The sequence below is a fragment of the Crinia signifera genome, chromosome 3 (genome assembly GCF_055691185.1).
Source record: "Crinia signifera chromosome 3, ASM5569118v1, whole genome shotgun sequence".
NCBI lineage: Eukaryota > Metazoa > Chordata > Amphibia > Anura > Myobatrachidae > Crinia > Crinia signifera.
Window position 1 is genome coordinate 101,153,790 of NC_139219.1, and position 72,089 is coordinate 101,225,878.

The 72,089-nt window shown below is 43.3% G+C and overlaps 1 protein-coding gene across 1 annotated transcript; it reads right to left on the reverse strand.

Annotated features, from left to right (window-relative positions):
• Positions 1 to 2,362: 2,362 nt before the first annotated feature.
• Positions 2,363 to 46,022, reverse strand: LOC146063689 (protein unc-93 homolog A-like). The gene is made up of 8 exons (XM_083176297.1): positions 45,855 to 46,022; positions 41,113 to 41,294; positions 28,759 to 28,988; positions 15,525 to 15,665; positions 14,350 to 14,564; positions 9,738 to 9,873; positions 7,931 to 8,062; positions 2,363 to 5,728 (listed from the first exon to the last, which is right to left on the reverse strand). The coding sequence occupies exons 1-8, from the start codon at positions 45,939 to 45,941 to the stop codon at positions 5,463 to 5,465; spliced, it is 1,389 nt and encodes a 462-aa protein (XP_083032423.1). The 5' UTR covers positions 45,942 to 46,022; the 3' UTR covers positions 2,363 to 5,462.
• Between the last annotated feature and the right edge of the window lie 26,067 nt (positions 46,023 to 72,089).

The window sequence follows — 72,089 nt, forward strand, 5'->3', positions numbered from 1 at the left end:
TGTAAATTGCTGGTTTTGAGATATTCTACAACTCTTTGTGCAGTATTCAATGCACATTTACGAAATGTGCAGCGAATCCTGTTTAGGATTCGCTGCACATTCGCAGGGTTCCGGAGGGCTGGAGCATTCGCTACCAGCCCTCCGTGTCACCCTATTCAACTCGTCAGGGGCAGCGAGCCCCTGGCGGCGAATTTTAAGCCGGGGGAAGGCGGCAGGTGGCAGGCAGGAAGATGGAAGTATCCCTGCCTGCAGTGCCGGCACTAGGGTGTCCGGCGCCCTCCTGCAAACCATACATTTTGCACCCATTGCAACAAGTTGCAGCCCGATTGTGGGTGTGTATGCAACATGCGATCCTATGAAGGATCTCGGGTGCATTTACATGTATGCATTTACCATCTCAGTGCTGTGTCCGCAAAATGTTGCAGGCACTAAAAGGTGCCCATACATGCTGCGAGAAACGCATACGTTATGGGCTAGATTGCATTGCACGGCATCCATGCAATGTGTGTGCGATGCGATCCGAAAGCAGTACAAAAAGTATGTGCAGCACTCGTGACTGAGGGGGAAAGGAGGGGAGAGAAGGAGGAGATGGAAGAAGAAGGGAGGAGATAGAGGGGGCGGAGTGTTGAGGACTGGCAGTGGCACTGGTATAGCACACTGAGAAGAGGGAAGGAAGGGGAGGCGGCGCTGCTTCCTGTTTGTCATTTGATTGACAGCTGACAGGCGCAGGGAGCAATGGGTAGGGGGCGGATCCGGACATGACATGTCATCCAGGCATTCACAGACAGCGCTACATGCCTCAGCGCAAGTGTCTGTGAGGAAGAGGGGGCAGATCTCAGGAGGAGGACATTGTTTGCGCGGTGCAGGGAGCTGCCCAGCCTCATACTGCCGCCCGCTGTCAGACAGGTGCTGTGGGCGGCATGCAGGAGGTAGTGACAGTGAGGGCTGAGGCAGCTTTAGCAGAGCAGGGAGGGAGACAGCACCTTTTCAGCATGCGCCTCCCTGCTTTGCAGGAGCTGCTAAGTGGGTAGCGCCGGCCCTGCCTGCCTGTGCCTGACACTGAGGGGGGCTGCCAGGACACTGGCAGAGCCCCCCCCCAGAGCTGGCAGGGGGCTGGGATCATCAGCCGCTGCACTCCCTGGTCCCGATCGTGCATATGTAATGATCGGGACCAGAGTGCAGTAAATAAATGAATATTAATGAGCTGCTCTGGGCTCCCGGCCCCCTGCTGGCCAAAGTGTATAAAAAATGTATTTTTTAAAAAAAAATAAAATATATATATTAATGTGCTTTAAGCACATGATTACAAATAGCATGCCCCTTCTTAGAAAAAAAATCGTATTTTTTGACACCAAACTTCCCCCCCAAAACCCTTTATTTCAAAAGATCACTTTCCTGTTCACCTAAAAAAGATGTTGAATGCAAAACGGCGAATCATGGCAAAAATCATGGAGAAAGCAGTTCTCCATCCTAGCATTGAAACTCTCGGCGAATCCCAGTGAAAACCCCATTGAAATACTCCAGCGACTTGCAGCGAACATGAAACGGAGAACTGGCCTGCATTCACTGTTTGCATTCGGTGAACATTGAATACTGGCTATTGTTTTAAGATTGTTTCCATCAATTTCTCTACTACTGATGTAAGGCTCACTGGTCGATAGTTGCTTACCTCTTCCTTCCGTTTTTCTGCAGTGGGACAATATTAGCTGATTTCTAGTCCTCTGGGATTACTCCAGTAGCTAGTGACTGGTTGAATAATTCTGTTAATGGTTTTACCAGCTCCCCTTTAAGCTCTTTTAGTAACCTTGGATGTATCCCATTTGGCCCCATTAATTTATCCACTTTCAATTTTGAGAGTTCTGTGAGGATTTTTTCCTCTGTAAATGTACTTGTTTTTTCCTAATTTTTCTGACTATATTGCAACTTAACTGTGGCCCCTTCCCCTCCCTTTCAGGAGTGAATATTAAGCAGAAATAATTATTAATATGATCTGCTATTACATTGTCCACCTCAAGAAGGCTTCCACTCTCTGGGCCTTATTTTGGTTCATTCTTTCTGACAAAATCCTTCTTAGATGGGCAAAACCATGTGCACTGCAGGTGGGGCAGGTGTTACTTGTGCAGAGAGAATTAGATTTGGGTGGGGTTTTACTTCAAAGTGAGATCTATATTGCAGTGTAAAAATAAAGCAGTCAGTATTTACCCTGCAGAGAAACAAAATAACTCACCCAAATCTAATTATCTCTGCACATGTTACATCTGCCCCACCTGCAGTGCACATGGTTTTGTCCATCTAAGAAGGATTTTGTCAGAAAGAATGAACCAAAATAAGGCCCTCTGTCTTTAGTGTTATTACTCCACTTTTTGTTTTTCTCCATTCACATATATACCTTTTTCCCCTTTACCCACTAACTGAGCCATTTTGTCCTCAGCCTGTGCTTTTGCACATCTGATTACTTCCTTAGCCACCTTCTGTCTAACAAGATACACCTCTTTTTTTAATCAATATTTTTTTCAATTAAATTTTTGACATACAATTTACAATATTCAAGAGTTTCAAAAAATACATACAAAAGTACATGAAAAGAAAAACGGGACAATCTCCTTCCAAATTTTGCAAAGAACACTGTGTCTCATTCAAAGTCTAGGACAAGTGCATGGCGCTTTCTATTCTTAATGCAAACTTAATTACTAACCAAAAATTGCGAAATGACACAAGTGTTGTACCAAACTATATCTTTTGAGACATGTTCCTGAAACTTTCAAAAGTGTTACAAACATACAGTATTTACTCTTACATTAACAAGTGATGTTTTTCTTTTAAAAGATTTACCATGAAAGAGGTCATAATTAAAATTCAGAATACATACTTCTCAAGTTGGTCAAAAAATTTTGTGTCATGTAGGGATTGTGTAAAAACAAACCAAGGACACACCTCTTTGTCCTCATAATTCTGCGTCTACTTAAATTTCTTAAAGGCCAACTTTTTTGCTTTCACAATACTTGCTACTTCTTTCGCAAACCACACTCGCTTCTTTTCCTTGTGTTTTTCCTAACTCTTTTGACACAATTGCTATCATGAGTCTATTTGCGCTAGTTTGGACTTTTACAAGTTAAGCCCACAACACTAGCCAACTAGCGGCATCGACGATGTAGATAATTATATCAATGTTGCAGCTGGGCAAACAAAATAGTGCATACACACTGAACGATATTGGTTATCACTGACTATAGTCAGATTAATCTGCATACACAGACAATGAGAGTGGGATGGCTATTTGAGATTCTGGACTTTTTAGGGCTAATTTTAATGCTATGCTAACCTAACTCAATGGGTGGTATTCAATGCAGTCAGCGAGGGGGTTTGTTCAGTGAGGATGGCTTGTTTTCATCGAAAACCACCTCGCCGGCCAATCACTGTATTCACTGGTCCTTTAAAATCCTTGCTGTCAGAGGAAGGCGAGGATTTCCTTAAACATTGAGGTTCGCCGAAAATAAAGCTAGCATTTTGTGGCAAGCCCCGCCGTTTTGATGGCCGCACGTGCTGAAAAGAACCAGTGAGGTGGAAGGGGGGTCAGTTGAATACTGAAGGCAAGCTATGATGGCGAGCTATCGGCACTGCTCGCCGTCATAGCTCACCTTAAGGGCATTGAATATACCACAATATCTCTAGATGGCATGGCTCCTAGAGTGCTGAATGAGTAATTCCCAATAAAGTGAAACTATTAGTGGTATTTAAGTCTATCTACACTTTAGGACGGATATTATACAGCCTAATAACAATTCCACATGAAAAGTTCAATTGGCATATACAGTACAGTAGCAGGCTGGAAGATATGAGGTGCCACAACCTGGGTATGAGGAGTGTGACCAAATTCGGGGAGGTCTGTCTATGCCTCCTCCCAAAAACTTCACAGGGGTGCTGTTAGCTGCATAGGGGAACATTTGTCCCCAGCAGCACTGACCAAGGCCCATGATTCATGAAAGCTGGTCCAAAAAGTTTGGGAAATGAGTACCCAATAACAAACCAGAAGACATGTAAGCTCAGAGGGACTTATTACTGATGATATAAAGTTATGTATCATCAGTAATACACAAATTCCATATTTGTGTAGAAGGTCTGAAAGATCTGAATTGGCAAATATATAAATAAGACATTATAGAAAAAAAATTAGTTAAATGAATTCCTCTTGGTACAGTACATTCAGTTAATTATACTTTATGTAAATATAGGCGTGCATTCAGACTATATAACCAAAATAAACTTTAAACAATTTATCTGACAAGAATGTTCTCTATTTTTCTTTGTAAGTATCAGGATTATTACGTATGGAATTGATTAAGGGCCTGATTCTGCACTGATCGGTCCCCAGCGTATTTGTGCTGGGGGCCGATGGTGCGGCTCTGCACATGCGTGTGTTTGCGCATAGGGCCGCTCTACAAATGCCTTAAGCGACTATCAGGGTTGCCAAGGCATTCGTAGGGGGAGGGAGGAAGCATGCATGGGGCCAGATCCGGGGTTCGTCCAGTGTTTTATGGGCATTCCCATGTAAGCTCTGGGCGTTTGTCTGGGAACGCAGGTGGGCTGATTTCTCTCGGAGGTGGGAGGCTGATGTCATAGCAAGTCAGTCCCTGTCTCCTCTTTGGGGGACACCAAAGGAAATAAAAGTCAGTAGAGAGGAGAAATCAATCGATGGTCGGACCATCGAATGATCTCTTCTGTTAGCGGATGCTTGGTAGGGGATGTGTGGGGTTTCTGCCCTAGGTAAGCAGCGATTTTCACCTAAATCTATTAAGTTACTTTTGATGCTAGGAATTTTTGGGGGATACTTGATACCTTTGTCATGTAACTCATTTAACATTAAGGGCGCTACTCTTTTAGTTCCTATGCTGTTTGCTGGATATCATGATTAATGACCGATGGTCATAATCACGGTACCAAAAAGTGGCCTTTCTTTGTCTGAAAGTGGATCTGCGATTGAAGTCCCTGGTCCCATGTGTTTTTGTGGTTCCTGGTGGCTGCTCATCGGGGATTATGTGTCACGTGCATCAGGCATAATACCTGATAACAGTGAGTGTTGGGGCTAAGGGGCGCCAGCATCGGAGCTAAGAGGATAACCCAAGGTGAACCACTTAGCAGAGGTGAATAGGATACTCCCCCCTTCCCGGAGTGTTCCTTTTTTAATTAAAGTCCATTGTCTCTCCTGGGGGTAAATGTACTGAACATTGGAGAAAGAAAAAAGTACCAACCAGTTTGCTGCTAACTGCCATGCTACATGTTGTGTTTGAAAAAAATGAGAAGAGCTGATTGGTTGGTACTTATCTCTCTCCAAGTAAATTTGCACATAAAAAAAAAAAAAGATTAAGATAGCATTGTCCATCAAGACTTAACCAAAGATTATCAAAGTAGGCCCAGCAGTGCTACATATATGTACATATTTACAATTGGGCAATATATAAATGCTATATTTTAGTCTGCTTATACAGTGATTCTTCATTATCTGATGTTTTTCCTAATTTGTTGCTTGCCATGTTTTTATGTTCACCATACTCCACAAGTGCATAAAGCACCATTCCAACAACGAGAACAGAAAGAAGGATGTATAATTTCACAGATACACATAAAAATGTGCTGTATCCATAGGCTATAACAAATCCCAATGACTCCCATAGACGATAATTTGCAAAGCCAGCTTCTTTGTGATCGTCAAATAATACTCCATAAAGAGCTGGAAAACAAAAGGTAGGAATTTACTAAAAATACTGTATAAATGACTGTTAATGATACAGTATGTACATGATGTATTGTATTTATGTATACAGTATGCTATCAAATTCATAATTATATAATCTATAATAAAAAAAAAAAAAGAAAAAGAGATTGCAAGTTGCCAAGTTTTAGTTTAAGTCACATCTTTGTGACCTCTTCTGAGTCAAGTTTCTCCCTTATGGATCCCTTCACTTGGCTGCAAATACCTCCCCTTGGCTGCAACTCCTTCCACTTGTTGGACTGGCAGAGATGAGACTGATTGCGAGTTTGTGACTGAGGGGCAGATTTATTAAGCTTGGAGAAGAGATAAACTGGAGATAAAGCGGAGAAAAGGTAAAAGGAGATGAAGCACAGCCAATCAGCTATGTTGGAAAAAGACAGTTGGGAGTTGATTGGCTGGTGCTTTATCTCCTTTTACCTTTTCTCCGCTTTATCTCCAGTTTATCTCTTCTCCAAGCTTAATAAATCTGCCCCTAAGGCGGTTATTCAGACGTGATCGGTTGCAGAGACCTGCGAACAGATAGCTGCCGTACCGCCAGAGTGAAACCCTGCCCTGTGCAAGGCTGTGAAAGGATTGCAAAAATATTACAGATCAGCAATTAGCTGCAAATCCATTCGCATCTCACTTAGCACTAAGTGATTTCTCCAGTGTGTGCAGTCTGTGCATAAGCTAGAACTTACTCAGCCAGCACGATAGAAACAGGCTGATCAGGGCCGGTGCTGACGTCACAGGACTTCCATGAAAACACCTGGGCATGCCTATGTTGTACCTGATGCTCCAAGAAAACTGACACCCCCAAATGCCGGCTTCCTGTCTATCACCTTGTGTATGGCAGACGATTAAAAAAAGATGCTGGATTTTATCACTGGATTGCCTTGTGCATGTCTACTGCAAGCCATATGCATACGAAGTCATTCGTTTATCGCATGGCTTTGAATTTGCAGCCCAGCAATCAGGTCTGAATCACCCACTAAGTACATTAACTACTAAAACCATAGCAAACAATATAAATACTTTATATTGAATTTATTGGGTGGACTGTGCAGCTAATAAGTACTCATGTGGCTTGGAGCAGCTGCAAAAAGGGCCGTGATTAGGGTGCTGCAAAGTGTGTCTCACACACAGCGCTGCAGGGTAGGAGGCATTGTGTGCAGCCCTTCTAAATGACCTATTTTACTGATTTTCACTTGTAGCTTAATTCCTTCTTGAAGCCCGGACAGCCCCTGCTTCCTTCCTGCCACTAATACCAATTTTCTTTCTGGCACACGGCACCAAAAAGAAATAGTTTACACAGCTCTGTCTGCAAAGCAGAAGTAAAAATAATACTTTGCCATGTAAAGTATTTTATTTAAGCACAATGCCTCTTTTCCTGTATTTGAATAAATGGGTGTGTTTTTCACATTTGTGTCCAATTGGACACAGCCATCATTAGCGGATTTCTACTCATCACTATGAACTTTCCACTAACTTTCTGGTAAATCGTTATATAATTAATTTGCTGTAAAGTAGGGTGCAATATCAACCCCTTGAAAGATATACACATATTGCATCATATATATACATTGTATTGCATCTATCCATAGCACTGTAAAAAATAACATCACACTTAAGCCCCGTACACACTAGTCAACTTTCACCTGAAAGCCGCTCGGTTTAATCGTCTGAGCGGCTTTCAGCATGAAAGTCGTCCACTGTGTACAGGGCAGCAATGAGTGCTGATGCGCGCTCCCGCCTCATGGCTGCCGGCCGCCACTCATCTGCTGGTATTACCAGCAGATGAGCAGGGGGAGTGGACGGCTTTCCATAGCGTCCCGCTATGGAAAGCCGTCCACCTTGGGGGAAATGGCTGGGCAGGGGGAAAAATGCTCAGTGTGTATGCACTGAGTATTTTTCAGCCCAGCGGGCACCATATGCGCTGGGCAATATTTCCCAGTGTGTATGGAGAATACGACACTTAATAGCTAATCTATTGTTACTGTACAGAAGTATATATTAATTATTATTACATATACAGTAAGTTTGCTATTTCAATTAAAGTGAAGCAAAAAATGTAAGTAAAACACAAATTTTTCGTTTGAAAGAACCTTTGGAAAAAGGTTTGTTAGGAGTTACTGTCGCTGGAATTTAATCATATGAAACGAGTTAAACCTTTTTACTTACCATTCGTTTGTGTCTGCCAGATGGCATCTGCCATACCCCAGATTGCAGGAAATATAAAGAACACAGCCAGCTGATTTGGATGCGGCTTCCAAAGTAGTAATGCAATAATACAGGCAACATTTGTAACTGCAGCTGTAGACATAAAGAAAGAATAACAGGCAGAATACTTGCACCATGTAAATAACAGGCAGAATACTTGCACCATGTAAATAACAGGCAGAATACTTGCACCATGTAAATAACAGGCAGAATACTTGCACCATGTAAATAACAGGCAGAATACTTGCACCATGTAAATAATGTTCGATGTTTCCCTTCTCCTTTCTTCTCCTGTGTATTACTCTTTCTGTCTGCACTCTCCCAATGGAATTACATTTTACAAGCAATTCAATTGACAGGGTTAATTTGAAAAACTCCATAACGCAGGGTTTTTCATGCAGCCGCAATTTTTTCCTACTCAATTAGAAGAGAGAACATTAACTGCGATGATTTCTATAGAAATCACACCGGGCCAGATGCACTAAACTTCAAAAGCGATAAAATGGAGAATGATAAACAACCAACCAATCAACTCATGTCTGAAACATGACAGGTAGTAGCTGATTGGCTGGCTGTTTTCTGGCAACCTTAGAGCAAGTATATTTTTTTCTAAAATCAGTATTTAGGAACAATCTCCTGGACTTACTCTGTGGCACCGACACCACCCTCCTGAGGACTAATTAAGCAGTGGAAAATTTTCAATTTTCAATTCACTTAATTAGACTGTAATTACTCACCTTCTGAAACAGTGTATTCTCCAACATCGGAATTCAGGAGTCTACAGCAGGGGTGAGTATGGAAACCATGAGTATCAGGAGCGTTATCCAAAATTGAGCGCAGGGTACGTGATATTTTTTACCTGTGTCTTATCTACCAATGCATCGGAAGATGTGCACGCCATGGGGGGTGCTGGGATGGATCCGATTGGACCCCTCTCAGCAAGGAGGTGTAATAAAAGCCAATAGGCTTCTATTGGGCAATGCCACTTGCAGATAGAGTTGCCCACTGCATCCAAGCCTCAAAATCTTCTGCATTCTGGGTCTGGCTTTTGGTGCATATGAAGAAAGCAGCCAAACCTCTGAAAAGCGGCATTTAGGCTGCAGAAAAGAAGGGTTCGAGTTAGGAGGGGTATACAGTATTTACCGGACCTCTGTCAAGATTCCCTCCATTGGCTGCCGGCCATCCGTACATATTCCGCTCAATTTATGCTTACAAAATGACCATATTAGGATCTTTAATATTTCCTGTATAGCCCATACGGTATCTGGTCGGCAGGTCGACAATGTCTAGGTAGACAGTCACTAGGTTAATTACTAATGTTCTATAGGGAATAGGTCGACACCTAGGAAGGGTTGACATACACTAGGTCAACATTGACAAGAAGGTGGATGCAAGCAAAAGGATGACATGAACATGGTAGATTTAGGAAAAGGTTGACTTTCGTTTTTCATCATTTTTTTTAAACTGACTTGCTTATACTTTACCATCTCAGTGGGCATAGAGGGAGACTATAATAGTGTGCCGAGGCACCATGACCGAAGCATGGGGAGGGTACGCGTTACACTTTATACGTGTTGACATAGTTTGCAAAAATTTGAAAAAGTTTTGTTGACCTTTTCCTTTGTTGACCAAGTTCATGTCAACCTTTTGCGTGTGTCGACCTTTTGTCAATGTTGATACTTGTGTATGTCAACCTTGACACTGTCAACCATTTAAACTAAAACCAGCCCATACCTAGGCATTTGTATTAATGTAGTTTTTTTCTTACCAAAGAAGAAGAGCGCTATCCTTCCGGTGTATTGTGACAGTTTTCCAAATAACAAAGAACAGATTGCATTTGTTCCTGCAAAGCAAATCATCACAAAGCCAACAAAATTTATCCCAAGTGTGCAGGTAACATAAGACTAAAAAGGAAAAAATAGCAGTTTACTACCACGATAAATAAAGATAAATATAAGTGTCAGAACGGAATGAAAGTATAGAACAATATATAGTCATTTTAGGACAGCTGTATTAAGCTTCAAAAGTGATAAAGTGGAAAGTGATAAACAACCAGTCAATCAACCAACCCTTATCTGTCATTTTAAAAAGCCCAGCCTGTTACGTGACAGGTAGAAGCTGATTGGCTGGTTGTTTGTCACTCTCAATTTTATCACTTTTTGTTTGAAGCTTGATACATCTGGCCCATAATGAGAAATGCTTTGTAACAGTTTAAACAGAAATGCAAAGATTAGACTTAGATACAAAGAATAATATTTTCTATTGACATATTTAGGTCAGTAGAATTATTTGCAATCTAGTCAGATACAGCATAATACTGCTTTCACATCGCAATTGCCAGGTCTGGCACTTTCACATTAAACCCGGGTCGCCTTTTATAAAGAGGGCCACTTGGGTTTGACCTTTCTTATAACCCAGGTCCAATTGCCGGCTTGGTCGACCCCAGTTATTAGGTGTGATGTTTTCATGCCGCACCTCGACCTGTGTCGACCCGGTAGCAACCTGGCAATTAACCGAGTTATCACTACGGTGTGAAAGGGGTATAAGAAATGTCTCAGTACTGATCATTGAAAGCTTAATTTCTCCCAACACTAAAACTTTCAGTTAAAAGCAAAAAAACACAATTTAGCACTCACTAAAGGGCTTGTTACAACAAATTGTACACCTGACAGCATATCTTGTTAGGACAGAATATGACAATCTGAAAGTATTGTGGATCCTGCAAAAGAGCCTAATTTATTAATTTGTTCTCTGAAAATTTCAAGACTAGTACATGTGAAGGCTAATTTAATACATTATCTGTTATATTTGGTCACTGATATTAATCGTTAATTATGGGGATCGGTAACTGAGTAACAATGTTGTGATTTTGAGCTTTATATTTGCAAACAATTAAAAGGGTTAATTTCAGCACTAAATTGCATAGTTATTTTAGACTGCTCAGGTTTACATTTCAATTAGTAGAAATTCAACTTTTGGCATTTTGCTAATTAAGTAAAAAAAATTTAGCAACATTTTGTTAGAAAACTGGGTGTGTCTAATTTCCACCCAGTGAGAATATTTTGGCATTGCCATTTGTTTCTTTCCTTACTAAGATTTTACCTAACCCTATTTTATTTCCCCAAATTTTGGTAGACCCACATTAGGGAAAAGGAAATTATGGTGTGCACATCTTAAGCTGTGTACACACGGAGTGAATTTGGCGATCTATTTTGACTATACTGTGTAGTCAAAATCGCATAGCAAGTTAGTCAAAATCACACAATGTTCAACCACATGCAATACCGATCCGATCTCGATGCTAAATAGACTGTGCAGGAAAGTCTATCTTGACTATGTGGCCTGTAGAATGTATTTGGCCTAGGGCCAAATAGCAAGATAGTGTAAATCTTAAGTGCAATTAGACAAAATCAGATAGTCAAAAATTGCTATTAGCCTGAATCTCACCGACCATGTGTACACACCATTAAGCAGAAAAGGCTCCTGCGCATCGTTAACGACACCCTCCCTTGTCCTGGCATGTTCAGACGAGGGAGCAGGGACACAATCAGGGGGGTGCTATGGGGACAATTGTCCCGAGCCCAGCTGCTCTAACAGAAGGTAGGTTCTAGCCGCTCTATCCGCCGCTGCATGTTTATTCCATACAGCGGACAAGTTACACGGCTGCACAGAAGGTAACCGTGGAAGGCGGAAGTGACGCATATGCGAACTTCCAGTTTCAGCGGCGTCATAGAGGCGGAAGCAAAACACCAGCGTTCTGCCGGTCATCTATCCGCACGTGGAGGGAACAGTGGAGAAAGTCCCCCATGAGAATACTCAACCGGAGGACATGCTGCTGGTATGTTTGTATTCTGGTCTTATACTAAGCCCAATAATATGAGTTTTTATTTAAAAACGTAACTTTTTATGGAAATGTTTTTATGTTTATTTAGACACACATCTTGATAAAGGCAATGCAGTGTGCAGAAATGCGTCGATAACAGTGTCTATTTTATATATTCAGAGGGACAGCATCGCTACCATGCAGTATTGGATTGTCCACACTTTACCCGGGTTCCAACTAGTGTGAGATTTACTGCTGCAAGGAATGTGAGCTTATAATGTAATAAAGCTGTTTTATTTAGAAAGAAATACTGGGAGTTTGTATACCTGGAAAAGATACCTTTATAGGAGTCGTCTTAACCTTTCTATGTAAGCATACGTGTAAGCATTCGCCTATATGCACGAGTGAGGTGACCCTATAGAGACCCCTGGGGATCATCTGGAAGCTTTGGGAGCACCTTTTCCTGTTTATTTCCCCACTCGTTCTGGAGGAAAATCCCCTAATAATATAATACTACATCCTTGTTTGTTCTCTTCTTGTTTTGCATATCCGTATCTGGGATTTGGAGGAAAAGAGTGGAGACTACATTGGGACACTTTTAGCGCAAGGAGACAGACCTATTACTAGTCATTCTACCTGTCATCCACTCCTTGTCAATGACTGCCAGCTTCCCTGACACCCACTGTTTGTCACCCTCTCGCCCATTGCAACTCTCCATGTCACCCACTGCCAGTGAATCTCCCTGTCACCCACTGCCAGTCATTCTCCCTGACACCTGCTGCCAGTAACTATCCCTGTCACCCATTTTAACTTACTTTTCTTGTCACCCACTGCCAGTCGCCGTCACCCGCTGACAATCCTTACCCGTCACCCGCTGACAATCCTTACACCTGTAACCCACTGCCAGTCATTCTCCCTGTCACCTGCTGCAATTGATGCTCCCTGTCACCCACTTCCAGTCACTCTTATGGTCACCCACTGACAGTCTCCCTGTCACCCATTGTCAGTCAGTCCCTCTGTCACCCACTACCCGTCATGTTCCCTGTCGCTCATTGGCAGTCATGCTCCCTGTCACCTACTGCCAGTCTCGCTGTCACCCACTTCAAGTCCCTCTTCCTGTCACCAATTGTCATTCATTCACCCTGTCACCCACTGAAAGTCACTCTACCTTTCACACACTGCCAGTTATTCTTACTCCCTGTCCTGTGACCTTTTCTAGCCTATGGAGCAACACTTGCCATGATGGACCCCTGTCAAATTATACTGGGTTGACTCCTGTATGTGACCTTCTATATCTATGGATGAGTCTCTCTATAGGACACTCCATGTATTACTTTCTCTATACAGTATCTGGCGAAGGTAAAGGAAATTCCTATTAATTTTAATTCATCCTTACATATTTAATTTTGACCCACATACTATTTTTTTATATTAATTTACTTTACATTAGCCTACGTAAAATCAAGTTAATATTTTTATAACTCTTGTTTCTATACTAAATTTATTATTTATTGAAATTATATTTAATTTGTGATTTAAATCATTTTTTTAAATCAAAACCACATACTATTTACCCCATAAAAGATACAAAATACCTGCATGCATACAATTTGGTGTTTCTACTGGGTATGAATACAGAACTAACGTCTCCTATTTTGCCCAATTTACAAATTTTCTGTCACGCTTTGACCAAATAGTAACAAACTGATAGAAATGACTAAAGCCTCATACACACTAGAAGATAAAGGGCAATATTCAATGCGGCCGGCGAGCAGGTTGTGCGGCGAGGATGGCTTTTCCTCACAGAAAACAAGTCATTCTCACCATCAAATCCCCTCACCGTCCCTCACCGTAGGTGAGTATCCCCTTAAACGGTGAGGTTTACCACAAATGCATGGAGTCTTCCACATTTTGTGGTGAGCCCCACCATTTCAATGGCCACACTCGCCATTTCCATCTCGCCTTAGGAAAACAGCGATGTGGAAATGGTGAGTGAAGGAGGAGTTGAATACTTGATGGCGCGCTATCGGCACTTCTCACCGTCATAGCTCTCCGTCAGGAGCATTGAATACTCCTCAATGTGAAAGATATCTTTCAGAAAGCCCATCATTAATGACCCCCTCCCTCATCCAGCATGTTCGTGCGAGGGAGGTCCTCGTTAAGGAAGGACAAGTGAGCGATGCTGTCACAGCTGGCACTGTAGTCTCAGGGGCAGCCCTTCCCACAAAGATACGCCCCCTTTTCATGCCAGGCACATGGGTTCTGAAGGAAATCACCGGGAGTCAGTTTGTGTGACGTAGCCCATAAAATGACAGATGCTGATTGGCTGGTAGTTGATGTCTCTTCAAGGTTTGATACATCTCTCCCCATATATAAAGTATCAAAGTGAGAAAAGGCATAATATGGGTGTAACTTCTGTTCACAAGGATCAAAAACTGACCATGTATAAAAGCGAGATAGCTATATGCATTTATGTATATAATCTAACAAAACAAAACATTATATAGAAAAGCATAGTTTCCAGAAAATCAGTAAACATTGTTTATACTGTAGCAACCTTTGTGTAGTCTCCAGAAAGGAATCCTTGTTCAAAACCACTCCACATCGTAATTGGAATTAGGAGACATTGGCGCTTATCTCGGAGATGTCTGAGTGTTGCCAATATTTTGATCCCCACAGATTCTTCCTTAATGTTATCTTTATTGGGTTCTTTATTCAGATCAATATTATCCAGGAAAATGGAAACCAGTATAACAGCAAGAATACCACTACCTTAACCAATAGAAAAGGAAAATGATTACAAAAAATTAAATGGGCCGTAGGAACAGAAAATACATACTTCACAAAAGAAGAGTGAAGCTACAGATCTGAAAAGACAAACACCTGCATTATTTCATTAGTGAAATCTATTTAATGGACACTTGTACAATAGCTTAATGCTAAATGTCTATTGGCTGTATGTAAGAAAACTCATGCAAGGTTTTTTTTTTCTGTTGCTACTGTATTTTAAATATGCCCCTACACAGGGTTGGACTGCCCCATAGGGGAAATCCCCAGTGGGCCCCACTGCCTGAGGGCCCCTTACATTGCTCTAATGTTAGGTTCTAGATAGCACACTCAAAATATACATTGTTATTTTGTTAAAAGGTCAGTTATGTGGTCTCTAATAGCTGTCCAAGCATCTGTGGGGAATGCTCTTACGCCATGGAAACTGGCCACACAGTTCCACTTAAGTATGGTTCCCTACCCTTCGATTCCAGCAGTGCTTCATTCCCCAGTCCAGCACCATCCCTATGTTCCTGTTTTAAGAATATAATATAGCTAAGACAGCTACACCCATCTAATTTTGTCAGCAGCAATGAAATTGTATGAATTACTTTATTTATTATATTAATTTATATAAAAATATGTGTTCATCATAATACTACTGGAATAAGCTAATTTCATAATAAGATAGTAGCGTAATGAGTATACGTAGGTTTATTGTTCATTTTCACAGTATTACAATAATTTCAGTTATAAAATAGGAGATCACAGCTTTTTCAAGAAAAATTAGTAAAGAGGTCACTGAATGGTAAATCTGTTTAAATGATACAGGTTTAACTGTATGGTTTAAATGTATAAAATTTACTGTATCTGTGTATTGGCCATTATTGGATATTATTTTCTCTTGTCTGCTACATCTGAATTCATTAACACCTACTTCTACTTAAAATACAGAAAAACACTTACCTGTATATACACCCAAAAGTATATAAGTTAAGCTCATTTCAGGTCGTGGAGACGATGTAGGATTTGGGCTTCCGCTGCTGTCATCACTGGGACAATCATTGGCTCCACAATGTGAATACATTGATACACTTGCATTAAAATCTGTATAAAATAAATAAAAAGTTAAACAATAATAACAATAATAAGCGTGTCAGTACCCGTGCATCTCTGTTAGTGTTGGACATCTTTATTTTACCCAAGAATGCACATTTAGTTGCAATGTGATGCGAATAGGTTGTATCAGGATACTGTGATTCATTTTACATATGACACTCAGTGTGATGAATCTTCCTATAATACAGGGAGGTGCGCTGTGGTAAATGGGTGAGGAGTCACTGACTAGTACCATAGCCAGAAATATACACACATACTATTCATACTATATACCAGGCCCTAACTGTGTAGAGTTTGTATATTCTCCCTGTGCTTGCGTGGGTTTCCTCCGGTTCCTTTATTTCCTCCCACAATCCAAAAATATACCGGTAGGTTAATTGGCTCCCAACAAAATGAACCCTAGAATGTCTGTGTGTGCGTGTAAATGCGGTAGGGAATATAGATTGTAAGCTCCACTGGGGCAGGGACTGATGTGAATGGTAAAATATTCGGTACTTGTTTCCTAGCATGGCGCCCACGATTTTGATTGAAGTGCATCTTATGCAATCGCATCGCAATATAGCGTCATGCGATGTGATTCGATTTTTAATTGTACAAGCACCCTAATGGGTGCTTACAATGTTAAATGCACCCCCATTGTCAACGCCACCTCCACTATCAACGCCAACCCGAAGCGTGGTGAGTGCAGCGGTATGCGTCCTCCGACCTTTTCATACCCTCACTATCTACGTCGGTGTGGAGTTGATTTTAGATAGTGTGGCGAGCGCAGGGAGCCACCGAGCCCAAAGCGTGGCGAGCGGACATGGATTACTTTACATGTATTCCGTGTCCCCTCGCCACGCTATTTGCCATTGCTTGTGCCAAACTTTTGTCAATATCAACCTAGTGCATGTCGATCTTATGACTATGTCGACCTTGTGCCCATCAACCAAGATTGTCGACCTATTGACTGTCTGCCTAATTACTGTCGACCTAACAAACGGAACCAGGGCATTATACACTGATCCATTATATCCTGCTGGAGTTTTGATCAGAGACATGCGAAAAAGGTAAGTAGGGGAGGCATTGCTTCACCTGTAATAGACTTTTACTCCAGAGTTTTGACTATAAAAATGATTAGAAAAATACAAATATGTCCAATATATTATTTGTATTTTTCATATCTCTGGCTTATACTGAAGTATGTCTCACCTGCCTTAGGTCACCGGACATCACTGATGTAATGTGCTACAATGCATCAGCTGTGGCCACACCAAGTTCTGCAGCACTTAATATACTCAGTAGTGTACAGATATACAAGTGTCACAATAAGTTGTGACACTTTTATATCTGAAATAAAAATATGCTTATAAAAATATATACATTCTAATATTTGACTTTGTTTCTAAATGTGATTATGTGAAATGAGGTAGTCTACAATATAGATTGTAAGCTTGCAAGCAGGGCATTCTGTAACTGCTCAGTTTAATCACTGTTTCCAATTGTAAAGCGCAACGGAATGTGCTGCACTATATAAGAAACCTCATAAATAACAAATAAAAATAACAAAAGTCAAATTCGAAACATGTTACATGTAGCAATTTGGGGAAGGAGCCTGACGTCATCAAACATCATCCCCACATGCAAATGCTGAGAATCACGTGTCTCAGAGTAGACGAAGGGACTGAAATTATGCTAAATTATGCAATTTGCTTTATTTTTGCCTAGCCCCTTCCCTAGAGAGCTGGTGTTTGACCAACAGAGGAGAGGGTGTGAGGGATTCCAGGCCATTGCCCAGCTTTCCAGGGGGCCGTAGGTCCACCCTATTTTTGTGAGCCTCCCAGCCATTCTGGGATGGTAGGTAAGTATTATTTGGCTTCTGTAAATAAAAATGATGGTGCACTTACTTACACTGAAGAGATTATGTTTATGACACTATCCTGAAGATGGCACTTACATACTTTTCTTCCATCAAGTGTGAGCAAACTAGTCTCTTTGGGCACACTGGCACCAATATAAGTTAGGTGAAGTTGGAGAGAAACAAAGAGGTAGCTCTGGGGGGGGGGGGGGGGTTCAAGTACAATCTATAAGCACTTTCTTTAGTGCAAACACTTCAGGGTCTGTCTTGGGTATAGACAGCCTAGGTGCAAGCCTGAGGGGAAGCTATGGAGAGGTGGCTACTTGGGGCAAGACATTAACCTGATGTGCTGCAGTGATGATAAGTGAAGGAGGGGGGTTTGTCTGAACTTCCTCCAGTTCCTGCTCTGTACAGCACTTGGTGGTAGAACATTTGATGTAGCGTGCAGGATATCTCAACTCTTTACCCCCCACCAACTCAAAAATGAGAGGAGCCTGCTTGTCTGCTTATGAACCGCCTGACTGCTACAGCCCTGAGTACCTGTCCCGTGAGACTCATGTACAGTAGCTGGCAGAGTCCAGCCAGCAGCAAGTGGCAAAAGTGGATCCAGTGCTTGACAAACTGAGAAGTGGCATGGACGGGTAACGGTAAAAACTGGAACTGGACAGACCCCAGAAAGCCGGACCGGAAAGGACAGGCTCCATTCATCAGAGCTTATTAGGGGAATGGAGAATTTAAGCTACGAGGAGATGTTAAGCAATTTGGGACTATTTACATTAGAGAAGAGACGTTTAAGGGGGGACATGCTCAACATATACAAATATAACAGGGGCCAATATAAGGAACTGTCAAACACCCTTTTTTCTGCTAGAAAGGAGTCTAGGACACGAGTTTCGATTAGAAGAAAAAAGATTTGTTCATCTAGAAGAAAAAATTTCTTTACGGTCAGAGCAGTCAAACTTTGGAACTCTCTTCCTGAAGAAGTGGTGTTGGCAGACACCATAAATACATTTAAAATAAGGTTGGATAAACATTTATTGGTTAAAAACATCCATAGGTACAAATAATAAACATAATCTGTCTTTAAAATATCAGAACATACTAAACAGCAAGGGATAAACTATTATAAACCTAGGTTGAACTAGATGGACGCAAGTCTTTATTCAGCCTTACCTACTATGTAACTATGTCTATGTATCAATTTCTCTCATTCCGGAGCTTGTAGTGTCTGACCCAGGGGGATGCCTGTCCGGGGGGCTTTCTCAGGAATCGTGGTGTGCAGTCACATCTGCAGCCACGTCTCTTACCATCACACTGGTGTGTTCTGTGGCTCAGACCTACAGTCAGTGTTTCACTTGGCTGTGACCCATGGCACGATGTCCCCTGTGTCCTCCCGTGGCCTGCTCGGCATCCCACACCAATTCCAGGATGGTCCCACGCTGCATGGGCTCAACCATGACACCTGTGGTCAGCTGACAGGTTGAACCAATCGCACTGCCCGCTGAACTGACCTCTGACCTGTACACCTGGTCTCTGGACCAAGGTGTACACAGGTACTTACTGGTTCTGATTGATGCTGTGGCTTACAGCCAATCACATGCAAACAAGGGGGATATGAGCAAGGCTCCCAGCATTCTAAATTGCCTTGAACAACTGTTCTGTCCCCTGTGTGCTTGTCTCCAGTGTCAGAGTTCTTAGGCTCCAGGCTATCCTACAGTCCAGCGTTATCTCCAACTGTGACCTCCTGCTGCTGCTCTAGTTCTGTTGCTGGTTAACCCACCACCTGCCAGTTTGCCTACAAACTAATTCCATCTCAGCGGTATAGTGACATCTATCTATCACCAGCAGAGGTCACCACTGGCTCCCAGGCCAGCTACCTCTTACTGGTTCCCAGGCATGCTACCCACCAATGGCTCCCAACTACTCACTATTGTGCCAAGTCAGTGACTATTACCATCAGTGTCCTGACAGACAGTAACATGACTGGCTCTCAGGCTGTTGATAACCATCACCGGCTTCCAGGCCATTGACACTCATCTCCGGCTCCCAAGCCGTTGGCAACCATCAGTGGCTCCCAGGCCATTGACACTCATCTCCAGCTTCCAGGCCATCGACAACCATCACTGGCTCCCAGGCCATCGACAATCATCTCCGGCTCCCAGGCCATCGACAACCATCACTGGTTCCCAGGCCATTGACAATCATCTCCAGTTCCCAGGCCGTCGACAACCATCAATGGCTCCCAGGCCGTCCACACTCATCTCTAGCTCCCAGGCCATCGACAGTCATCTCTGGCTCCCAGGCCATGCTAAAACTGTTGCAGGGCATGCTGAGCTGTATAAATGAACAGTAGGGAGCCAACGGTTCGCTATCCCTGAGCTAGATAATTCTACAGTGAAGAAATTGGAGGAGATAGCAGACATCTCTCATGCATGATATACATTATCTGGAAAGGAGGTGCAGAAAAATAATTCACAACCTTTATTTTTAGAAAAAAAATGTGTGGGAGTCTGTTGCATAAAATTCCATCTCACTCAGTAAAGTCAGTACAATGTATTTTCTGCACTTAAGGTAAGAAGAAGGGTTGATAATGTAGATTTGAGAATAATAAAATTATTAATCAGGCTTATCATCTGTTATGTGGTCATTAGGTCAACATTAGTCTAGTGTCTAGGTTGACCATTATTGGTCGACAGGCAAGTGGTCCAGAGCCAGCTCTACCCGCTCAGCACAGTCTGCAAAGCAGGTAGGGGCCGGCCCATAGAGGCGCTTCCTCCCCTCCTCTGTTCAACACTGTAGTTGTGGGCTGCTGGTTGCTGCAGCCGGCTCCTGTCAAAGTATATGACAGACAGTGGCTCTGGCAGCAGGGTTAGCACATCCGACAGGCAGCCAGGAAGAAGCTCCCCAACCCCACAGCAGGGCGCAACTCTGAGTCCCACGCTTCTAAGTAACGTTGCCAGCCTGACTCCTGTCTGGCAGATCTTGCTGGGGGGACCTGTGATTCCCTTCTCCCTGTCCAGCCAGGCAGGTGACGTCATGCCGCTGTCTTCACGCACACATGCGTGCAGGCAGAAGAGCCGGTGGGTGGTTTTGACTTGAGCAGGAGGTTGTCTCGGAGAGGCGCGGTGCAGGACTCACTGTCGGAGCCGGGACTCACTGTGGGAGCCGGGACACACACAGTCAGGGACTGTCAGTGTGACAGTGTAACAAACAAAGGTACGTGTCACTGTAAATAAAGGGGTAATTACCCAGATCCAGAACGTTTGGCCACTATAATAGACACTGCAGCCTTCCCTCTACATGACGTGAGTGGCACCAAACTTGGCTGTGACACTCACAGAATTAAGCATATGAATAAACACTCAGAGATGCTGTTCTTAAACAGTGTTTCAATTTGGGACAGAAATATTCATCTAGAATCAGGTAACTAGTAGAAGTGGCTTATTATAGAGATGCAAGGGGACATTGTGTGGGCACAACTCTGGGCATTATATGTAAGCAACACTATGGTAGGCATTATGGCTAATGGGTGCTACTCTGGGCATAATGCATAACTGTCACTACCCTGGGCATTATACATAAGCAGGGCTACTCTGGGCATTATGCATAAGTGGCTTTACTGTGGGCATAATGCATAATCTTCGCTACTCTGGGCATTATGTGTAAGTGCCACTGCTATGTGTATTTTGCGTAAGCGTTGCTAGTCTGGTCATTATGCATAAGGGGTGCTACTCTGGGCATTATGCTTAAGCAGCGCTGTGCTGGGAATTATAAATAAGCACCGCCAGTGGCGTAAGTTTACACCAGACGCCCGGAGGCGAAATACGAAGTGGTGCCCCTACCCAGTGGCGTAACTAGAAATTTCGTGCCCCCAAGCCAAAAAAGTTTCTGCCCCTACCCCCATGCTTCCAGCTTGCGCATATCCCAATAACAGTCAGGGAATGAGCAATCAGAAAGCTGAAGGGGCAAGGGAGGAAGTAATGTGCACACAATATTCCTCAGTTCTATCAGAGGCCATGTCACCAGTGGCACTTCTGCATGAAAAAAGATTCTAGGATAGGAGTCGGTGCCCAGGATAGTACACAGAAGCCGGGGCTAGTGCCAGAAATTGTGGGGCCCAGTACAGATTACATAATACTGCGCCCCGCATACTCACCAATCAGGTCCATTTTGAGGTTGTGGCGCTGGTCATCTGATGGCAGTTGAGATGCCTGCATCAGTAACTGAACGCCGGCATCCTGACCACTGGGATTCTGCCCCATCCCATGATAAATGGGGTCCTAAATCATGGTGTAAAGTCCTACTCTACTCTTGTCATGCCCTATATAGTATTCATTGACTAAGCACTGCTGCAGCAGCAAAGCAAAGTTTTTAAATAAAAGAAGCAATTACCTGTGCAGGGCTCTGACCTCCTATAGGGTCAGTAAGCAGGGGCAGGGGGGCTCCTCCAACTTGCTGACTTTGTCCTTTATCTGTACTGGGACTGTAGTGAATCATGCTGCTGCTACTAGGAGCCGGCAGCCGCTGTCCTCATGCACATGGCTCTGGCACAGCAGTCAGCAGGGCATCCTCTAAGAAGGGGCCGCTGAGCAACAATAGCAGAGAGGTTCTCTGGACATTCTTTGTTATCTACAGTCACTGTTGATGCTTAGCAGGCCCCCACATCCCCCTTCCCTCTCCTTCACACAGAGTACGGAGTGCACTCAGTGCACATACTGTTTAGCCGACTACTGCTAGTTATCGAAGGTCGGAGGCTGTCAGGACTCGCTGGTCCACACAGTGACAGCCACTCCGCCCCCTCCCTGCACGCTGCCCTGCACACAATCTTTCCATGACATCTCAGCCAGGGTCACAGGGCTCACAGCATCAGAGTTGCTCTATTACAGTAACAGTAGGGACAACGTGGGATGGGGACAATGGAGCAGATGCCCCTTCAGGGCTAAAAGCCCGGCGGCAAATGACTCCATTGTCTCCGGGACTTCCGCCACTGAGCACCGCTATTGTTGGCATTATGTATAATTGGCAGTTTTCTCGACATTGGCTAGTATTCAATGCTCTTGCGCTTTTTTCGGTGAACAGGGCTGAAAATGATATTCACTGTATATGCCGAAAGTGAACAGTGAATGCCGGCCAATTCATCGTTTCATATTCGCTGCAATTCGCTGATGTATTTCAATGGGGTTTTGACTCTAATTCGCCGAAAGTGTATTCAATGCAAAAACAGAGAACTGCTTTCACCGTGATTTTCGCTGAGTTTCATCATTTTGCATTCAACATTTTTTTTGGACTAAAATGTGTGCTTATAAAATAAATGTTTTCTTTTCATTTTTTGGTATAGAAAAATCAGTTTATTTATTATTAGCAGGATCTTGCTATTTTTTTTTTGACAAACAGCACATTAATGTATTTTTATTTTTTAGTGTTTTTTTTCCTCACTAAATATGCAGGAGGCGAGGACCCGCTCATTAGATATTCACTGCGCTGGGTCCAGTTCATTACATATGCATGGAGCGGGACCAGCGCAGCGCTTCCAGCACCTCCCCGCCAGCAGCTTCATTCAAGTGCTCTTGTGTGCTCTGTCTCCCAGCCAGCCCTCCTTCTCCTCCGCCGTCCCCCCTGCTGCTGTGTGTGGCGCTGACAGGGAGGCAGCCATACCCTTGCCTTCTGCCATCCCGCGGCGTTCACCAGGTAAGTACATTTTCGCCGTCAGGGGCAGCGAGCCACTGACGAGTTGAATAAGGAGAAAGGGAGGGCTGGTGGCAGACAGGGAGGACAGTGAAAGCCCGGCGAGCGCAGGGGAAAGCATAACAGTGTTCGCTCCCCTAGCTCTCGCCAGAGCATTGAATACTCCCCTTTATGTGAAGGGGCATAATGGGAATAAGGGAAACTGGTGTGTGGTGCAATGTGAATCACACAAATATTTTGACCTGTGCTTAATCAAAATCCTGGCGCAAATTGTCAGTGAAACACATTTTTCCCTTTTGTATTGAAAAGTTGGAAAGATCATTAAGAATGGGAACATGGGAACTATTAATTCACTGAGTGTCTAATAGTAGTGAGCTGTTAAATCTTATTGGTTATGATCCGAGATTATTTGATTTTAAAACTTTAGGGGTTACATATCCTAATATGGCTTGCATTTGGAAAGTGTATGACTGGGAAATGCCACCTGAATATGTTGTGAGTATTTTGCTAAATTAGATATACAGTATTATTATATTAGGAAGTGAGCCGTAACTGGATATTTTATTGCTCTTGGCCAGAGAAAGCATTGGCACCCCACTATATATTTCAAATAGGGACATACGGAAAGCCATGGTTCCCAGTGAAAGCACTTGTAATGATGCCCCTTCTTAGATAGTATACTGTATATATACATTTATAGAAAAACTATAATTATAGAACATTCCCAAGAAAATGGATTTGGACTCTAATCAATCATTTATGCACTTAGGGGGTCTTCAGACCTGATTGTACAGTAGCCCTGCGATTTCACAAGGAGGCCGATTATTGATTGACTGTGCATGTGTAAGGATCATAGCATGCATGCACAAGGCTATTCAGCAGAAAAATCCAGCGTTTTTTTCTGAGCACAAGTCATTCACAAGTTGATTACAGGAAGTCGCCATTTGTGGGTGTGTCAGAAAAATGCAGGCATGACCAGGCGTTTTCAAAGAAGGTGCATGGCATTAGCTCCGGCCTCGAGGGTTACGCACAAAATGGAAAATTCATTTGATGTTGAGTGAGTTGCTAATGGATGTGCAGCTATTCACCGATTGGCATGATTTTCACAAGCCATTGGTAGCCTTGCACAGGTTTTCACTCTGGCGGGGCAGCAGCTATCTGATCGCAGGGCTCTGCAATTTTGCAAAGCAGCGATCAGGTCTGAATAACCCCCTTAGGGGGTGATTCAGGTTGGCCTGGTAAGCAGCGAAGATCACTGTTTACTGAGGGCTGAACAGGGTGCGGGTGCTGATGTCATGCGACATCAATCACCCGCCCCAAGCAGCCATCTGCCCGCCTGCGTTCCCAGAATTTTCATGAGAATGCCCATAAAATGCTGGGAACTCTCCTGCCCCAGGCCTCTCTCCACAAAGAGAGGGAATCAGGTCTGCTCAGGCTTATTTCTTGCCCATGCGCATGCTGGGGACTGATCAAACCTGAATCAGGCCTCTGTCATTAAAAAAAATAAAATAAACAAAGTGTAGGTTGCGCTAAGTTGATGACAGGAACAGAATTATTAAGATAAAGTGGTGTACATTTATTAATACATAAAACATGGGTGACTATGGGTGATGTCCGGAGTGGCAGCGTAAAAAGAAGTTGTGGCTATGTGCCTGGAGCCAAAGCGTTTCGCTGCTATCAGCATCTTTTTTAAGCTTTAACCCCTTCAGTGGTGATTTTTTTTAGGGAGTGCTCCCCACTGGGCGAGTTTTGCTTGGGAGTGCTCCCCCCACTGTGTTTCCAGGGGCCGGGCAGTGCCGCGCACTAGATCAGCCGCTGCCCCACCCTCCCTTCTGCAACCCGGCTGTGAGCGGCGTGACATTACCAAGCACACAGCCGGGAGGGAAGACGGCAGCGTCTGAAGCTGGGTGCAGCGCTAATCTCAGTGGCGCTGCGAAGTTCTCAGCAAAAAAAAAAATATTTTACCACAATTCGCATTCTATTACAGTACATGTGTGATTTTTGGAAAACATGCGTATTCGGCCATTTGTGACCAAAAATCGCACATGTCTAAAAAATCACACCCTATTACATTTCTCCCCAAGTCTGCAGGATTATGGCAGACGTACTATCACACTAAGAAACCCTTGCTGACAGATGTGAGGCAGGGATTACCTGTGAGAGGTAGGTGACTGGGCCGGGGTATATGTGTGTTAGAGGGAGATGGTTGGTGTGTGTGTGTGTGTGTGTGTGTGTGTGTGTACAAAGCGGGGCTGCAATGACGGTATATATGTATACTGTGGCAGGGATAGGGTTTTTATTTATAAAATAGATTAACATGTCATAATAGCACCCATCCCCACAGCCTAAGCTTTGACCATACCGGGGGAAGGAGGCCTGCATAAATGTGGGCACTACAATTTATGATGGCAGCCCTCAAAGCTGGCTACATATCATAGAATATGTTGTTTGCAAATATTGCCTAATGTTGATATTTGTTGCATTATTAAGTACCTACAATCAGAGCCAGATTAAGGTCTAAATGGGCCTGGAGCTGAAAATTATCAAGGGCCTATTATGCGCAATAATAGGGGTTGTGGCCAGCACCTAATAATGTGGGGGGCGTGACCAGTGTTCTGGTTGGGTGGTCTGCTCATGGTTGTGTCTATTTTTGTAAATACTTTCAACTAATTATATATGCCTGGAAAAAACAGGGGGCTTGCATAGGAAAAAATGCAGGGATATATATTGGCGCGTGCCCTCCAAAGGTGCACCCGCAGCATGCCAATGTCCTAAGATACTTGCGGGGTGAGGCGGCACTGCAGTCATAAAAAAAATACTGAAAGCCGAAACTTGGTAGACAACATTTCAGCACCTTTTATGTGGTCACCTAAGTTTACCACAACATATACCCCTTATACAAATCATGCAACAAAATAGTAACCCCCTTATACTGTACTTGCCTCTTACACATTATGCCACATGGAATGAGCCAAAATTCACACTATGGCACACGGATTGAGTCAAAATTCATGTTATGCCACACAGATTAATGCAAAATTCACATTTTGCCACATGGATTGCGCCAAAATACACATTATTATACCTCCTTAAGAACCATTAGAACCCCTCCTTAAAAGTGTCTGGGGACACTGGACCTACAGCTATACAAGCAGAGCACGGCGAACGCTGACATTCACCTGTCTGGAGCAGAGGTAGCTATACCCACAACGGCTGTGACACTTGATTCCCTGCAGCGTCTGCCCCAGCTGAGTGTGTGCGGTCGGCTCCCTGACGCAGTGAGCTGGTCTCGATACTGCAGTCAGGTTTGTGGAAATAACAGCGAATATACTAACTAAGGTACACTGCTACAATGTTTTGCCAGACTGTGCCCACATATATGGTATCGGAAGTTATACCCACAATAAGTGAGGTTTAAAGTGACAACAATGCAGGTGCCTTTCTATATTGAACTTCAAATCATTGACCGCTATTATCTCTCCATGTGTAGCCATAAAGATACAGATCAAGCGACTCTCTCATACTAAAAACGGGTCTGCCTGGACTGTTTCCACCTTTACAAATTAAATATAAAGTCCGAAAGTATTATATCCCAGTGGAAATGCTAATCTGAGAGGTTACTAATTAATTGGCTATTGGAGCATATGATCAATAGGGTCCATTGAAGTATACCACTAGCTGGCAGGAATTGGCAAAGTGTTACTGTCTTTTTTACACATTTGTATTAATTGGACTATTTAGGGATATATACATTAATGTATATTATATACAATTTTTTATTAATGTTCTTTTGTGTGCAATATATTACAAATAAATAACAGTTAAATTCTGAGTGTTCGCTGCACTCTCTAGATACTGGTTTTCTTGTTTTTAACAATAGTAACCCCCTTATACTGTACTTGCCTCTTACACATTGTGCCACATGGAATGAGACAAAATTCACACCGACTGAGCCAAATTTCACACTATGGGCGGGATGTACTAACGGGAAAATGCGGTAAAACCCCCGTTTTACCGCATTTTCCTATGTATCATCACCGGTTCGCCCCGTTTTCGCAGGCCAGGGTATCGCCACCCAGAGGGTGGCGATACCCTATAGAAGCCTATGGGCTTCTTTCGCCACCCCGACGTACGCCGTCCGCGCGCCCACCCCCTCCCGTTCTCCTGTGATCATCTCCTCCCCCTGGTGTGACAGCCGGGAGGACATCCGGCTTCAGGGGGGAGGAGGAGACACAGGGGGACGCTGGCAGCCGCCGGGAGGTGACGGAGACCCCCGCAGCCAACATCACAGGTATCGCGGGGGTCTCCGTTACCGCAGCCCGATGCTGGCCGCATATGTTAGTACATATGCGGTAGCATCGCGGCGGCTGCCGTGCGAAGGGCGGGGATGTATGTTGATACATCCCGCCCTATGGCACACAGATTGAGTCAAAATTCACATTATTATACCAAACAGATTGAGCAATAATGAACAATAAGCTTCATAAACAGGCGCATTAAAAATTTACACCATGATGCCCATTACATGTTAAGCCACACACGATAATCTCCATTACGTATTATGCCAAACACCATAATGCCTATTAAAAATTATGCTACATAAGTGTTCATTGCCAGGGGTTCCATGCTCATTGCCAGGGGTTCCATGTTCAGTGCCATGTGGGATTACATGCTCATTGCCAAGAGAGAATACATGCTTGTGGTAACTGGGGGACAGCCGCTGCCGGGCAGGAATGACAGCCATTGACAGCCGGGCAGAGAGCAGGGGGCTGCCCGGCTTTATTCAGAGCACTGCATGTCCCGGCTATTTGAAATAATACCCCTTTCACACCAGAAAATGCAGGGACTTACCCGGGAATATGGTCCCAGGATCATGCAGGGACATTCCCGGGTTGGCCCCTTTTACACCAGCCTAGTCCCTGCATTTTCTGGTGTGAGGAGGAGAGAAAACCACCCCTGCCCCCCTTTAAACAACCAGCTATATCTTCGGAACCAACTGACCCATTTACATGTAGGCTTCAAATGATTTTGGTCCCGTGAAACGTGGCCGTTTGGTTCCAGAGAAATCTGTCAAACAACATGAACAGCCATGAAATTACATTTCAGAAATGAAAAAAAAATTGGTTTACCTGCAATATCTCTAGAACCAATTAACCCATATGGTAACCAGGTAACATATTGAAGGCCCAGCGATTTGGGTTCGACTGAGATCAACCTCAAGCTTCTGTGATGCCGGAGGGGGAACTGGCAGCCGTTGGAATCGGGTGGATGTCGGAATTAGCGGGTCCCATGTTATCTATGGGGAAAACGTTCCAGGTTTGCCTGGCGGTATCTCCGGTTCCCGGGGGCCTACCGACACGTGGCTGGGCTCGTTGGAAAGCCCTGGCCCTCAGCTACAAAATGGGCCTATTTGGAGAATGGGCCTGGAGCTGTAGCTCCATCAGGCCCATTGTTAATCCGGCCCTGCCTACAATGATTTTCTGAGTGCAGTTAAACATTTTACAATTCTGTTATTCATATTAGCAATATCTATGTAAAATACCTATGTATCTATTTTACCTGCCCGTGGAGTTTGTCCAAATATTAAAGATGAAATCAAATTCCCCCATACACCAGACGACTGGAAAATTAGAAAGAAAACTCCAAAATATTGATTGACAATATCTTTCCCCACCTTTCCAGCTTTCTCAGCATATCGATTTCCACTCTCTGTCAGATAGGTACATTTTGCAGCCCACAATGGTGCACCTCCAAATCCCAAAATGATAGAGGTGGGAATGAGAGTGTACCTGTAAAATGAAGTGGAATCTAGCATTAATTCCCATTTATAAAAACAAGCAATACCAACTGTAAGCTAGAAATGTTTAACAAAAGAGTCCTATATAACATTGGTTAAATATTACATTTTCAAAGCTTACACTGAAACCTTAATCAATTAAAGGATTATCTGACAATTCAGGAAATTAACTTTTTAAGCATTCGTATGATTGGTGGAGGGGAGAAGGAAAATGAATGAGAAAGAAAGGAGGGGAAAGGGAGAAATGGGGCAACCTTATTAACTGTTCTCTGCTATTGCTTAACAATCCATTTCTCCCCTTCCTTTCACTTGCGTCACTCTCAGGAAACACAGAAATGGTGGTGTAGATACCCTCTTAGCCCAGAATTTATGCCATATTTAATTCATTGATGAATGACCCTATTGAATTAGGAATTGACTAATAAATGACCCTTTAGCAACCTACAGTAAGCTGAACTAATTATGTAAGACATTTTTTAAAGACTCAGGGCCATATTTAGGAGTGAGCGAGTGGCACCGTTGTCTGTGGTGTGGGCCCTGTGGCAGTCACTGTTCCTGCATCCGTCTGGCAGGGTGCCTGGAACGGCACCTCTTAGCAAGTTGCTCATGTTTGGGATTGGCAATGAGCAACAGTGAGTCCTGATCAGCCAATGAAAACACCTTTCATACTATGGCTCCAGAGGGGGCCATGGGTGCAGTGGCAACGTTTAAAGATAATATAACTCCTTGCACCAGAAAGAGACTCCCCATGCTAAGTACAGGTCCCTAGTCAGTCTGGTATGCGGTCATTAATTTGACAGAACTAAGGTCGACATGCATTGGGCCGACCACTGAAGATCGACACGAGCCAATATCGACACATGGGAAGGTTGACATAGGCTTAGGTCGGCATGTCATTAGGTTGACACAAACATTAGTTTGACATGGACTAGGTTGACAGTCAAAAGGTCGACATGTTTTTTTTTTTTTTAACTGACATGTGCCGAAGGGTAATTCATGCCCTACCATCCACTTAGGCATGTTAGGATAATAAAATAGTGTGCCAAACATAGCGAGGCACCGGGCCCAAAGCATGCAGAGGGATGTGGTGCACCGATACGGTGTCTATGTCAACTGTGTTGACATTCAGGTAAAAAAAAAGAAGATAAAAACCACATGTTGACCTTTTGACTGTCGACCTAGCCCATGTCATCCTAATGCTTGTGTTGACCCAATGACATGTCAACATAAGCCCATGCTGACCTTCCCATGTGTCGCACTGGCTCATGTCAACCTTCAGTGGTCAACCCAATGCACGCCGACCTTAGTACTGTAAACTCTATGACCCATACCCGTCGGACCACCCAGATTACTGTGTCCACCGCAGTGATCCCAAAACCTTCCTGTGTAAAACTCTGCTTGGTACTTGGGAAGGATTTCAAGATGACTGGACCTGGGTCAAGCCATTTCCACTGACAAAAATCCTGGGATTTTCAAGTAAGTGGAAAAGGAAAAGGGTTATGTGACCGTATCAGTAAAGGTGTAAATCACTTCTCCACAGGGGACACCAGGAAATAAAACTGCTTTCCTTACAAAGTTTGCCAGGTCAGATCATCAGAATGAGATAACTTTGTTACCTTGGATACAGTGTACATTGTTATAAAGTCATCTCTTAATGTTACATTAGACACCTACATACTGTATATTTAACATGAACTGACTCTTCAGCCCAATACCTTTTCTAAACATAAAGTTCCTGGAGCAATGATGTTGACCTGCATTAAAATATTTCTAGAGGGAATTTCAGTCCTTCTATCTCCCGAACACTGGCACCTAGTGAGATGGAGGCACCCTTGTTTAAGAGAGGGGATTTCGTTTCCTCTTACAAACTACTGTATGTGCCCCAATAGAGATTATTCCCCGGTGATTAGATTAACCACCAGTCAAAGAACCCCTGCACTATAAGCAAATTGTGGAGGACAGGGATTGTGGAAGGTCTCACCCCAACCAAGAGCACTGTTTTAAAAAGGGAAAGAGGGGAGTCCCCTTAGTACTTAGTACCGATGATCACTCACTGGGGCACATTTGCAGGTTCTCCCTTCTGCCCCAGTACACGCTGGTTTTAAGCCAGAGTCTACTGCTCATGTTCAGGTCCCTGAAATATTCACCTACTCCTTCCTGGGGCGATCTATGTATTGTGCATTAGCAAATCACTGGGAAAATGGCCACCACACCATTTTCCCACTGATTTGTCCACAGCTGTGTTTGCCATGGGACTCTGATGAGGTACTGTACAGTAAGTATAATTTTGGGTGTGTGGTGTGAGCCATCCTGGACCCTGAGGCAATACCTTACACTCATATTGATAAACCAATGGGTCAAGGCATGAGACAGAAACCACACACAGTTTGTGCAGAAATGGAATAACAATAGTCCAGCCTCATAGACTGGGTCAGGCTTCTTTAATTGGCATAGAGGGCTGATGACATCACAGATAGAGGGTAAAAAGTATCATAGTAAAACATATGGTCATGGCATCAGATCTCCAATTTGTGGGTGGATCTTCTGAGAGCATTGGTGAGCAATGGTCCATAGCTGCAGGATAAAGTCATCCGCAATGAAAATGATATGAGAACAAGTACTAGGAAGTGACCTCAGAGACATTAACTGAAGGATGTTTGTATAAATGCAGCTTGTTATAGTAATTAGGTAAGTGTGCATACATGTGTGTATATAAGTAGGTGGGAGGCACATTGCTATAATAGGGGTTATTCTGATTCACTCGGAAAGGCACAATCACTCTCTAATGGACAAAACCATGTGCACTGCAGGTGGGGCTGATGTAACATGTGCAGAGAGAGTTAGATTAGGGTGTTTATTGTTTCTGTGCAGGGTAAACACTGTCTGCTTTATTTTTACACTGCAATATAGATATCCATTTGAAGTACACCACTCACCCAAATCTAACTCTCTCTGCACATGTTACATCAGCCCCACCTGCAGTGCATATGGTTTTGTCCATTAAAGAGTGATTGTGCCTTTCCGAGTGAATCAGAATAACCCCCAATGTGTGGTCAAATGGGTGGTGCTAGCATTCATTTTGTTTGTAGGTCAACCTCTAGAAACCTTTAATTTAATTCCCTATGTTGAGATTATTTACAAGGCTAATGTTTGTGATCCAATAGTAAATAAACTGCACTGTATTTAATAGGCACTGATGGGAATTTTCAAATGAGGATTTTATAACTACTGTATGTGCTGACATGGATCTGTATAATATGCCAGATGTATAACATTTTTATGTACTCTATATCATAGCCTTTTATCGCACTATGTCTGTCCATTCTTTAACTACAAAGAATAAAAATATTATTCCTGTTATAATAAATGAGTGTGAAATCTGCAACAATGATCTTGTTGTTGTAACAAGTTAAGTGACATGTTTTAGACCTTACCATAACTGTTTGTACATACTAATGAACATAAATGTACAATATAAAACTATTTACATGGCTCAGTAATGATCACTATAAATAAGTTCTAATAAGATTAAGTACTTACTTTAATTTAATGATGACGATGAAATAGAATCATTTAATTCTAATCAATTAAAGTGATTCTCATGTGTACTAAAAGCTGCTGTTCCGTACTAAACAGCCATTATATAGTAATTCTTTACTTTTTACATTTACTTTGCAGTACCAGAGTGACACCATGTGGTGAAATGTGTTTACTGCACAGCACTATGGGTCTGCTTTAGATTTTGAATAAACTTTTTTCAACATACAAATAAATGTCTGTAACTGTATTTGGTACTTGTTTCCTAGCACGGCGCCCATCGCATCGTATACCATAAGACTAAATAATGCATACGATGGTATGCGATGTGATGCGACGCAATGTTGTACAATAAAAAATTGTATGGCATCGTATGCCATACAATGGCATACAATGCGATGGTATACGATTTTTTATTGTACAAGCACCCTGATGGGTACTTACAATGTTTAATGCCCCCCTAATATCAACGCCAACCCGAAGCGTGGTGAGCGCAGCGTGCCCGCGAGGGGTGGCGGTACGCATCCTCCGACCTTTTCATACACCACTATCCAAATCGGCGTGGAGTTGATCTTAGATAGTGTGGCGAGCGCAGCGAGCCACCGAGCCCGAAGCATGTAAAGTAATCCGCGTCCCCTCACGGGGCTTGCTGCGCTCACCACGCTTCGGGCTCAGTGGCTCCCTGCGCTCGCCATACTATCTAAAATCAACTCCACGCCGACAACTCCACGCTGCGCTCGCCACGCTTTGGGTTCGCGTTGATAGTCATCATTGCAAGCACCCATTAGGGTGCTTATACAACTAAAAATCATATTGGGGGTGCATTTAACATTGTAAGCACCCATTAGGGTGCTTATACAATTAAAAATCGCATTGCATGCATCGCATGCGGCTATATGGCATGCGATGGCATAAGATGCCATAAGATGGAAATCTTGGGCGCCGTGCTAGGAAACAAGTACCATGTATTTTTCTATGTATTTTTCTATAGCTGAATATGGAAAAAATATGGAATGAATGTGTGTACATGTGGTAGGGAATATAGATTATTAGTTTCACTGGGGCAGGGACTGATGTGAATGTTCAAATATTCTCTATAAAGGGCTGTGGAATATGTGTGCGCTATATAATAAACTGTTAATAAATAATAAACTGGAAAGCACACTGGAAAGTAAGTGAAGCACCTGTCATCATCAACATTGTTGTCATCATCATCAACAGGGAAAATATCACCAGATCTACTGGACATAAATAAAACGGGGTCATAATTGCATATTTTAAATATGATAGTACAAATAAGATGCCTTTTTAAGGGTTGTGGTTGAATCTTGACTCATTCTGAGGTCTACAATTATGTTGTATAATGTGTATAAGGCATGATTGCCTACCTGACTCTCTCCATGAGGGAGAAAATAATCTGTTCCTTGACTTACCTGGTAATGTATGATTAACATCACCTGCGATGAAACACCTTTCTCAGCAATTAACTAGCTCACCACAGGTGGTGGCAATCAAACATTACCTGGTAAGTCCAGGAATAGAACATTTTCACCCTCATGGAGAGGGTCAGGTAGGCAACCATGGTATAAGGGTTATATGATGTGGTACACCCTTTCGAGTGGTCACCCCCCCTCTTCCAGAGCATATTACAGCCTTCAATTTTCTATACCCCACTTCTATACCACACTTCAAAATGTCCCCATCGACCAATATATATATATATATATATTATAGACATATATATAGACATTGTAGGGGCTCTGCACACACTAAATTAACTGATAATAAATAGTGGAGATTTGGTTCATTAATTGATCAATGCATTTAAGCCTGCAGCCCCCTTCACGGGACCCCACTTTTCTGCAGGTCCTGACACTATCGCTGAAAATGGCTACAATACACATAGCTATCACATCAATGTTTGATTCCAGGCATGCTATCTGGTCTGAAGCTCACAGCACATTTTGCTTTTATAGGTGAGCAGCTACCAACACACCTGTCACTAATCATCTAGGGAAATGGTTAACATAAGCTATATAATCTTATGCTGTGTACACACGGGTCTATATGATTGCTGGGGATATATTGCTAGCAATGTATCCTCAGCAATCATATTGCTAGTGTCTCCTTTTCATCAGCGATGAAAAGTAGACACTGCTACGGGGCGGAGGCGGAGCGCAGCAGCAGGTGACGGGAGGAGGGAGGGAGCAGCGTCGCAGGGCATGGGAGAACAGCGCTGATTTCTCCGGCGCTGACCTCCTGCCCGGCGATCGCTGGGGGAAGCCGCTGGTCGCAGGAGCAGCGACCATGAAGGGCTGGCCGCGGGAGCACGCCCCCAGCCATCTATCGCCGGCTGCACATGAAATCACTGGCAATGTGGTCGCTGAGCGACCATTTTGCCAGCGATTTCATACATAATTACACCCGTGTGTACGCACCATTAGTTAAACAGGGTGCATGAGAGAATGTGACCACAATAAGACTAATTTAAAAAACTAATCTAATAAACAATATATACACTTAACATTGGCACTCACCTTTCCTAGTTTTGGGGTGCCCTATGGCTTGTGACCACATTGTTTAAACAGACATTGTAGGGGCTCTGCACACACTAAATTAACTGATAATAAATAGTGGAGATTTGGTTCATGAATTGATCAATGCATTTAAGCCTGCAGCCCCCTTCACGGGACCCCACTTTTCTGCAGGTCCTGACACTATCGCTGAAAATGGCTACAATACACATAACTATCACATCAATGTTTGATTCCAGGCATGCTATCTGGTCTGAAGCTCACAGCACATTTTGCTTTTATAGGTGAGCAGTTACCAACACACCTGTCACTAATCATCTAGGGAAATGGTTAACATAAGCTAAGCTATGGAATCTTAGTTAAACAGGGTGCATGAGAGAATGTGACCACAATAAGACTAATTTAAAAAACTAATCCAATAAACAATATATACACTTAACATCGGCACTTACCTTTACTAGTTTTGGGGTGCCCTATGGCTTGTGACCACATTGTTTAAACAGACATTGTAGGGGCTCTGCACACACTAAATTAACTGATAATAAATAGTGGAGATTTGGTTCATGAATTGATCAATGCATTTAAGCCTGCAGCCCACTTAACGGGACCCACTTTTCTGCAGGTCCTGACACTATCGCTGAAAATGGCTACAATACACATAGATATCACATCAATGTTTGATTCCAGGCATGCTATCTGGTCTGAAGCTCACATTCTCTCATGCACCCTGTTAAACTAAGATTCCATAGCTTATGTTAACCATTTCCCTAGATGATTAGTGACAGGTGTGTTGGAGCTGCTCACCTATAAAAGCAAAATGTGCTGTGAGCTTCAGACCAGATAGCATGCCTTGAATCAAACATTGATGTGATAGCTATGTGTATTGTAGCCATTTTCAGCGATAGTGTCAGGACCTGCAGAAAAGTGGGGTCCCGTGAAGGGGGCTGCAGGCTTAAATGCATTGATCAATTCATGAACCAAATCTCCACTATTTATTATCAGTTAATTTAGTGTGTGCAGAGCCCCTACAATGTCTGTTTAAACAATGTGGTCACAAGCCATAGGGCACCCCAAAACTAGTAAAGGTGAGTGCAGATGTTAAGTGTATATATTGTTTATTGGATTAGTTTTTTAAATTAGTCTTATTGTGGTCACATTCTGTCATGCACCCTGTTTAACTAAGATTCCATAGCTTATGTTAACCATTTCCCTAGATGATTAGTGACAGGTGTGTTGGTAGCTGCTCACCTATAAAAGCAAAATGTGCTGTGAGCTTCGGACCAGATAGCATGCCTGGAATCAAACATTGATGTGATAGCTACCTGTATGTGTATTGTAGCCATTTTCAGCGATAGTGTCAGGACCTGCAGAAAAGTGGGGTCCCGTGAAGGGGGCTGCAGGCTTAAATGCATTGATCAATTCATGAACCAAATCTCCACTATTTATTATCAGTTAATTTAGTGTGTGCAGAGCCCCTACAATGTCTGTTTAAACAATGTGGTCACAAGCCATAGGGCACCCCAAAACTAGGAAAGGTGAGTGCCGATGTTAAGTGTATATATATATTATATATATATATATATATATATATATATATATATATATATATATATATATATACACACAGGTTTTGTATAAAATGTAATGAGACCAAATTTGGGAAAAAATATTTATTGAAGATATCGCTACAAACTGTTAAAATTCTTCAAAATAAGACCCTTGTGCGTTGACACACTTCTGCCAATGAGTTGTTCACGCTTGGAAGGCACTCTGGAAGTCATTTTCCAGAAAGTTCTTCAAGCAGCGCCTCAAAGCCACTTAGACTTCTGCTACGGTCCCATGGTGGTGTCCTTTGAGGGCTTGGTGCATTGTTATGAAACAGCAGCTTTTGATAGGCTTTCATTCCCGAACACTTTCTGGATCATGATGGCTAACGTCTCCATAGCCAATTTTCCAATTTCCAAACAGAATTGAATGGCATAGCGCTGTTCGATAGAACGTTGCATTTTTAAGCTTCAACTGAGCCTAGGGACAGGGGTATTTTAAAAACAAGATACGAACCGCACGGAAGCTCGTAGGCGACTGACGCTTAGTGCGTGTTAAAGCTGACTTTCCCCTCCTCTTGGACAATATCTGGGTATATGGTAATCACTGATACCATCTGTAGTACAGTATATTAAGGTCTCTAATGTTGTCTGTAATATATATGGCAGTCACTAACTCTCTCTGTAATTCATGGCAGTCACTAAATAAGTTTGTAGTATACGACAGTCACTATTTCTCTGTATTTTATGGGGTCACTAATGCTGTCTGCAGTAAATGGTGGTAGCTAATGCTGTCTGTTTTACATGGTGGTTACTATTGATGTAGTACATTATAGCCACTAATCCTGTCTGTATTTATTGGTCATCATATAGATAATGGGTGACTACTATACACTGGGCTAGGATGCAGTAATAATCCTCTCCACATAAGGGGATCCTCTCCTCCTTTCTCCAATTCCCCAGCTCTTCTTTCTGTGTCTCTGAGGCAATCTTGCTCTTGGCCTCAATAATCTGACGTAACAATCTTTTGACCACCCTCAATTCAAAAACCCAGAAAGGAGGGGAGAAGCCACAAGATGCAGGTCTAGCATCAGACCAAATAATCAAGGACTCTTAGAAATCTAAGCACCCCCCCATTGGAATTTCTTTGTTGCCCTACCTATTCCCTACTTACATAGCACACACTCACTAGAGGGTATCAGTATCATTTATGTACAATGCAATTATTTGAATATAATAAAATACTTTTTTACATTGTAAAGTATATGAATAATACTGATAGCCTTGAGGCCATGTCCCCTTCATCACAATGTCATTGAGCAATAATGTACAAACTGTTTCAAGTTACAAAGAAACATAATTTAGTACTGACAGCAATAAATGTTGTTTGCCCTGAGGAAGCCGGCACACCGGTGAAATGCGCATAGGCGCTTGATGTAGGATAGCATAGAAATGTTGAAATAATAACACTGAAATATAAATAGCTTTTCCATGTATCTTGTGTGGTTAATAGAAAGTAACAACGGACAGTCCCACTTACACAGCGCTGACACCACATACCGATATTAGGAGAAGCGGTCAGCATGCTCAGGCTGCATGAGGCGAGACCTAAGATGCCGACTGCAGCGTCGGGCATTGTATGAATAATTGTACCCAAGCAGCGGCGCTAAGATGCCGCATTTCAATACTAGAAGAAGCAGTGCGCACTCAGGCTGCACGAGGCGAGACACGGACGCCAACTGTAGCGGGGAGCACTGTACAATTACATTAAATGTAACCAAATAACGACACAAAACATATTGAATCATTTGCACATAAAGGGAGTTATTCAGGTTGATTCGCAAGGCTGCAAATTCGCAGCCTTGTGAGTCCACCAAGCCCCCCCGCCTCCCCAGCAAAGTGCGGCTTCGCCCGCACAGCAGCGAATGGATGTTTTGTATAAACATCCATTCGCTTTGCTGGGGTGTCCGCCCACATCATTCGATGGTCACCGACCATTGAATGATGTTTAGCGTGCACGCTTATATAAGTGACTTTTCAGTTGCGTATTTATGCGTGCACGCTGGCATGATATGGGCGGGCAGCAAACATCCGGTGATGTCAGCTACCCGGCCCACACACCCGCGTCACTGCCTCATTACCATGAGAACGCCCAGCGTTCTCATGGAAACGCCCATGGAACGCTGGGCGTTCCCATATGGTAATGGGGCAGCCCGGCGCTCCCCGCCCATCTTCGCCCCCCCCCTCGCTGCCATGGGTGCGTGCACCCGGCGACCCGAAAGGTCGCCGTGGGTGCACGCACCATGCGCCTGCACATGCGCAGAAACACGCCTGCACATGCGCAGACGCACAACATTCACGCAGTACCGATGCAATCTGAATAAGGCCCAAACTGTATCTGGCAATATAATTGTATAATTAAAACGCTGAATGTTTGAAAACCAGTTTATATGTAAAAACGGAGGATTGTAAAAGCAGGATTAATGGTATTAAATCACAATAATCATAGTGTATAAATCACTGCAGTGTATTGCAAAACTACAGACCAGATAGGACAAAATTGTATCCATCTGCCCTTAACAAACTTGCTCATAAGAACAAGAGTGTGACATTGTATCCAAATAATAGAGCAGTCTGCTTTAATAAATGGTTGCATATGAGACAACAACAGCATATATAGCAGTGTCCGCTAATTTGCTGAGAATAATACCCCGTTCTCATTGCAGCCAATTACCTGTGTCTGAGATCAGGGTATGCAGACACAGGTTGACCCATTTACACTGCCGAAAAACCCGTGTTTAAAGGCAAATTCCGGGGTAGAACTTCTTCACCCGGGAATTTGCCTTGCAGTCAGAATGGGGGTCCAGCGCGTTAGTCCCCGGCATTTTAATGCCGGGTAAAAGCTGTGTCTTTCTCACTCACAGTGAGAACACGGCATTAAAGAACCCAATTAAGAGAAATCAGGTGTGAAGTATATATTAAGAAAAAATGAACACACATCAGTAATATTCCCATACACAAAATCACAAGAAAAACAATGACATTTATGAAACTTGTTTAATTAAAGCATCCACATCTTAGTTTTAACCACATTTTCTTATCTTTTTTGCACATCTATACTATTGTCTTACGGAGAGGGTGTAAATAGTGCACCTCTTTTTTAAGGATTTTTTTGAATAAAAGTTAAATTTTAAGAACAAGTAACTACCAGTTGGATGTCAAGCATAAATATCTTCAAGAGCGCACTCCTTATATCTCTCCTATCCTTGCTGCTCCAATATAAGCATTAAATGTTAAGCCTGAAACAGTTTGTAAATTATTGTTGAACTATAAAGAATCTATAATAAGCCAGATGAGTGTACTGCAGAGATGTATTAAGCCTAGTGAGGTGATACAGAGGTAGGTAATAACCAGGGCCACCATTAGGGTGGTGCACTGGGTACAGCTGTCCCGGGCCCAGCCTCTCTAAAAGAGAGAAAAGTGCCCAGGGCACACATTTTACCACCCTCCGCTGTGCTGCCTGTGCAGCTCAGTGGCTGAACAGGCTTCTTCACATCAGGACACTGGTAGCCGATTAATATGTGGCACTGGGAGGTGAGCCAACCAGAGCTAGCGTACATTAGCCAATCAGAGCAGCTACCAGTATGCAAGCTCTGATTGGCTCACCACCTGGTGCCGCATATTAATTGGCCCACCAGCGTCCTGAATATGATGTCCTGGAGCAGGGCTTCATTCAGACACTGAGCAGCGCAGGCAAGACAGCGGAAGGGGGAGCAGGGAGGTAAGTAAAGGAGGGAGAGCGGGCATGGTCGGTGCTGGTGCCCAGTGCCCGCAATTTATCATCACCAGGCTTAATACATCTGCCCTCCCCATATTGTTGCAATGAAAAATGTGTTAAATGGGGGAGAATAGTATACAATTTTGCGGAACTGGTAAGATTTCAGTGACTTTACCATTGAATTATTAATTCACTGTAATAGAATGCAGTTAATGACACATGCTTGAAATCTGCCAGTACTGGTGCACTACAAGTCCCAGCTAGCCATGTCATGCCCAGTTTAAATGTCAGTGCATGCTAGCATTTGGAAAATCACAAGTGCTAGTATGTCCCACCAGATACCTAAAGTACTATTTGGTCAGTACATGTGCCATCAGGTCCTGTCTGCAGCTGAAAAAACTTGCTATGCTTAGTGGCGTAACTATACATTTTGCACTCTAGTATAAAAAAGTGTCTGATGCCCCATTTGCCTACAGACGTTAGAGGTCCAGTGGGAGCTTTAGCATCTGTCTCTTAGGTGGCGGAAATTTTTGGAGGGACATTTTCAGCAGATTCCATATATACAGTCAGACCACATGAACGCTGCATAACACATGCGCTGGCGCCCCCAAGCCAATGCTTCGTCTGTGGTGGGATAATGCTATGCCACTGGTTAAGCTTAATTTTGAGTAATTTTATGGTATATGTGTATATAATATATGTAATAAAATAAAAATACTGTACCAGCTAGGGTAGAAATTTCCAAGGGAATATGTTATATAACAACACATCGACATCACAATCGTCCATTTGCAGCCAATTTTCTTAATCAGAATCGGAGGGACGAACATCGAAGAAATAATAAGAGCCCCATAGATGATACTCAGTGAAGCTACTCCAAGGCCGCCATCTACATTCAGGCTACTCTAAAAATGATTACAAATGATGAGTATTAGTATTGTTTATTTATATTGCGCCACAAGGCTTCTGCAGTGCTTACAATACATAAATAAGCAAAAAACAAGAAAATAACAAATTACAGTACAAGGCAATTTAGAACAATTACATGGCAAATAAAGACAGTTTCATCAGGGCAGCAGATATATATATATATATATATATATATATATATATATATGTACAGATTATGGTACAGATGATAGAAAATGTCTAGTTCAACAGTCACTTGGTCAACCACTAATGGACAACAGTGATTAGGTTGACACCTAAGAATGGTCGACATTGACAGAAAATCGACAAGTTACCAATATTTGCCGCCTAGGGCAGAGGCAGAGCACCAATACAGAACACAGGGGTAAAGGAACCCCTTTAATTATTATTTATTGAAATTAAATGGAGTAAACACACTTGGCAGAGGACCAAAACAGAACACAGGGGTAATGGAACCCCTTTGATTATTATTTTTCAAATTAAATGGAACAAACACACAGGGCAGAGCACCAATACAGAAAATGGGTCCACTGGAACCCTTTGATTATTATTTATAAAAATTAAATAAACATACAGGGCAGAGCACCAATACAGAACACTGGTGGAACTCCTTTAAGTAAATGGAGCAAACACACTGGGGAGAGCACCCCTCCAGCACACGGGTGGAACCCCTTTATTTATATTGTGCGAACACACAGGGCAGAGCACCAAAACAGAACATGGGTGTACTGGAACACCTTTGATTTTTATTTACTAAAATAAAATGGAGCAAACACACAGGGCAAAGCACCCCTACAGCACATGGATGGACCCCCTTTAATTAAATGGAGCAAACACACCGGGGAGAGCACCAATAGAGAACACGGGTGCACTGGAACCCTTTTAATTATTACTTATTAAAATTAAATGGAGTGAACACACGGGCAAGAGCACCAATACAGAACTTTGGTGCACTGGAACCCCTTTAATTATGATATATTAAAATGAAATGGAGCAAACACACAGGGCAGAGCATTCCTGCTGCATTTATTTGGAGCACACAGTGCAGTGCCCCTTTAAAACAAAGGAAAGCACAGGAAAATGGCACCTATCAATAGCACACGGCAGTACCCCTTTTTTTTAAAGGGCACAGCAGCACCCACTTATGTGGCAGACAGGGCAGCAGTACAACCACAGCAATGGCAGCATAGGACACCACACAGTGACAGGACACCACAGGATTTATACTGCAGCCCCAGTAGGAAGTGTACAATTGTGCAGGCTGGCAGCACAGGACAGAACTCAGGACAAGTCTACACCTCCCACATGACATGACTATACCCAACACAGGACAGGACTACACCCCACCCTCCGCTCAGACAGACACCAGACACTTTCATTCTGCTCCCTTTTTAATGCTGGAATGAAGATGGCGGATACCGCTTTGAATCGTGAAGTTCGGGGGATTCAGATCTTGGCTATCCAATCCCGCTCATGCTTACTTTCAACCTGGTTTAAAGCTCATATGCCAACTAAGTTTTAAGTAAGTGGTATATGTGTCAGTAAGGGATGCCTGTATCCTAAAAAGTATATGTAAGGAGTGACTGTGTTAGTACGTGTGTTTATATAAGTAAGGGGAGTGTGTTTAGTAATTCTATACATGACACTATCATCAGTAATTGTGTCAGTAAGGGGTATGTTTCTGTAAATGGTATCTGTCAGTAAGGGGTGTATGTGCATGCAAGTGTCTGTGTCAGTAAGCAATATCTGTATTAGTTAGTGTGTTTGTGTCAGCAAGAGATGTCTATACCTGTAAAGTGTATCTATCAGAAAGCTGTGTCAGTAACAGATGTCTGTGTCAGTAAGGCAATGTGTGCATGTGCATGCAGCTATGGAAGTACTGTGTGTAAAATTGCATGCAGTTGAGGGCCCCATGAGGTCTAAATCTGTCTCTGGCACTGATATACTGTATAATCAATACAGTGGCAGATTGAATAGTAATAATGGGTACAGAGGTGGATTGGCCCACCGGGAAACCGGGCCATTTCCCGGTGGGCCGGTCCAGATTTGGTCGGTTTCCCCCCTAGCCGGACTGTTGGCTATGCTGCCAACAGTAAATATGGCCATGGGTGGCCGCGGCTTTGACCCGATGGTCGCTCTCGGTGACGTCACCCGCGACTGGAATCACCTGACGGCACCCGTGAGCGGACTCGGCTGCAGCATGGCACAGAAGCCGGGTAAGCGGTGTTAGCACCCCCCGCCAGTAGCGTCTTCATCCCCCCTTTCATTAGCGACACTACCTCCCCGCAACCCCCATCCCTGTCACTAGCGCTACTACCACCCCCCCCCCCCGGGTCACTAGAGCTAATACCACCCCCCTGTCACTAGCGATACTAACAACCCCCCCCAGTCACTAGCACTAATACCACCACCCCCCAGTCACTAGCACTAATACCACCACCCCCCTGGTCATTAGCGCTACTATCACCCCCACCCCCCGGAACTAGCGCTACTGCCACTACGGGGTGAGCCTATACCTCCCTACCACAGTGCCTGTGGTCAGTCCGGAGGTTAGGACAGGACGCATGTAGCCTCAGCTGCTGTCTGCTGTATTATGCAGACAGCAGTGGTGCCCGTGAGGAGTTGAATGAATGCCTGTCTGCAGAATCCATTCACCTCACAGATGGAGGCTGGGGGCAGCCTATCAGCTTTACTGAGTGCTGGGCTTGCCCCCAGCATGCCGTAAGCACCACAGGAGTCCTAGCCACTGGATTTCCCAGCGCTTGGTGATGATATCATCTCCAAGTGCCAGGTCGGCACTGCAGTGTAAATACAGTGATTCATGGATCGGACCTGGCTGGCGTGTTACAAATAATCGGTCAGATCCAGTGTAAAAGCAATATAATTAATCTGATTGTAAACTTTTCATTCCTGAATAAATAATTGGGGGAATGGGGGTGCGGGTGCCACAAGAGTGCCAGAGAAAGTCCTGGTGATATTTTCTAAAAGAAAGTTCTGTAAGAACTTGAAAAACAACGTGATGATATCTACAGAAATCATTATATCTAATTGTCTGTCCTCTATCTGAATAGCAAAACCCTGTGGCTGGCAAATACATGTATTGTTTTGCATGCAGGAAAAATACTGAATGAACTGAATAAAGCAGCTTTGTTTACACTGACACTTAGCTTTGTTTCTTTACACTGACACTTAGAATTAAAGAAGGACACACTCTTTCCAACGGGATGCGGTCAATTTGCCGGCGGTCTGGATCCCGGCGTTCAGAATCCTGACACTGGAATCCTGACAACCGAAATCCCGAAACTTTCTCCCTCCGTGGGTGTCCACGACACCCATAGAGGGAGAATAAAATAGTGTGCCGAGCGTAGCGAGGCACCGGGCCCGCTGCGTGCCGAGCGCAGCGAGCCCGCAAGGGGGGGCGATCCACGTCCCCCCCATGTCGGGATTTCGGCGGTCGGGATTCCAGTGTCGGGATTCCGACCGCCGGGATTCCGACCGCCGGCATTACGTATCGGATCCTTTCCAACTACAGGATAATTACACTACAGTATATCCAAAATGCTCAATACAAGAAACATTTTAGATAATGGATTATACCGTGTTTCGGAATATTTTTACATTTCAATGAGGTATCTTGCATTTATGTTGTATAGACACATCAAACACATGAAATACACACAAATATATTTTATTTGTGCATGAACCAAGGTACTAAATTTGAATGCACATATTTAGTGACAGTTACATATCATGTCCCCAGTAGTACCAGTTACAAATGTCCCCAGTAGTACCAGTTACAGCTGCCCCCAGTATTGCCAGTTACCGATGTCCCCAGTAGTGCCAGTTACAGATGTTCCCAGTAGTGCCAGTTACAGATGTCACCAGTAGTGCCAGTTACAGATGTTCCCAGTAGGGCCAGTTACAGATGTTCCCAGTAGTGCCAGTTACATATGTCCCCAGTAGTGCCAGTTACAGATGTTCCCAGTAGTGGCAGTTACAGCTGCCCCCAGTATTGCCAGTTACCGATGTCCCCAGTAGTGCCAGTTACAGCTGCCCCCAGTATTGCCAGTTACCGATGTCCCCAGTAGTGCCAGTTACAGATGTCCCCAGTAGTGGCAGTTATAGATGTCCCCAGTAGTGCCAGTTACAGATGTCCCCAGTAGTGCCAGTTACAGATGTCCCCAGTAGTGCCAGTTACAGATGTCCCCAGTAGTGCCAGTTACAGATGTCCCCAGTAGTGCCAGTTACAGATGTCCCCAGTAGTGCTTTTAACAACAACAAAAAAGTTAATTCTAGAAACTATGGTTTTCTGAATAATTTCGATAATGGATATTTGAATAAGAGATACTCAACCTGTATATATTTCTCTGCATAATTTAAATATGCCAAGTGCAGTGTAGCATGCTTGTGCCAAGGTGAAAATTCCTCCTTTTTTTACTTACGCCTAACTCATAAATGTTTGTGTTGTATTTAATTCTGCTCTTGCATATACATTATGCCAATCATTATGGTTAAATTAACGTATTATTACTTACCTGCAAACTTTGAAGCCCTCCATATGCTGTAAATAATAGTAAAAATCCAAAGGACACAACAAGGATGTTCTTTAGGTAACTGTCCATTTTTCTGGTTCACTTTAGACTGATAGATAATGATTTACTGTTTCTTTCCTTTATAAATGCAACATACTATACATCTGCAAGGCAGAGTGTTGTTTTAGCCATGTATTAATACTTTGAACTTTAACAAGTGGAGATTGATGATATTTACAATGGTTACTCATTCACTTGTTGCACAGTAAGAGCAAGCAACAGAGCATTTGATTACAGTTATTATCAGTTTATCCAGAAAACTTAATTAGGTCATTTATCTGACATGTTATTGTTTTTCACTTTACAGTTATCAGATTCAAAAACTTTAGGAGCAGTAACATAATTACAATGGGGCAGACGTATTAAGCCTTAACAAGAGATAACTGCAAGGGTGATAAGGAGAGATAAACATCCAGCCAATCAGCTCCTTACTGTCTTTTTTAAACTAAGCCTGTCACATGGCAGTTACAGTAGGATGTGATTGGCTGGATGTTTATCTCTCTTTATCGCCCTTGCATTTATCTCTTGTTAAGGCTTATTACATCTGCCCCAATATGCATTATTAACCCCTCCAGTGGTGTTTTTTTTTCATCATGGTAACGCTCCTCACTGGGCGAGTTTTTTAGGGGGAGCGCTACCTAAAAAAAACCCCACCTTTCTGTGTCCCAGATCTGGGCAGCGCTGCTGAACACTATGTCAGCCGCTGTCCTGCCCATGGCAACCCGGTGTGACATTGAAGCACGGTACAGACTGTCACACAGCCGGGGCGGGATGGATGGGGACTAGGGGACATGTGGCTGAGCAGCCAGAGCCAGCTAACCAGCGGCAGTCCCAATAATTTTCCGGGCTTGCCAGTCTGGGCACTGTGGCATAGCCCGGAAAGTTCTCGTGATTACCACTGAAGGGGTTAAGGGCCAGATGTACTAAGCTTGAAAAATGATAAAATGGAGAGTGATAAACCACCAGCCAATCAGCTCCTACCTGCCATGTCATGGGCTGTGTTTGAAAAATGACAGGTAGGAACCGATTGGCTGGTGGTTTATCACTTTTCTTTTCAAGCGTAGTACATCTGTCCCTAATTGCAGTCAGAGAATAAATGCAAGTGCCACATATTACCAAGATCTACAGCAGAGTTCGCTGTCAGGGATCTGGGTTCTGATCTTCTCAAAGTTGGTTCAGATGATTTAAACCCCATAAACACTAGCCAATATGCTCCATGAGCTGCATCAGCAGGTTTCCCCCTGAACTCCCAGACAAAGGACATTCAGTTTCACCAGGACTCGATGAACATAGCCAAAATTGACCTGCATGTTCAGTAAACACGGGGTTGTTAATGATGTGCAGGAGTGTACATTGTTAAGATATGGAGTATACACACTAGACAAGAATGTAAAAGATATTGCTGAAAAGGGCCCTTCTGATTGATATATTTTCCATTCTCTTAAAGTGTGTATAGGACTTTACTGTAGAAGTAGTGAGATTGGAGTGCAGGAACTGTAAAGGCCCCCATACACTAGCCGATTTTGGTCAGATTTCGGCCAGATCAGTCGGATCTGGGCGAAATCGGACCAAAATCGGCTAGTTTTGATGTCCCCTCAGATCTGATGCGCGGTCCCGTGCGCATCGGATCTGCGTCGGGTGGTCGGACCTGCTGCACGTCTGACCACCCGACTTGGGACCTAGTGGGGCGGCGCGGTGGTGGAGGGAGCTGGGGGGGCTGGGGACGCTGCAGGGGACACAGGCGGCATAGAGCCGGGCAGGGGGAGCCGGGAGCTGTCAGTACTGAATAATTAAAAAAAGCCCATACAATGAATGGGCGGCCTATGATTGGCTGAGCGCTCTCTCACCCATTCATTGTATAGGCTTTTTTTTCTAGCACTGACAGCTCCCGGCTCCCTCTGCCCGGCTCTATGCCGCCTGTGTCCCCCCGCAGTGTCCCCAGCCCCCCCTGCTCCCACCAGCAGCCCTGCTCTGTAGCCCCCCCTGCTCCCCGGTTTTTTTACATGTGATAAATAGAGACGATTTATCACATGTAAAAAATGGCACATCAAGTGCCAATATAATCAAGCTCCCCCGGGGAGCAGCCGGGTAAGCTCAGGGGGAAGTCGGGGGCGACTTGTCCTAAGGACAAGTCGCCCTAGTGTATGGGGGCCTTAAGGGTTGTAAATACTGTAGGTTTCCTGCATAGACAATCATGGAGGAAGCTGAATCAATAGCTACAGTATAGGCTAAACCCAGTGGTGTGAATGATCATTTGGAACTAGGACCAGCTGAAATTGGTGATGGGCTGGATACAGTACAGTATATTGAGGCCAGAAAGACTTACTAGGCTGAAGGCAGACTTTGATTGGATAGATTTTACCAGGTTTACACTTGTAATTCTGGAGTTCTGGGCTAAACCCAGCGAGCAGGACAAAATTATAGTGGAGGTGATAGTGTACATGAAAACATTGACACTTGTGCAGTTTTAGAGGCCAGGATTAGGGACTGGTATCGACATTGTTCAGATGCCATACACCTGTCCAGAAACACCTCTTACTGTATATCTACTCCTTATTGCTGGAGCAGAGCACATGACATGTGGGGGACCTACGATTGGTTAGTTCATCCAGCTGCCCTATGTGGAAATGGCAGGGCCCATGGATAGGAACTGGCAGTGCAGGAAACTGCAAAGTGTGAATGCCAAGCAGACAGGAGTAGCAACAGCCAGAGAAATAGCCTGCCTGCAAGAGGCACCAAATCTGATCCACACCAGGAAAAAACGGAGGACAGAAAAGCACATGGCCCGCTACTGCCAAACTGTGATCTTCACACACATTGTACTGTGTTAAATAAAGCAGTTTTCTCACAAATCTAATTAATCTGGAACAAAAGTTAAATAAGGCATGTACACAATGCTTGAGTAAAACAATACAAAATTACACAATTTTCTAGCTATGGCTATTACTCACCATACAGGCAAAAAAGTGTTAAAGCTACAAAACAAACATCTAACTTATAGTTAGATTCTGCTCATTTTAGAACAGAAATGCACTAGTTTAGTGAAGAACAGGCTGCAAATTGCATATACTGCATGTGCATATTAGTATTACTGAAATAAAAACATTTTCTAATATTCCCCCCACCCCTACAAGAGATCCTTAGCCAACATGTGGTGGTTCTGCCCAACAATGGAGAAGTTGTGGGACTCCATATACTGCTTAACCCTCTCAATACATTTAAGAATATAGAACCACATTCATCCTCCGGGTGTGGTACTGGGGTCCGACAGTCGGGATCCTGACAGTCATTATCCCGACATCGAGATCCCAACTGGCCGGACCCAGACAGCATGGCGAGCGCAACAAAGCCCCTTTGCTAGCCACGCTGCAGGGAAAATAGCCGACGTCCGTCAGGAACTCGGCTGTCGGTGTTTTGTCAGTCGGGGTCCCGACATCGGGTGAATGCCTGTCTTAAATCCGACTGTCCAGTGGCGTAACAGAAAATTTTGCTCCCCCCCGCCGGGACAATATCGCCGCCCCCCTCCCCCCTTAAAAGACAAGACCCCCCCGGGGAGCTGGCAGGGGGGTCCGTGCGGCGCGGGGGTACCTGTGGTCAGGGAGGCGCTGATTATGATGTTGCTGGGGTCCCTGCAGTGAAGTGAAAATACTGCGCTACCGCCGTGCGGTGGCGCGGGAAGCACTTCTGACTCGGAAAACACTGGGCGCATGCTGATTGACTGAATCTCAGCCAATCAGTGTGTGGCCAGTGTTTTCAAAGTTAGAACGGCGGTAGCGCAGTATTTCCACTTCACTGCAGGAGTGCAGGGACCCCGGCAACATCATAATCAGCACCGCAGGGACCTCCAGACTCTCCCTGGCCACAGGTACCCCCACACCGCACGGACCCCCCTGCCAGCTCCCCGCTGCACCCACAAGCAGTGGGAAACTGGCAAAGAAACAACAGCGCCCGCAGACCCCGGCGCCTCCCCGCCACCACGGGGGCTGCGGCCCTATAGCTACGCCACTGCGACTGTCGGGATCCCCGTCTGGCACCCCATCCTCCACCCTATTCAACTCTGACACATACACTATCATATAGTATATATCACAATCGTTTTTCATGGCTGGCTTAATACGTTTTCCAGATTCTATGGTTACTCTGCATACAACACAATGAGGCTGCAATTTGACCACATGAGAAGGTAAACTCTTGTCTCAGACAGCAGTTTCCTCTTTCCTAATCTTCAATTCCTATAAACACCTCCCCTCCACCCTTCCTAAACCGACCTCCAGTTAGTTTCAGCCGCTACTTTACCCCCTGTACTCTTCTAGTCTAATCATTTCACTGTTTCCATGTTTTTTGTTATCTTGTCTGCTTCGTAGTGTGTACTCTACCTCTTCCATATTGTGCCCCTTTACATCTGGCATTGGTATTCTGGATGCCGGCATCCCAAATGCCAGAATGCCAAACGCATCCCAATATACTCATACTTAATACATATACTGAATGCAATGTAGCCGTTGTTATGTCAATTCAGCATTTAGGGATTGTTTCTCATTTATCTGCAATCCAACAGATAAGTTTTGATCACAAAATACTTCATTTAAGGTGACTTGTTATTCAATTATTTATAATTGGATTTAGCTCTAAGTGTTCCATGCAAAATAAATAATGGGCTGGAAATGAATGTGCATGCACAATGGCTTTAAGCACATTAAGCTTAAAGCCAGCTTCACAAAGCCTGGAAATCTTTACTATAATTGTAAAGGTTTTTGCTAGCAAGGAGAAGTGTACCACAATGCCATCTATATTTAATCCAATTGTATTTATATTATTTGCTGCATACTAGGGTGTATTCGATGCTCTGGAGAGCATGGCACAGTGTTCTCCATTTTTCGTTTTGTGCATTCTCAATTTTTTTCTACCCTTCACCATGCCTCCTGCTCACCCTATTCAACGTGTCAGCTGCTTGCTGCCCCTGATTGAGCATTGACCTATGCCGTGTACGAGGAGTTAATGGCTCCATTGTAGGCAGTGTACAAATATTGCAGAGATATGCAGAAAAATTCAAATTAGCCTAAAAAAGCGATTCCAAAGCAGCTGATGAGTGAAAAGCTGTGTATCTCCTCAAACACCAAACGAAGCAGTGAGGAAGAAGAGGTGAAATATGGGTAATAACTGAGGTGAATCATGGGTAGAATATAGAGTGAGAAAAATCCATCATGGGGGGGGGAGGGAATATCACAAAAAAATAAAAATATATAAATGTGGCTCTTCTAACGAAATAAAATAATATAGATCCTTCAAATAATAAAAAAAAAACAGTGATGACCAAGCGGCGAACAGGTCAAAGCTCTCTGTTTATTTTTGGTGAACCAGGAGCGTTTAATAGTGCGAGGTACATTTTTGGAGAGAGGACTTCCCTTCTCGCCAATGAAAAACGAACCTCGCCTGAAAAAAAAACAATAAGAGGAGCATTAAATACTGCCCTAAAAGGCTGTCATCATCCTGATATGACAAATTCTAAAATGGACAGTGGGAAAGAGAGACATGAGGAAGAGGGAGGGGCAGAACATAAAAAGCCTGGCAACACTGGTCATAACAGCCAGCAAGTAGCGACCTGGCAAAGGAAGGATTTGTTATACTCGTGCCCTCGCATTCTAGATTCCTTTCTAGCAGAAAAAAGGGTGTTTGACAGTTCCTTATATTGGCCCCTAATATATTTATACATGTTGAGCATATCCCCCCTTAAACGTCTTTTCTCTAGTGTAAATAGTCCCAAATTGTTTAATCTTTCCTCATAGCTTAAATTCTCTATTCCCCTAATAAGCTTTGTTGTCGTGTCCTGTGGGAGTGGGAGAACATAAAAAGCCTGGCAACACAGGTCATAACAGCCAGCAAGTAGCGACCTGGCAAATGATGGATTTGTTATACGAGTACAGTATAATATGAATACAGTAGTGAATTGAAAGGGGGACTTTTCCAATAGCCAGACAGATCACCAGACCTTTAGTTTTAGTCCTAACCACACAGCCTCCGAACATTCTAACATCAGCAAGAACAGCACAATATTAACAAATGAGGAGAAAGGTATAATCTTGCAGAGCTCAGTGTGCTAGGGAACTGCTAGTTCCCTTGAACCATGTAGTGCTCCAAGTAGTACTGTATAAGAACCATTAAATACACTTTATTGTAACAACTACACAGGTTTAAAGAACATCACATGGTTCTTACACTCAGTGTGTATACCATACACCTGGAATTAGCCTTTAGTTAAAAAAAAAAAAAAAGGATTATCTGGGCTATCACTATGTATCACCAACCATACCTCCTAATGGCAACTGAATGTCTATTGAGGAATCTAAGGGAACAATGGTCACTTTAGTATGGTAACAAAGAGAAACAATCTTCTCGATGAAGTGAACTTTTTCAAATTAACCCATTCCATGCACACATTGCCTTACTGACACAGACATCTGTTACTGACACAGCTTTCTGATAGATACACTTTACAGGTATAGACATCACTTGCTGACACAAACACACTAACTAACACAGATATTGCTTACTGACACAGACACTTGCATACACAAACACCCCTTACTGACAGATACCATTTACAGAAACATACCCCTTACTGACACAATTACTGGTGATAGTGTCATGTATAGAATTACTAAACACACTCCCCTTACTTATATAAACACACGTACTAACACAGTCACTCCTTGCATATACTTTTTAGGATACAGGCATCCCTTACTGACACATATACCACTTACTTAAAACTTAGTTGGCATATGAGCTTTAAACCAGGTTGAAAGTAAGCATGAGCGGGATTGGATCTCCAAGATCTGAACCCCCCGAACGTCACGATTCAAATCGGTATCCGAGCGTGGCTAAGTCCACGCGATTCTGCGCCATCTTCATTCCAGCATTAAAAAGGGAGCAGAATGAAAGTGTCTGGTGTCTGTCTGAGCGGAGGGTGGGGAGTAGTCTTGTCCTGTGTTGTGTATAGTCATAGTTACATAGTTACATAGTAGGTGAGGCTGAATAAAGACGTGCGTCCATCTAGTTTAACCTATGTTTATAGTAGCTGATCCCTTGTTGTATAGTATGTTCTGATATTTCCATGGATTTTTTTAGTCAATAAATGTCTTAGCTTAAATTCTCCATTCCCCTAATAAGCTTTGTTGTCGTGTCCTGTGGGAGTGGCAGAACGTAAAAAGCCTGGCAACACAGTTCATAACAGCCCGCAAGTAGCGACCTGGCAAATGATGGATTTGTTATACAAGTACAGTATAATATGAATACAGTAGTGAATTGAAAGGGGGACTTTTCCAATAACCAGACAGATCACCAGACTTTTAGTTTTAGTCCTAACCACACAGCCTCCGAACATTCTAACATCAGCAAGAACAGCACAATATTAACAAATGATGAGAAAGGTATAATCTTGCAGAGCTCAATGTGCTAGGGAACTGCTAGCTAGTTCCCATGACTCATGTAGTGTTCCAAGTAGTACTGTATAAGAACCATTAAATACACTTTATTGTAACAACTACACAGGTTTTTAAGAACATCAAAGGGTTCTTACACTCAGTGTGTATACCATACACCTGGAATTAGCCTTTAGTTTAAAAAAAAAGGATTATCTGGGCTATCACTATGTATCACCAACCATACCTCCTAATGGCAACTTAATGTCTATTGAGGAATCTTAGGGAACAATGGTCACTTTAGTATGGTAACAAAGAGAAACAATCTTCTCGATGAAGTGAACTTTTTCAAATTAACCCATTCCATGCACACATTGCCTTACTGACACAGACATCTGTTACTGACACAGCTTTCTGATAGATACACTTTACAGGTATAGACATCACTTGCTGACACAAACACACTAACTAACACAGATATTGCTTACTGACACAGACACTTGCATACACAGACACCCCTTACTGACAGATACCATTTACAGAAACATACCCCTTACTGACACAATTACTGGTGATAGTGTCATGTATGGTCACTTTAGTATGATAACAAAGAGAAACAATCTTCTCAATGAAGTGAACTTTTTCAAATTAACCCATTCCATGGTTTTACTCTGCAAATGAGATCCTAGTGGTTAGTGACTTCCTGTTTGTTTAGAAGACTATGGGCAGTATTCAATGAGAAAAATGACGACGTGCAGCGAATCCTGTTTAGGATTCGCTGCACATTCGCCACTGCCCGCCACGTTCCGGAGCCTCGCCGGCTCCAGTATTCAAGGAGTCAGGGGCTCGCTGCCCCTGACCGGCGAATTTTAACTCCTGAGCCTGAGGACGGCGGCAGGCAGGGAGATGGAAGTCTCCCTGCCTGCCCCAGAAGTTTGTGGGGGGGGGGGGGGGCTCCCCGGGTGCCAGGCAGCACAGGCTGCCCCCCCCCCCCGGGTGAGCCAGCAGGAAAGCAGATATTCACTGCACCCGATCGTGCATATGTAATGATCGGGTGCAGTGAATATATGAATATCTAATGACTCTGAGCGGCTCGGCTCCGGCCCCCTGCTGGCTGCTCATGTAAAAAAAAATATATATATACAGCACATGAATAAAAATAGCATGCCCCTCCTCAGAATAAAATTCCTGATTTTTTGACACCAAATGTAAAAAACAAAACACTTTATTTTAAAAGTTCACATTCCACTTCACCATAGAAAAGATAGCGATTGCTACTCGGTGAATCATGGCGATTAAAACCTTGAAATGTGTTCGCCATCTGGTCATTGAATAGGGTGATTCACCAATTTAGTAAAAAAATCGCCGTACAGCACGAAAATAGCACAAAATCGCCAGAAAACATGGCGAATTAGGCTCATTGAATACGGCCCATAGAGATGGGGAACAGAATATGCCTATACGGATATTCTACCCAGGACTCTTGAGATTCAAACAAGACATACTGTACTTTTTAATACATAGGTATCAATAAAAAATGTGTCCCATATTGCATCAATTGTCCAGTCTGTGTATAGAAATGCACCAGAGTTCATACAGTGCATAGGCAGAGCCAATCTTTAGTATAAATAATCATTGTGTGGGTGTGGCTTGGCCGAGCCTCTGAGCGGTGGTGTGGACAGAGGGCTCCGCTAATAGCCAGGTCAATTATCCTGCCTGCGGGAATTTGGGCACCACTTTCCTACCTGTACTTACCCCTGATCCTCCCTGGAGGCTAGTGTGCGGCTCAGTGTCGGTGGGGACCGGCTTGTGCGGCGGCAGAGGGAACATTGGCCTGCTCTGGCGTGACTGTGTCTGGGTGCCATCTTGGACAGCACTGTCCTGTGGTGCATCTCCTCGGCAGCTGTCCGGCTGTGGCCTCCGTCATCCTCAGCTGCAGTGGGCCCTCTGGTTGTCTCCTGCCTCTGCACAATGTGCAGCAATTTAATATATCATTTGACTCTCCGGTCATTACAACATCTGTATCTGGTTACTTTATGGCTCCGCTTCCCATATCTTACTTGTATGTGCCTGATGCTGACTCCTTTTGTTACCTTACTGCTGGATGTCCTATTTTGGCTACGGTCTCTTCAAAAATTGGGAGAGATGAGAGGGATGTGAGGAACAGTATAAATTAGTATTTTTGGTTCATTTTAGCTAAAATGGTTGCAGTCCTATCCTGTTGTTGCTGTGAATCCGCAGTTTAGTTTTGGCTAAGGACTACTAGTCTATTGCCTCCTGTTATATGACTATAGCTAGTGGGGGTTTTAGGGGATCCAAGTATGCCTTGAGTTGGGTAAAGGTTATACAGGGTGGGGGTTATGAGGAGGTTTATTTTGGGTTTATTGAGTTGTTAGTGAGGTTTACTTTCATATTTAGGATGTAGTTTGTGGCAAGACAAGCTTTTCATTATGATATATATCTGCTACCCCTTTTTTATATGTAGTGGAGAGGCTGCACTTATACACTTTAATACTGTACCATTTCAACAATACCCCTGCCAATCTTTATTTTAGTTTACTCAAATGGCACCTTTGGGTTATACTGTATACTATTTTGTCTATCCTTTGAGCGGGTTATTATACTACGCTACAAACTCAGTTGTATACTCGTATGTGATATCTACTACACTATATTATTGTATACTCAATGTGTGCTATCTTGGCTCATATCATTTTTGTATTACTATATATGCTCTGTCTTGCTACTCTGGGTTTTGTGTAATTTAAAAACTTTAATAAAAATTACTCAATTTAAAAAAAAAATCATTGTGATGTACAATAGGGTAAGCAAATGTGTATACTCCCCATAAAACAGAAAATGTGTGCTTAAGGGGAGGCATATCCAGATGGAGAACCATAGGGCTTGATCCAATTATGCACAATGACCTCCACACTCTACACCTGCCTGAACTCACACAAAAATGCTTGCTGCTCAATAGGGCTCCCAGCAAATTTGGGCTTCAGCATGTGATGGAGAGGGTACAGGTGCCATTGCAGGCTTTGAAATGCCAGAGCAATCACAATTTCCACTCTTTTTGTATAATTAGATTGAGTCCATAGTGAGAACAAATCATTCCATAGGGACTGTTATTCTTTGATCTCCAAACAATGGATTTTTCTGTATTTCGGATAATTTCTATATTTCAATGAGAACGAGACTCATGTTTGAACACAAAATGCATTCATGTTGTATAAACACATCAAATACACAAAAAAATATTTTATCTGTGCATGAAACAAAGTTTGTGTGCTATCTTTGAATGATAAGTGCCAGTTACATATTATGTCCCCAGGAAGGCCAGCTACATATGTTCCCAGTAGTGACAGTTACATATAATGTCCTTAGTAGTGCCAGTTACATATCTTGTCCGCAGCAGTGCTAGTTACAGATGGCCCCTGTCTCCAGATATACAGAAAAGGGATTCTCAACCTGTACTGTATAATGAGAAAGAGAAAAAAAAATGTTAAACAGAGAACTATTATAGGTTGAGAGAAGCAAATAAATAAAGGTTTCTAACAATGCAACCAAAAGGTTTCCCTAAATTTTAAAATAGCCAACTTTGTTATTGGTAGACCCTTATTACCTGTCTTGAAAAAGGTCCACTGACCGAAACACATTGACTTTGCCAGAGGAGTGTGAGCAGCCATCTCTTCCCAGATGTGTATGTATTGGACCCTTTTTTCTATTTTGGTTTTAAAATATTTTTAGCTTTTTTTTTTTGAGTACTTGACTTTGAGCTAGTCATCTGTACCCTAGGTTGGATATGTGTTTTTGTTTTTTGATTGCTTGGATTAAAACTTGTTAAAACTTTTTAAATGCTGGCTACAAAAATTATTTTAAAACCCACGGCCCTACATACCACCCAAACCACAAGTTAAAGAAACCGCTACAAGTTTTACCCCTCCACTTTAAGTGGTGAGTAAGGTATGCCATTATTTCTGGCTCACCTTTTCTTTAAAATCTAGCTGGAGATATCTACACATTGGGCATATTTTCTTTTCTTTTCACATGTATTGCGAATGATTGGAATGCCATATAAGGTCTGGTGACGTCATACCCTATGAAAGAAACCCAGATACGTGGATTACCTGATCCCAAGTGTGAGTTGGGGTACGCCCTTCTTTTTGCACCATTGCACTTTACAATTGTTTTATTAATTGGGGTGAGTGAGGTATACCACAAATTTGGGTAGAAACCTCCCCCCTATAATTAAGTTCGACACACTGTATATCCATTCATTTGCATATTCGAGCACATGTCAAGGACTGGACCATTGTGTGACAGTAAAGTACAGCACAAATAAAAGAAACCTTGATAGGTTTAAATACCACAAAACCACTGTGAGTTGTGGTACGCCCACACTATAAAGATACCTTTATACACTTGTTATATCTGTGTTCTTCGTAAGTGAGGTACACTGTTTAAAGTCAATGTACAGCACCTCACACACTAACAACACATTTCACATCACAAATCTACACATGATTTATATCTTTTCTTTTTTTCTGAGTGCACGGGGATGATATGACCGCATGTAACAATTCAGATCAGGATATCCCATAATCACAATAAAGATACAATTTTATAGCTTCGTATCGACTTACATAAACGTGAGTTTGGTCCGCTTGATTGAAACTCTTCACTTCACACTTAGAAAATGAGCACAATCCTTCTTAAGATAAAAACACTCACAAACTTTTTTTATTGTTTCTTTTTCATGGTTAACCACCTTCATCTGAGATCGATCATCATGGTTGGACATCAACATCAGTAAAAAAGACTTTATTACAGCAAAGGATTATATTCTAATCCATAAATACATACATTTTTAGATTACATTGTGTATGTGTCCCATCTAGTGCCTTTTTTCACATGTGAAACATGAATGGAAAAAGGTGGTTTATTTAAGATTTCTATTTTAATATGAATTTATGTGTTTTATAGATGATTTTGGAATAAGTTGGCAATAATGTCAAATACAAATCATTAGTAAATTCGACAATCCTTTTGAAGTCTATGGAGAAAGGAGGCCGAGTTTCCAACCCTGATTTTTATTCATAAAAGTGTTAAGTTTGTAGAATTTTTTACTTCATAAAATTGCTGACTTGCGATTCCTGAATATTAGTACCCATTCCTGGATATATGTACACATTTTTCGACTCGCAATTCCTGGATATTTGTACCCATTGGATTATGACCCTTTGGACCCTTTTGCTGAGCGGTCGTCAGCTTTTTCAACGGCTTTTGAAAAAGCTGAGGGCCCCTCAGTTAAATGTGTCAGTCACAGACACTCTTATACCTCTTCAATCATCCATTGTGGATTACAAAGATCGAATATTCATGGTTACCTGATCCAGGACTTGTGGACACCAATTCATGTGGAGCTGCATATTGCAGCACAGGACAACCAGCATCTGTCACCACTCCAAAGGGCCATCTTCCCTCTGCAATATGTACAGCGCAGGACTCTCTCCGTGAATCGGGAGTGGTTTACAAATCTGTCCCTAACTATATATCCTTAACTGCCATAAGTTGTTGCCATAAGTACAGTAATACAAGTCCATCACAGGAATCCTTTCAAAGAAGAAAATAAGGGTATTCAAAGTCAAGATCACTTTTTATTGGTATATTTTTCACCTTTTTTATATATATCAGCTAATATGTGTTACTTGTATGATAATAAATGTTTATAATTTAATTACACGCTGTGTGATGTTGTATCTTTCCTCAAAAGTGCAGTTTATTTTATTTTTCTTTTGTCTACATACAAGGACTGACTATCCCTTTATCCAAAACTGCTGCTGTTGGAGTCGGAGAGAAGATCTAAGTAGCCCCTGAAAATTATTTCTAGGGATAATACACAAAAATGTTTTCTTATTTTTTACGATAACATTGTACTTTTTGTTCTTTTTGTTATTACAGCTATTATGTATACCCCTTTCACACATAAAACCAAATTACTGGGTGAAGATGTTCTACCCAGTAATTTGCCATTCGACATGGGTCCTTTTATTGTGTGAAAGGGTCAACCCGGGTAGTAAATCCAGGGTCGCAGGACGGGAGCTGGCCCGGGAGGAATAGATGACTTGAAAAAAAAAAAAAGCCCATACAGATGACTAGCAAGCCATTGATTGGCTGAGACCTCTCTCAGCCAATCGCTGATTGGCTGAGAGAGGTCTCAGCCAATCAATGGCTTGCTAGTCATCTGTATGGGCTTTTTTTTTTCATGTTATCTGTTCCTCCCGGCTCGCGCCGCTGCCCAGCAGCCAGCTTCATCCTCCCTGCCCGGCGCCCTGCTCCCGCTGTCACCCCACCACAACAGCTTCAAGTGCCTCCTGCCCGTCTCCCTATGCAGCCTCCCCCTGCTCGGCTCTCTATAGCCGGCATCCCCCGCCCGCTGTCATTCCCCGCACAGCTCCGGGGCTGGGCTGCACATAAGATTTAGCAAATCTTATGTGCAGCCCGTCCGACCTCCCGACCCAGATGCGATGCGCACGGGACCGCGCATCGGATCGGAGGGGGTGTCTGCAAGTGCATTTTGGGCCGATTTCACGGCCCGATTCATACGAATCGGGTGAAATCGTGCCCAAATCGCATAGTGTATGGGGGCCTTAAGAGAGTTTGATGAGATGCAGAGACATGATCAGATTACCTGTAGCTCCAAACATACACTGGTTACTACTTAAGTTAATCACATCTGATAGTCAGGGGACTTAGAACAATAGGCAACTTAACCTATAGTAAATAACACTCTGGCCTAGACTTAAACATATTCACAATTACATTAAGCACAGTATAACCAATAAAGTACATATTCTAAATATAAAAGGTAAAATATAGCTATACAATATAATATTATACAGAATATATCTAATAATATATTATAATTAAGTGGAGTCCATGAGCAGGACCAGGGCTATGAGAGTAACACTGCGCATCACATAGAACATTAGTGTTCTACCTTTTGCAGCCAATTTAAAACTTTTCACAGTTAGGGCCAGATGTACTACAGTAAGCTTAAAATTTCATAAAATGGAGAATGATAAACCATCAGCCAATCAGCTCCTAGCTACCATGTCATAAGTTGTAACAGGTAAGAGCTGATGGGTTGGTGGTTTTTCACTTTTCATTTTATCACTTTTCAAGGCTTCGTACATCTCACTTTTAATGAGGTAAAGATATTAAGATGAGCCTGTCAATTCTCATTTCTGTATTCTGTGCATACAGTACTGTAACCATAGCACTATTGCATTAATTAGATGTATACTATGCTTTTGTATCCCTTATTAACTACATACATTTATTTCAGCATGCCGACTCTCCCATTCCGGGAGAGACGGCAACGCTGAAATAAATGAGACTCCCGGAATTGTGGGTAATCTCACAGACTCCCGGGAAGAGCCCCCCTTTCTCCTGGAGCAGCATTCCCCCTGCCGCAATGGCTACTGCGCATGCGCGAGATAACCACAATGACGCCGCCAATGCAATGACGCGATGATGCAGCGTCATCACGTTGGCGGCGTCATCGCCGTTATCTTGCGCATGCGCAGTAGCCATCCTGGAAGAGACGCAGCAGTGAGAGAGGACAGAGGATCAGTGGCTGCAGGAGAAAGCATCGGCTGCGGGAGAAAGCTTACGGGTTGTCATGCGGTAAGTATCTGTGACCTGATCTCTCTCCGGATATATTAATGCAAAGATTTCCCCAAACTCTTTAACCCCATGTTGGGAATAAACATTTTGTTTTCAGAATTTAATGTACCCAAACAAATTGTAGGCATGCACCTAAAGCACCTCCTTATGCTTGGAGAAATTTTAATAGAGGGGAGAGAAGGTGTGGTCTAATGTTGTTAATGAGTACAGCAATTTGCGTAGGCAGACTCAGTTATGCAGCATTGGAATCATTCCTGGTTAAATACAGTGCAATCCCATTGGAATGCTCATTAAGTATTTAACACACTGGTACTTTGAGGCCCCTTAATGAGCACACTACTAACCTTTCAGTAGGATAGAGTGCAAGCTTCTTTTCATGTTTTTGTACTTTGCCAGTGTCTATGAGTCAACATTTATTCATGTAGGAATAATTACTGGTGATCTTAGCTGCACTCTGTTGCAGCATTGATTGGAAAGTGGATGGGCAGAAGCCTGGCAGATGATGGACAGGGCCGGGGCAGCAAGAAGCTGGATGGGGCATGAATTATTTTAGTGGATGGGCAGAAGCTTCTGCCCATCCATTGTTAAAGGGCAGAGCCTACTGTGAAATATATTAGAAAGCCTAAGCCTCAGACACATGCTGCTGGGGAGCTCCTCCAATAGAGAACTCCCTTACATATTCAGCTCCCACCAACTGCGAGGCAGCTTTCATACAAGGGCTTTATTTATTTATTTATTTTTTAAATGCATTGCCGCACCTCGGTACAGTCACGCAGGTTTCTGTGGGTGGCAGATATGATCTATTCTATCTATGTCATGATATGGGGCTGGGGGTTGTTCAGTCTGTTGGTGGGGTGTGGCTTTCTTTTGGGATGAAGCCCCTGGGAAATGTGTTGGACAAGGCTTGGCAGTTGGATAGAGTTTTAGAGATAGGCAAAGTGAATTACTTTATCTTATCTTAAAAAGAGTGGTGTACATTTGAATGGTTAACTAGCTCACTTTGAATTACAGGTCACTGGTTAGTTCAATGACTCATGTGTAAGCTATCATGTGTGGCACTGCTGTGCTAAGGCAAATGTGTTGTGTGAAGCAGAACTATGCTGCCATGCTTCCTTCCACAGTATATTGGGTCCCAAGCTACACTCCCAATCAGCCGAAAAAACAGTGTTAGGTGCTGCATGTTATATACAGTAGCTCTGGTTATTCCGCAAGACAGAGACGGATATGTGTGAACCTTCATGATACATAGGGGTAATTACAAAAATGGGAGATTAATTTCACATGGGATGTTGCTATGGGCAACCAATCATAATCTACTTATTTATTTTTCACCTTCTAGAAGATAATAGATAGTACCTGATTGGTTGCCCATAACAACAACCCATGTGAAATAGAACTCCTATCTTAGTAAATTTCCCTCTTAAAGTGGTGCAATTGCCCCTAGCAACCAACCAGCTTCTGTTACATCTTAGATTGTGCAAGATATATGACAGAAGCTGACTGGTTACTTTGCAAACGCTCTGTTTTATCTCTGTAAGGTCTGTTAGACAGTAATAACAGTGCATTATTATATATATGCATTATTATATAGTATAGTAATAATTTGTTGCAGTAATATCATGGGTGCCGACTCTCCTGGAATGTCCATAAGACTCCTGGAATCCTGTGACATCTCACGGACTCTCGGGAGAAGACTCTTTTCTCCCACAGCTTCCGCCATGCCTACTGAGCATGCGCTAGATCATGGTGATTATGCCGTGTCTATATGCCGGTGGCCAAGCAGGAAGGCGGGAGGCGGAGCTACTCAGCCAGCCCGTTTCCTTCTGCTGGTCTTGTGTGGTCAAACTGGACATCAGGCATTTGTCAGATGGGCCATCACTTCTAGGCTTTCTGTAATAGACACCAGACATTACTTAGTGTACCCAGAGCCTTTATTTCCACCTGATGGAGTGATCCCAACCCCTTAACAGGTTACTGGGTATATAAGTTTGTTGTTGCCCATAGCAACAAAAACAGAGGCTGTTGTCCATTGCTACAATCAGAATCCAGCTGTTATTTGTAAATCTGCTTGGCAACACCTCTACCTTTGCAGTCGACCCCTGTTGATTGTGTGTAGAGTAGCCGGACTACTCTATGTTGCTGACCATCAGGCTGATGATTTTTCTAATCCGTCAGTGATTTAAAGGGCAGTATTCAATGAGAAAAATTCTCCGTGTTTTATGGAGAATTTTTGCTTTTTTCGCCCTGGACGGAGCATTTTGCTCTCCAAAAGTGAACCACCCTATTCAATGTGAAATATTCGCCGTCTTTCTAAGTGATTTTCGCCGTCTCTCTCCGTGTAGAAATTCTCCATCTTTTGATGGAGAGCTGTAATGTGAACTTTTAATCTAAAAGGTTTTTTTTTTATTTTGGTGTCAAAAAATCAGGTTTTTTTTTTCTGTGAAGGGGCATGTTATTTTTATTCATGTGCTTATAGCACATGAATATATATTTAATTAAAAAAAAATATATATATATTTTTTTTTTTTTTACACACTGCAGCCAGCAGGGGGCCGGAGCGCTCGAGCCGCTCATTAGATATTCATATATTCACTGCACCCGATAGTTAATATGCACGTTCGGGGGCAGTGAATACTGGATCCCCCGCTTGCTATAGGGGGGCGCAGCCTGTGCTGCCTGGGTCCCGGGGGGGCCCCCTACCCTCCACATATGTTCTGGGGCATCCAGGGAGACTTTAATCTCCCTGGATGCCACCGTCCCACGGCTCCCTGTCAGCTCCCTGCCGCGGGGTTAAGACTCGCCGCGAGTGGCGGCGAGTCTTAAATACGTTGAATAGTGGGAGCAGGAGGCTCCGGAACACGGCGAGTGCATGGCGAGAGAGAAAATCTCTCGCCATGCACAGAGAATTTTCTACATTGAATACTGCCCAAAGAGTATGAAAAATCTGTTGAATTGTCTGTTTAGACTTCTCCCATAATTTTGTGCCTCCACAATGCTGCCATGTATGTGCTGAGTACACATGTGATGTAATGACCTTCTGCAGTAACTTGCTGTGGTCCTGGAATTATTATTTTTTGTCTAGTGGGGTCACAGAGCAAAATAGGAACCCTGATCTTGAAGTAGTGTTAATTCTAGCACACACTGGGGGAGATTCTCTAAGCAAAAAATGCAGTAAAAACCCCGTTATCGGGGTTATTACCGCATTTTGGGATGCTGTAAGCATCCCCCGCCGGGTTACCGCAGCGGGGGGCATCGCCAGCAAAATCTGGCGATGCCCCATAGAAGCCAATGGGCTTCTACCGCAACCCTCCGCCGCCCTGTGCCGACCCCCCGCCGCCCCGCATCGCTCCCTCCCCCCTCACCTGTGTCCGGGCAGCACAGAGCTGTGCTGCCTGGACCTGTGACCTCCTCCCTGCACTGATCCTCTTCCGGGTGCAGGGAGGAGGAGAGCCCGGCGCAGCAGCAGCACCGGGTGTGTGAGGGAGGGGGCAGCTGCTGGGACCTACTGGGACCCGGCGACTCTAACCGCAAGGGACAGCTCTTAACGCAAGAGCTGTCCTTTGCCTTAATTATCGCATATGTTACAACATATGCGATAATTATAAATGCGATGGGCGGCGAAGGGGGGCGGAGATTCTTAGAGAATCTCCCCCACTATCTTTGAAAACCCATGCAGTGCCTGTTCCCTGCCTGGGGTGTCGCTGTCTGGTGTGGTGTTTCTAGCACAGGTCTGGTTTGCATATCAGTGCTGATATACAGACCACACTGTGCTAGAAGTACTACAGCAGACAGTGACACCCCAGACAGGGAACAGGAACTGCATGGGTTTTCAAAGATAAGCGGGTGCTAGAATGAACACTATAGAAGATATATATGTATAAACAGTATAGCCTCGGCGGCACTCACATGGAATCCAAACTCAGTCAGCTAATGTCATAAATGTTTTGAGATTTTAATTTCGTCATCAGGATATAATCCTTTTGTATCCCGATGACTAGATTAATTATAATCTAGAAATGTTGATACATCAGCCGAATGTATTCCTTGTGAGTGCTGCTGAGGTTATACGGTTATATTTGGACCCCCACTGTGTGTGTGTGTGTGTGTGTGTGTGTGTTGTTTTATTTTTTTTATTTGAGTAAATCTCGCATGAATAAACAATTTGCATTCTTTTTTTTTTTTATAATTTGTTTTTTTAATAATTAGTTATCAAGTCGTCTTGCAGAGGTTTTATCGTACAGAGAGAAGTGAGCGGATTACACACAACCGAAGGCAAGTAAGAAATAATGTAAACTAAAAACACTTTACACTGCATTAACATACACTGCAGAGAGGTTTCTGCATGTTGTACTGGAAACTAATGGGTATGCTTTTGTGCATGCGCATATACAAATGATGTACTATTGTGAGTACCTAGCTTTCTGCCAAGCGACAGGCACATGCAGGTTAAATGTCCTGATGTCATTTGTATGTATGTATATGTGTATTTTTTATCCTTCCCCCTCCAACGCTACTTATCACTTCGTCACACCAAACATGTCCTTAACAACTTCCATTTCATTGTTAATTAAAAAAAATTTTTTTTTTAATAAGAGCTCTTGTAGTAGATGCAAGCAATAAGTTTGTTTTCAAAGGTATAACTTATCCATATGTAACTGCACAAAAACATTTGGAAAATCCCCCAATAAACTAATTTATTTAACATTACTTTGCAGAATACAGTAAATTTACTGAAAAGCAAAGGTACAGATCGGTTCCCTAAGAATATTCCTAATTTCATATTATAATGGATATACGTAACTACTTTGGCAAGCAAGGTGGCAAACCATCACAACCCCCTGAACCGCAACCGAGTGAGGAGAGTGAACCTATGGCCATTGCACTTGATTCACCTGAATGTGTAATAGACAGTGGTGAAGACAGCAACGCATCTTTAATAGATACCCAGAATCCGAGAATAAGTTCATGAGGTGGTGAGGAGCCTTGCGCTAGTAATATAGAGGAGCAGGATGAAACACAAAGTGCGTCTGCTAGAAGAAAAAAATTCTGCTGTGAATTCACACAAAAAGTAACCCAAAGCTACCCAGTGTTAAAAAAATCCACACGTGGAAAATATTTTGCTTACTGCACTGTCTGTAACGATGATTTTGATTTGAAGCACGGTAGCCTGAATGACTGTAAACGCCATATTGAAGGTCCAAACACAAAAAAATATCAGAAGCTCGGGAAACAAGCAAAAAGATGGATAGCTTCTTAAATACCTCACGTGACGAAAATGCAGTTATTCGTGCGGAAATCCTTTTCACCGGTTTTCTTATCGAGCACAACATCTCTATTGCTGCCTCTGATCATCTGGGAAAATTAATGAGAGCTATGATGCCAAATTCCAGTGAGGTTTCGGTGCAAAAATATGATTGTGGTAGAACCAAAGCCTCTGCAATCATTAATCATGCTCTGGCTCCATACTGTACACAACCAGTCATAGAGGCATTAAAGAATACACAGTTTACTTTGGTACTAGATGGTGGGAATGATTCGTTGGAGAAGTTATTTCCCATAGTGGTGTCCTATTTTGACACTGATGGGAAAGTAAAACCCAAACTCCTTGATCTAGTTGTCTGCAACGATGCCACAAGCAGTAATATGTTTAGTACTGTTGACCAGGTATTTGAAAAACATCATATTCCGTGGAAAAATTGCATTGGCGGTTGTTTGGATAATGCTCTGTCAATATGGGTAGATATAGGTAAAGACTTTTTTCCAAGGGAAGAATCCTTCCGTTTTTAGAGAAAGTTGCCCATGTCATCTGATGCACCTAGCTGCCACAAAAGGAAACAATGCACTTTAGTTTAATGCAGATTCTTTTTTTTTTTAAACTTAACAGCTATTTCAGATACAGTGCTAAAAGAGTACACACTCTAAAAGAGATGACTGCATTTGTAGAAATTGAGTATTCTAAAATCCTGAAACATGGGGTAACCAGGTGGCTTAGTCTGCATCCCTGTATTGAGAGAGTGCTTAAAATGCTTCCCGCTTTGAAATCATTTTTCCAGTCAGAAGATTCTGATAAGAATGCAAGAAGCAGAGCTCTCTGTGAAGTGTTTGAGGATGCAAAAACAGAGTTATATCTCCTCTTCCTTCACTCAGTGCTTGGTTCATTCAATGAAACCAACATTGTACTTCGGTACGTTCCCCTTTTGTACACAAATTGCATGAGTGTTTATTAGACTTGTACAGAATACTCTTCAAATTGGCCAAACCCAACCTCATTAAAGCTACTGACACTTTAGAAGCCCTTCTGGGCATAGATTTTTGTGACCCAGATGTGCAACTGGAAGACAGAGAATTGTTTATTGGCTTTACCACTCACAACTACATCAGGACCTGCTCTTCTCTAGAGCCAAGTGCAGTCAGAACATTTTTTAAGGAAGTAAGGGACTTTTATGCTTCTACATTAGCATACATGAAAAATAAGTTTCCCTTGAGTGATGAGGTAGTAAAGGCAATGAAGGTCTTCGATTACAGAAAACGTCTGGAGGCACAATTTGAAGACATCGAAGTGCTGGCACAACGTTTTCCTCAGGTGGTTGAACATATATCAATGCAAAAATTACACTAAGAATTCTCAGAATACTGTGTTTTTGACTTGCCTGAGTCCTCTTTAAGAAATTGCACAGATGAAGGTATTGAAAGAGTGGATTGCATTTGGCATGAACTCAGTATGGTCACGCATCCAGCAACAGGGAACCCAAAGTTTCCTTTTTTATGCAAAATGGCGAAATCTCTTCTTGTCCTCCCGCACAGCAATGCCGAAATTGAACGTGTGTTCAGCATGGTGCGTATAGTGAAGACTGAGGCCAGGGGAAATTTGGCAACAGGAGGAACTTTAAAAAGCCTGTTGCAATGCAAGCTTATTTTGTTTACAGACATGAACTGTCACCAATTCCAACCCTCCACAGAGCTTTTATCTAAAGCAAAGTTTGCAGGATATCAACTGAAGAAATCACACGACAGAAGAAATCAATGGTGTTGTGTGTTTTTGCTTGATTTCTATGTTGATGCTTGTGAATTTTTGAGGCTGCACTTTATACAAGTTTGTTTACAGTACTTTATAGTTTACATGTGAAGCTGCTATTGTTTCTGAATATCGACATTTTTATAATCAGATTGAAATCTCTTGCGCACAGTTCAATATTTTAAAGTTTCGTTTGTAAGAGTGAATTTTTGGTTATTTAGAGATTTTATTTAAAACTTAAGGGCCCCTTACACTTGTGAGATTTTGTAAGATTTGACCCAATTCAGATGGATTGGGCCAATTTATCTGACAAAATCTGATGTGCCTAAAGTGTAGGACCCAATGCACAATCCCGTGCACATTGGGTCTAACCAAGAGATTGATCCTCCTGCAAATAGGATAAATCTCGAGTCAATCAGGTCCAACTTGTTGAACAATAAGACATTATTTAATTTATTTATTAAGTGAAGTACTTATTTTTGAATAGTTATTTATAATTTTGTTAATGTTATTTAATGTTTGTTTAATGTTTACAATTATTTTAGGTACTTGTGTAGTTTCACGGCGCCACCATGGTGCCGTGCGTCTGAGTCCCCTTGCGGGGCTCGCTTCGCTCGCCCACGCTGAGGGATCGGTGGCACGCTACGCTCGCCACGCTATCTAAAATCAACTCCATGCCAACATGGATAGTGGGGGTATGAACTATCCACATTGGCATGGAGTAAAGTTACTTTATTTATTATTTGCCGAGGGTACAAACTACACAAGTACCTTATTTTAACATAAAAAATTTGCCTTTTGAATAAAACGTGTAAGTGATTTCTTTGCCACTTTCAAATGCACCCATACACAAACCCAATTTGGCTGCATGCTTATCAAAATATTGCAAGGCCCACCCCTGGTGATTCAAGGCCCGCCCCCTGGTGGCACAAGGCCCGCCACCTGGCGACACAAGGCCCGCCCCCTTGCTTTTACTTTTCCTTCTGAAATTATTTTTCAAAAGTAGGCAACCCTGATTTATTTGTATATTAATTAACTAGAATTTGCATGTTTATTCCATGGAAACTAAGGGGGTTATTCTCAGTGGCGTAACTATAGCACCGCAGCCCCCGCCGCCGCGGGGGGGGGGGGGGCGCTGTGCATGTGAGGGCGCCGGGGGCTGCGGTGCTATAGTTACACCCCCCCCCATCCCCCACAGACTTACCTATCTCGCTGGTTCCGGCGGCTCCGTTCTTCTGCTGAGGACCACCACAAAATGGCTGCCCCCATATCGCACACTGTTCTCTGAAACTGTCTGCTGTATGGGGGTGGCCATTTTGTGGTGGTCCTCAGCAGAAGAACGGAGCCGCCGGGACAAGCGCGATAGGTAAGACTGCGGGGGATTGGGGGGGTTTGCATGGGCGGCGGGGGTGCCTGGCGGGGCGGCGGCGGGGGGGGGGGGCTGCAATATAGATCTCACTTTGAAGTAAGACCCCACCCAAATCTAACTCTCTCTGCACATGTTACATCTGCCCCACCTGCAGTGCACATGGTTTTGTCCATCTAAGAAGGATTTTGTCAGAAGGAGTGAACTAGAATAAGGCCCTAAGTGTTTATGCCTGCATTTGCTTTTTTTTGCATGGCAATACAAATTGTTGTACTAGGTGGTGTAAAAACACAAACTTTGTACCCAAGGGTGTGCAATAACAAATTGTAAATCACATAAAATAATTCAGATTAACCTTTAAATTACATAATTTATTTCCCCTTGAAATGATAGCAGTAATATGAGAGCCAAGAAAGCTCTTTGCACATGTAATTCATGTAACCCTTAATTGCCTGGGTTTTTTATGTCATAATATACAGATATAATTTAGTTAATGTGCCAGTTTCATAGAAAACATATTTTTATTGCATGTGTTGTTCCCTGGGTGTTGATTTAGGTGCATATAACTTAAATATTGTACCTTGCAATAGAGACAGCAGCTCCAGTGAGTATTCCATCTCTGGCAGAAGCATATCCTTCTCAGGTTGAAGCAGAGAGGGTAAACCCAAACACAGTTGTAAAATGGCATAATATGACAGCTATGATGAATAGAATAATAGAACAATCTAGTTAATTTTATTAAAGGGGCTATAAGAGGACATGAGCAGGGCCGGCTCTACCATTAGGCAGCTTTAGGCAGCTGCCTAGGGCGCCATGCTCTAGGGGGGCGCCACCAAGTCTGCCTATCAAAATATCACGGATGTCTATGAGGATCCTAGTTGTACTTAATGCAGGTGGCTGCTGTGGAACCTCTAAGACCTCACCTACATACTTTACCTTGAGGCATACTTCACTACTTTGCTGCCCCCTCCTCCTTGTACTCTGTTGTGGGTAGCAAAGGGAGACTTCAAGAAAATTGGGGAATTTCCCACCATCCCAGGGGATTTTTAGGAGCCTCCCTGCCCTTCCAGAAAGTTAGGCAAGTATGCCTTAAGGGGTTGGAGAGTGGATATTGGTGGCAGAATGGGTGTGGGGTGGGAAGGAAGGCAGAAGGTTGAAGTTTTGCCTAGGGTGCTGAGAAGCCTTACACCGGCCCAGGACATGAGTCTCAGGAAGCTCAAGATGGAGAAAATAATAATCACTATATAATTGGAAGTCAATTCAACACACATGAAGGATACAAATGTTTATGATGGTACAATTAGAATTTGCCTTAGTGGTAAGGGGCTGCTGTATATTCAAGTGGTCTATGCTCATGTATATTCATAAATGAGTTTGTATACGCTCTCCTCTGTGGAGTTGTGTAGACAATGAATCGTGTCAAAACAATGGAGAATGTTACAATATTGTGATAAGGTCACAAACAGGGCCTGTGCAAGCCCCCCGCCCGCCCCAGGCAACCCCCCCCCACACCGCCCGCCAGACGGGGGGGGGGGGGGTCGTCGACACCTACTACGACATGGGGGGGGGTGGGCGATACTGCAGCGGACACCCGCACCCCCCGGAGCGCTGTACCTGCTGTAGCTGATATGCAGCTTCCGGGTGCTGTGAGTCCCAATTGTCCTCTACATCCTTGCTGAATCCCCCCAGCAGGGAGCCGGCGTCTCGCGCAGGGTGGGGGGGCAGCGTCTCCATCCTCACTGAAATCCCCCCAGCAGGGAGCGGGCGGCGCGGGGGGCAGCGTTGATTCACGCTGGGCGGGATGGGATGCTTTCTGGTACCTCTCTATGGTACCTCGGTGGCTCAGTACCACCCTCCAGTGGCCGGTGCCCTAGGCAAATGCCTAGTGGTGGCGCCGGCCCTGGTCACAATGCCAATGCACTAAAATAAAAGCTCCTTGTGATGGAAATCAAGGCAGTGCCACTCTCTGTGACTCCCTTCAGGGAGATTAGAGAAGATTGTTAGGAATCTCTATGCCTCCTGATTGGCTGCATCACGCACTTCAGGGAAACATGTAAACAAGAACATTCTGCGCTTCTCCCACTCCACCCTGGCTACGGGTGCTGGCGGTTTTAGTTGTTTTCAAGTACATGGATGCCTACATGGAATGAACAGGATGCAACCAACGCCATAGGCAGTGGCGTAACTATAGCCCCGCAGCCTCCGCAGTGGCGGGGAGGAGCTTAGAAAGTGAGGGTGCCAGTGGGGGCTGGGGGGCTATTGTTACCTGCTGCTGTCTGCCTGGGACCTGCTGCCGATGAATCAGTCTGCTCTTCCTGCTCTCCCGGCTCCTGCTGCCAATATAAAATGTGACACTCAGAAAATGGCTGCCCCATACTACAGACAGTTTTTAAGGATGCTAGAGGAGGCTTCCTTAAAAACATATGGCCACCCATCAGAAGAATACGAATCAGTAAATATGGCAGATTTGTAAATTCTATTTAATTTCCCTATTTATGATTCATATTTTCCAAAACATACAACCAATGCCAGTCGTATTAATTCGTACTGGGAATCGGTCGTTTTTGGGGATCTTAGTAAATTTCCCCATCATGTGTTGGCTAGCTTGTCAAGGAAAGTTTGTGTTTGTGGTATCTTTTGTTGTCTTCAAGTAAGGTCCCATTCAACCACACATCAACCAGAAG

Excerpts from the sequence above, each read along its gene's own strand:
- LOC146063689 (XM_083176297.1), bottom strand. The coding sequence starts at position 45,941 with ATGGACAGTTACCTAAAGAACATCCTTGTTGTGTCCTTTGGATTTTTA. Across the intron at positions 41,295-45,854 it reads GAGGGCTTCAAAGTTTGCAG|AGTAGCCTGAATGTAGATGG; the intron begins GTAAGTAATAAT and ends AATCATTTTTAG. Across the intron at positions 14,565-15,524 it reads ACTTTTGGGTGTATATACAG|GTAGTGGTATTCTTGCTGTT; the intron begins GTAAGTGTTTTT and ends CTATTGGTTAAG.